The sequence below is a fragment of the Coregonus lavaretus genome (genome assembly GCF_964263955.1).
Source record: "Coregonus lavaretus genome assembly, chromosome: 13".
Classification (NCBI taxonomy): Eukaryota; Metazoa; Chordata; class Actinopteri; order Salmoniformes; family Salmonidae; genus Coregonus; species Coregonus lavaretus.
The window spans coordinates 32,336,552-32,408,640 of record NC_140000.1 but is presented as its reverse complement, the minus strand read 5'-3'; the positions used below and the strand labels follow the sequence as shown (position 1 = coordinate 32,408,640).

Sequence of the window (72,089 nt, the reverse complement as noted above, 5' to 3'; positions counted from 1 at the left end):
TTCTGATGTACAGTAACGAAGTATTTCTACTTCTTTACTTTACACAACTGTGTGTATGTGATGTGTGTGTGTGTATGTGCTCGCATGCATGCATTCATGCACATGCATGTATGTGTGTGCATACGTGCACTGGGGTTTGCATGCATGTGCATGCTTGCATGAGAGTGTGTGTGTGCATGTGCATGCTTGCATGAATGTGTGTGTTTGTGTGTGTGTGTGTGTGTGTGTGTGTGTGTGTGCGTGCAGGCATGTGTGCATGTGTTTGGCCAGCCCGCCTCTGTGTGCTATGGTCTACTGGCCCTGTGAGTAAACCTGTCTGGTCCAGATTCTTTCTGGCCATTTAGCTTGGCTAATGGCCACTCTGCCACGGCAAATGGCCCATCTCTCCGCTCCGCCAGCCAGCCGTCACCCTGATAGGCCCTAATGTAAATATTTGGACCAGTACTACCTCCCCCCTCGGGGACAAAACAAGCTCTTTAATTGATATACTGTGCGTCCCCAACATCCTATCTGTAACCCCCACCTCGCCCCACTTTGAGTTTTGGGAAGGAACTGGTGTAAGGAGTAGAACAAAAGAACTACAGCAGAGTAGGAGGGATAAGGGATTAGTCTTATTCTGTGAAGAAGCTGGTGTCACACTGAGTGTCCCTGGACCTTCAGATCTCAGCGGTGTGCATCTCTGGATCTGTCCTGACAAGAAGTGAAGTTTCGCTTGAGTTAATTCCTTTCAAGTCTTATCACAAGGGCGGATGTACAGATGTGAAAAAAGTGAACTGTTACAAAAATGAACTTTAAACGAAATATAAAATACACAGCACTTTCAAAGTCTACACAGTTGTTCCTTTTAGTTCAGACAGTTGCATGTGGGGACTGAAAATGAAATCACCAGCATTGAAATAATTTGCCGCCAATTCTGACACTGAATTCCATTTGGATGATCAGCTTGTCTGTTGAGTATCTCACAGTGCTTATTACTCTGGGGAACTGAAGCATACAACATTCATCTCTTCGATAACCTCTGAGCCATACGCAAGCCGTTATGTCAGAAACAGAGCATGGCACTATGGGGCCACTATCCACTCTCACGGCAGGTATTTGTATCAAGTCCCTCTGAAAACTTCATTAGATATATAGAGTAAAAAAAAAATCAAACAAAAAAAGAGGGAGCATTGCAAAGCCCAAGGGGCATACTGTACGTACAAAATCACATAGCCCTCCTGAAAGCTTAAGTAGGTCACAGTGTCAGGAGACTCATTTGGGGCACGTGGCTTGGGCTGGGATCACTTCACACTTTCCCACGAGCTGGCTAATTGACCGTAATTGCCAAATTTACTGGTCAGTAATCTACTTTTAATTTGTAGTTTTTTTACTCCCCCCCCCCCCCCTCCTTCCTTCTCTTCACTCCATAGAGTTAGAGAAGGGGGCCAGCCCTGTCCTGAGTGTCACGTTCAATAACGCAGCTCAGGATGGGACCCAATTAGCATTGTGAGCTGAACCCTCAAAAAAGGCAACCTAATGGCGACATATCCTGGGGACATAATTGAACGCGACACCAGCTTTAATTTGAATCTCTACTGCCTACAGGCTGGGCTCTGAAATAAGTTTGTCTTAAAGGTCATGTAAACTATGGGAGCTCAGATTTCACTGTTTGTCCAATGAGTAGGTAGATTAATGAGAATAATAATTATGATCTAATTACGTCGCTGTTGTTCCCGTAAAGAACATTAACAATACGGTTGACATCTTTATGTGCTCGCCACAACATTCTGATGTTTTACGTATGTCATCTATACACATTTTGAAATTGTATTCTATTGTATTCCTTCTGGTAGGACAATCAATACAATGTCAGAATGTATATATAATGTAATGGTCTATGTTGTCCTTACCACTGTGTGATTACAAACGTATATGTTTTTTGTCTGATACCTATACTACCTCAATGTACAGTATACTTTCTCTGGAACTTGGCTGTAAATGATAAAATATCTAGTGTTCTCAAGCTACATTAATGTTAGACAAAAGTTGACACACAAAGTAGAAAACAGTTCAATAATGTATAAACACTGAAACAGTGAATATGTATGTCTGTGGTACAGTTGTGTATCAGTCTTAGTCACAGATCAAAGTAAAATTGACATACAGGTAAAGAGAAGCCTTGCTTCTCGAGCCATAGAGCTTCTAAAGAATGTCAAGGTTCATTCCATAAGTAATTCTCTCAGACAATGAGGGAAAACACTGCTTCTCAAAGACTGTAATAAAAAAACTTGTGGGCTTCGAGATGCGACAAGAGGAACTGTATCACCCCAGCTCTTCAAATACACAGAGGATATCACTGAGGGACAGGAGAGAATGAGGTGAGGCCTTGGTGGGTGGGTACTGTTGGGGTAAGGAAGAAAAGACTCAAGTCCAAATCAAAGATCATGAAGTGATTCCAGAGATGAGATGAAGGATTGGTGTCAACTCTCGATTAGGTGGTTAGGGCCTGTGGTTAGGGCCTCTCACGACCTGTCACACTAAAGACCTGTCACAGGTCCCGCCAATGACCTGTGCTGTATCCTCTCTTGGGAGATGCAGACTGAAGAGTGTCTTCTCTTCGTGTATCTCTCTCTATTTCTGCCTCCGCCTCTTCGTACCCTCCTCTCTCTCTACTAATCGCCTCTGTCTTTAATAGCATCTCTGGTGGTAGTGATAGGAAGACTCAGTGCGGACCTTCAGATCACATTACCTCAGGCCAGTCCAGATTTGAGTGGCTGAACTTGTAACCTTATGATCCTCCATCCCAAACTTAATGGGGCACCAGAGTCCCAACCCGCCTCAACCAGCCCATCGCATTAGTACCACTCGGGGCTCTTCAGACGGACTGGCCGCAAATGTGAGGCGGCACCGCTGGGCCAGAGACCTGCCTGAGTTTACCATGGCCCCAGGTCGTGTATCCGTGACATCACTGGCCAGCCTCGTCACCCCAGGTCACCATCGTCAGATAGGGGGCCGACCCATAAAGGGCCTGAGTGGCCGGAAAGTCTGATGAGGATGACATCATCACGCCCCCGATGGAGCTCGCCTCCACAGAACAGCTGCCGAGCGTCACCCTGGACAGAGAGGAGTGGACTCTCTGGTAGTGGAGCTGCTCAGCTCAGCGGAGAGAGAGAAATAGAGAGAGAGAGAGAGAGAGAGAGAGAGAGAGAGGCCACTATGAGAGAGATTTGCCGGGGTGAAAGACGTTTGTTTAGAAAATGCATGTTTGGGGCCCAACAAGCCAACCACCATATTCATTGCCCACTGATTCAACAAGCACTAGGGTCACTGGGAGGCATAAAGATAACAATAAAACACTGGGTGAAAAACAGGGCCTTACACAGAACCTACAAGGTCTAATAGACTTTCACCACACTAAACACCCCATCTCAAAGGTGCTCTCTATGTTGATTGGCTACATACAGGTTGGCCAACTGAAAAGTATTGCAGGATCACAAAACCTCCTGATGGAGGATCATTCACTCTCTCTCCCATCCCAAACAGAGAGCCGGGGCTTGTAGCCTGTGTCTTTATCCTCCGTGAGGGGAAACAGAGGTGTGTCTGTTAGCCTAATCGCTAAACTCACTTATGGAACAACAGTCAAGTGAATTAGGCACACAACATTACGGTTCAGTGTAATGGAAGCCAACAAGTTGACAGGGTACTAGTAAATTTGTGGTGCACGCTCAGCGGCTGAAAAATCAGGCAAAACTAGTAGGTTGACTAGTCTTTTATCTGATTAGATTACTGTTACTTAGACCATACACAGTCAAGCATTCTCTCTCTCTCTCTCTCTCTCTCTCTCTCTCTCTCTCTCTCTCTCTCTCTCTCTCTCTCTCTCTCTCTCTCTCTCTCTCTCTCTCTCTCTCTCTCTCTCTCTCTCTCTCATCTCTCTCTCTCTCTCTCTCTCTCTCTCTCTCTCTCTCTCTCTCTCTCTCTCTCTCTCTCTCTCTCTCTCTCTCTCTCTCTCTCTCTCTCTCTCTCTCTCTCTCTCTCTCTCTCTCTCTCTCTCTCTCTCTCTCTCTCTCTCTGTGTGGGTGGGTGGGTGGGTGGGTGGGTGGGAGAGGAGATGGACTGGAGATTCACTGACCTAATTGGAGAACATATCCAAACTGATGTATATCTATATGATAAACCTTCTATCTTAAATACTGTATATAGTATGTTTGTGAAGGTAGAAGAATAAGCAACTTGCTTCTGTGCCTAAGAGTAGGCTTGGCTGAGACTGGAGCATCATGGACTGGATGATGGACACATCCGAAAGATCACTAAGTATATGTATACTATGCATTAAATAACATGATTCCTATAAGCACAATACACCAGCAGAGCAAACCCATATCATCGGCCAAAGGACCATTGGAGTTTTTGAGTGAAAATATACGGGTTGCATTTTCATTGATTAGTACTAATGTGGGGACATAGGTTGTATTGCATTTGAGTTAATAAATGGTTTATAATCACAGAATAGAATCCACCTTGAAAAGCAAACTTTGTCACTAAAACAACAACCTGCAAAATTCACCTGTTGAACAAGACCCAGAAGAACCAACCCAGAAGACAGACAACACAGAACAAATGACATGGCTAAAGGCTTCAGTTCATGCCGAACCGAATGAGTGTGCTCGCATACTCCCATAAAAACCTTCACTTGAGAAACGAGAAAAAAGCGTTTCCATTTTGAGACGCCGTAGCCAGTATACACTTCCTCAAAATAGTGTGAATTAATCTAAGATAAATCAAGAAATCTGTCATTCATTTTGACATTTTTGAAGAAGAGATCTTAGTCGCACAATTTAACATCTAACTAAGATGTGTAATGTGTATGAAAACAAGTCGTCTCTCGTTGAATGACAACAAAGACTTTATTGAAGAATCCCTACTGTTGACCAATCACAGAAGAAGGGGCGTAGACTTCGGCTCCGAACTTCGGCTTGCCTCCAGAAAAAATATTGTGCCCGAACAGCCAAAGTCCAAAACGTCACAAAATGTCGTCATAATATATGCACGAACTCTACAGAACTGTTTCGGCTGGGAAGCATGCGGACAGACTACACTCTCACCTTTCATCAAAAAAAGCTTTTATTTAAAACCCATTTTCCTATTCATTATTGTGAAACAGCCCGGTGACCCTGCTCTGTTTTCAATTAGGCCGCTGGCTGTTTACAAGTATTGTGCTGAGGCTGTTGGACCCATGTAGGCTGCCCTCGAGGCCATTGTGCCTGCCGACAATGGATAATGAGCTATCCGCCCATGTGTGGCTAGCAGGGCAGAGCGGCAGACAGACAACGTGCCCGTCAACCTCCACCAAAACACACACACATGCACACGCAGGCACATATGCACACAAACACACACAGCAATTTCCCTAGACCGAAGGAAACTGTTGCTGCAATCATACACTGGACATGTAACTTTGACCTCTCCTTGCATTTGTACATCAACCTTCTCCTCAAACCATTTGGAATTTTGCCAAGGCGGGGGTGCAAGGGAAGGGAGGGTGGGGGCATTCAATTCAAGGTCAAGAGGCCGATCAGATATGCTTTTAGGAGGCCAGCGAGGGGCTCAATGAGCTACAAAACAGCAGTGTATTTTATTAAGCAACTGCTAGTGCATTTAACCACTGAGTTTAAGGCCTTACTTTAGAATCACTCAACGCTCTTTGCTCTTTTCTCCGGATGTCTACAGGTTATGTCATAGATCCAATGTCATGAGGAGGTCTGTGTACCACCACCCCTATTCTATGGAATAGAGTGAAAGGAGGAATAAGGCAACAGTTGTATACTGTTTGGCTTCAACTTTAGGAATTGTATTTTTAACATGAAGCATTGCAGCAGAGACCAAAAACAGGACAGACAATATAACTACTTTTTTTTTTTTGTCCCCATAGGATAACCCTTTTTGGTTCCAGGTAGAACCTTTTGGTGGTGAAAAAGGTTCTACTTAGAACCTTTTAGTGGTGAAAAGGTTCCACATAGAACCTTGTATTGGTGAAAGGGTTCCAATTGGAACCAAAAACAGTTATTTTCAAAGAACCCTTTATGGTTCTAGATAGCACCTTCTTTTCTAAGAGTGTACTGACCCCCGACTCCTACTTACATCTCAGATGCTTCTTAACCAACCAACTGTCCACTCTGATGTCTAACAAACAGCCACCTCTCTTCTTTCCACTATTTGAGATTCAGTTGGTCAGATTTGGACATTGTTGCTGCCTGGTCAACTAAACCTGAAGCACTAAATAAAAATGTTCTCATGTTCAGACAGTGACTCAAAAACCCACAACCATAGATGATAATCAGCTTTGGAGAAGTTCTAAGTGGTCTGTTAGGTGGGCAAGTCTGTTGCGTCATGTATTGTTCAGCGGTGGGAAGTGGGGGGTGCAGTGAAGGGTGGGTCTATGATATGATGTAGACCCTTGAGCAGGTAAGGAGATAAAATGCCAGCTGGATTAACATGCCACAAGTGATGCAGAGAAAGAGCCACCTCATCCATTGCAGCCACATCAAAGGAGACCAGGTTATTAACAGGGGATGGAGAGCACTGGAGGTTGCATTACCATCACACGCTCTCCCACGCTCATTTAGAATCATCAACACATGCAAACACATCCGCCGTTACACACAGCCACACAACCACGTAAACACACACGAGTATACATACCAACTATGTTCTATATCTTTCTCTATTATCAACATGATGACAAAACTACTCTACTCTATTGTCGGTGCCTCTCACAATTAGGCAACTTATTGAGCTCAAGATGCAATATGCATGTTAATTTAATGGGTTCTCTGGTTTGGGGGAAAATGTAAAATGCTTTGATGTTCACCAAACTTGGCAGTCAATCGTCAGCGGCACACAATTGCAAAATTAATGAAGACAGCAAAAACAATGGCCGGGGCTATTGTTTGAAATACATGCATGTTAATATGCCTCAAATACATGCATGTAAATGCAATTTGAAACAATACCTTTTAATTGGCCAGTGTCTGTATTCTTGTCCTTGATATATATCACTTACTTAATCCTCCTGAACGGAATAACCTTGATGATATAATAGTCAAAGAAATAAGAGCAGTTTTAAATTATGTTACCTTCCTCAGCACCTATCAGTTACAGGAACCAGAAAGACTTGGTTGGAACCCTGGGCAAGTCTGCAAAGCACAGTGTCAGCAGTAAGATTTAAAACTCAAGAAATATCTCGCTAACAGTTGACAGACTAGGCTAGGGATGGGCAACTGGTAGGCCCGCAGATCAAAATATTATTATGATTTAAAAAATGTGGGAACTCAGTGGGGGTCTCAACTTACTGTTGAGAATTAGAATAGTAGAATACACAAGGTGCAATTTAGATATTTGGTTGTGCATCAGCAGTTTTTTTCTTGTTCTTGTCAGTCACTGATTTTCATTGGTAAATTAGTCTAGCCAGGTATCTAAACTTGTAGTAATCATGGTCGAATTACCAACCAAGGGCCCCCATTGATTTTGTTAGTCACTCTCACACAGATATCATATTAAAAACTGCAAACATTTTCTCCACCCTATGGCAAAATGTGTTGAATTGCAGGAAATTAGCTGTCAAACCCAACAACATGTCAAACCTCATGATGAGTTCAGATTTTTTTGTGGCCCCCAGCCCCATAAAAGTTGCCCATCCCTGGTCAAGGCCTACTCTAGGCCTACTCACATGCACCATTTTACACTGAACAAAAATATAAACGCAACATGTAACGTGTTGGTCCCATGTTTCATGAGCTGAAATAAAAGATCCCAGAAAGTTTACATAGGCACAAAAAGCTTATTTCTCTCAAATGTTGTACACATATTTGTTTACACTCCTGTTAGTGAGCATTTGTCCTTTGCCAAGATAGCCCATCCACCTGACAGGTGTGGCATATCAAGAAGCTGAATAAACAGCATCATCATTACACAGGTGCACCTTGTGCTGGGGACATTACAAGGCCACTCTAAAATGTGCAGTTTTGTCACAACACAATGCCACAGATATCTCAAGTTTTGAGGGAGCGTGAAATTGGTATGCTGACTGCAAGAATGTCCACCAGAGCTGTTGCCAGATAATTTAATGTTCATTTCTCTACCATAAGCCACCTCCAACGTCATTTCAGAGAATTTGGCTGTACGTCCAACTGGCCTCACAACCGCAGACCATCTGGGTGCTCGTCATCCTCACCAGGGTCTTGACCTGACTGCAGTTTGGCTTCGTAACCGACTTCAGTGGGCAAATGCTCCCCTTCGATGGCCACTGGCACGCTGGAGAAGTGTGCTCTTCACGGATGAATCCCGGTTTCAACTGTACCGGGCAGATGGGCGAGTGCCCCATGGTGGCGGTGGGGTTATGGTATGGGCAGGCAGGCATAATCTACGGACAACGAAAACAATTGCATTTTATCGATGGTAATTTGAATTCACAGAGATACAGTGATGAGATCCTGAGGCCCATTGTCGTGCCATTCATCCGCTGCAATCACCTCATGTTTCAACATGATAATGCACAGCCCCATGTCGCAAGGACCTGTACACAATTCTGGAAGTTGAAAATGTCCCAGTTCTTCCATGGCCTGCATACTCACCAGACATGTCGCCCACTGAGCATGTTTGGATGCTCTGGATCGACAGCATGTTCCAGTTCCCGCCAATATCCAGCAACTTCGCACAATCATTGAAGAGGAGTGGGACAACATTCCACAGGCAATAATCAACAGCCTGATCAACTCTAGGTGAAGGAGATGTCGTGCTGTATGAGGCAAATGGTGGTCACACCAGATACCTACTGGTTTTCTGATCAACATCCCAACAGATGCATATCTGTATTCCCAGTCATGTTAAATCCATATAGGGCCTAATGAATTTATTGCCATTGACTGATTTCCTTATATGAAATCTTTGAAATGGTTGCATATTGCGTTTATATATATTTTTCAGTATGCTTGTCTAGTCCTGGATAGCCGAAGCACTTCATCTGGCTACTCCTTATGATTTTAAAATGAACAGAGTCAAAATTATAGATCTACCTAGCATGTTAGGCTATGTAGCACATTAGGACTATTTTAAAATTTCTGCTCACATTTGAGGAAATGTCAGGTTAGCATAGTATAGGTGAAGGTAGGCCTATACTTCTGTATGTTGCAGCAAAGACGTTTCATTCAAGGACCAGGGTCACTAAATATGTAAAATGCCTTGTCTGTACAGTGGAGCAGAAGTGAAGGATTTAGGTCAAATGTAAATCTGTATCTTACTTTTCGTATTTCCAGCATGTGTTGTTCCATCTGGAGCTGTAGCTAGAAGTGTATAATCAGCACAAGCTGCGTGAGCATGTGCTGAGATAGTAAGGGCGGGAAAAATAGCACACAAGCAAAATGATACAAAATAGGTAACTTTTTCCTTAGCGTTTGTTGCCAGAAAAATTATATAAATATTTGAATACAATAAACACTATTCAGCCAATGTAAAAAACTGAAGTTATTAGCCTATCAAGTTAACATGGGCCTGGCCTAGGCTACTCAAGGGCTATCAGGCTAATCATACGTTTTTCCTATATAGGCCTATAGTAGGGTGTCCAATCAAAAGCACATATTTTGACCAATGGGTAAAATAATATGTTTATTGTGTAGACAATCCAGCTAGCACATTTGGTTCCTTGGAAGTTCTGGGAACGTAAGTTTTTGATTTCCCATTGGTTCTGGGAATGAAGCCATACATTTCCTGACCGGCAAAACTGAATGTTTTTTAAACATTCTGAGAACTGAAGTTAAAATTTCGCCTGTTCTGGGAACATTAACTTTTAGGTTGCAGGGAGGTTCTGAGAACGTTTTACTATGGTTCCCTGAAAGTTTTCCTTGGAGGTTTTATTAACGTTCTGTGAACAGAAATTATAGGTTATTTAATAACGTTCTGAGAACATGTTTCAATAAGACTTTTAATAACTCTGCTAGCTTAAGTTAACTGTTTTGAACTCCAAGCACAGATAGGACAGATGGAAATTAATTTACTTAGGCATTAATCATGCAAACACATTTATATTGTATTGTGGCATTGGGGTCAGTGAGATTCGAACCTATGATCAGGAAACCTGTAGGAAATGTTATGCTGAAATCCCACCTAAGAAACATATGGTTCTCAGAACATTATGGCTAGCTGGGTATCCTGCACCATTCCCAGAACATTGTGGGAAGGTTGTATGCAACATATCTATAGGACAACCAAGCTCTCACCAAGCTCTAAGAAACATATGGTTCTCAAAACATGATGAGCTAGCTGGGAATCCTCTAAGAAAACCAATGGTCCAAACCTCATGTCTATCATAATCCATTCAAAAGTTATTGGAGTTTTTACCCTTGTAGGATGGCCAAAATTAGGGTGACTAAATTAATGGAGGCCAGAGAAAAAAAGTGATCAAATTCCACAGCATCACCTCAGCTAGGCAGGATGCTGTGCGAGAATGAAGGTTACCTAACAGGCTTTTCATATTAATGAGATATTCCTGTTATTTGTTTAAAGATTTCTCACAAAACAAGCTCTCTGTGAAATGTCAACGGAGCACTGAGCTTATACCAAGCCTTTTATTTTAAAAGCCTTTTACATTTAATTCAGCTCCTGTCATGCTAATTTAGCTTTTTGCGACCCTGAGCAGGTCAGGTGGACACCCTACCAATAGTGTGATGTAGGCAATAGTGTGATGTAGGCTATATTTCGCTACAGTAGCCTTCTGAGTAAAAAAAAACACAAAGTAGGCTAGTCCTACCATGTCGGATGAGGTCAAAACCATCAACAACCCTTTTTTGGGGCACATAAAGGGACTGGGTTGCAAAAAGGACTGAGGTTTTCAGTGGGGGCTTCGGGCAAGACTGTCTCCTCTAAATTGAAACAAAAAAAATAATTAAACGAGACTTTAGGTCGTGATCACACTTGTCATGTTCAATTCGGAGTTGACTCACATGGGGTGAGAAGCCTCGTCTAATTATGGAAAAGTTGTCAAGCCTTTCGGATGTGCTTGCTATCTGCGCGTGGTACCCGCCCGAGAAACAACAGGCTGTCGGAAACCTGTGCCCACCATTGCCTCACAGGCAAAAACCTGTGCATAGCGCGGGACGTACGAGCTGTCTGGAGAACCAAAATGTCTTGATACATTATTCACAGAATCAGTCAAGTGAATCGCAAAACAGTCAGGGGTTTTATGCGTGCCATTTTATCTCTTAAGGACTTGTGTCTGGGAAATGAGGTGGTCCACCAGTTAGCCTAATGTGATGAAAAATAAAGGTCACTCTTAATTAAAGGGCGACTGCACTTCCTGATTGGGCCTCGTCTTAGATTTGGCCAAAGATAGCCGAGTTGACTGCTTTAACAATGTGAATACATGTCTTCAATGATTGAAGGCAGGCGAGATCAGGTGGGACCACTCCAGCCAATGAGAGGGCAGATACGTGTTTGAACAAAAAACTAAGTAGTTTTTCTCAAAGTTGCCAGAATGCCACCTGCATCCACTTATAGACCTATCAGTAAATTTGTAACAGCCTAAACATTACAAAACTTCTATTCGATCAAATAAGCCTCACGAAATTCAACACTCTCATAGATCTCCATACAAAAAAGGGCTTATCTCATGGGACAGATTTTGGGAGGAGTAAATCCTCTCACTTTGCCTCTTCCTCTCTGATTTGGTCATAAGAAACTCTAGTGGCCATGACTGAATTCAAACCTGCGTTGGTTTCGGGGTGTGGGTGACTCTTGTTCTTTTTTTAGCTTCAGCTGACTGGTGTGTGACCATGGCAAAGTTGGTTTAACTTTGGATAGCCTATCTCTGGGGATAGTTAGGAACCGTCAATAAATTACACAATGTAAATGGGACAATATTTTCATGTTGCACATATTTTCGTTGTCTCATTAAATGCGTTCAATATTTGTATATTAATTTCTACAATTTATAGTTGGTTTGAGGTTTTTAAGTCATTGAAATTTGGAGCTTTTGACCTTTTTAAATATTGTCCAGTGTACATTGTGTAATTTACTGATGGTCCCTAACTAGCCCCATAGGGATATAGAATGTCAAACCAAATTGACCATGGGCATTATAATTGATGATTCATTGGGTGCTGCCAGCTGTGAGCATGTGCGCGGGATTAAAATAAACCCAACCCATAGAAAACGGTACCTTTCATTCTGTGACATACAATTTTTTCCTATCATCTCCAGATCTCAATTTTGGATGAGATTGACTTTATGACCAAAACTATCCTGTTTTACACTTTGTAGTCAGTTTTGACACTAATAAATGTTTCTGACTCATATCAATGCCACATATGCCATTTTCAAAAAGAGACATTGCTTTTTAGGGGCAGTCGCCCTTAAAAAAAATTTTCAAGCTAATTTCCTGCAATTTTACACGTTGCCATGTTAATATGATATCGGAGTGAGAATGACTGACACAATCAATGGGGGCCCCCTGGAGGTCAGGGTCCTTGTCACGTGCCCTGCGTGTTCGGTCAGAATTGGGACATGATTACTAGAAGTTTAGATAGCTGGCTAGACTAACTACAAATCAAAAAATTGTTAGCTGACATGGCTAATTAAGTGACTGTCAGTGACTGCCATAACAAGAGAAAAAATGGCGAATGATGCACAACCACATTTCTAAATTGCACCTGGTGTATTCCACTATTTAAAGCAAGTTTTCTGCCATTATACACATTTTGCCATTGGGTGGAGAAAAAATTTAACAATTCTACAACAAATTGAATGCAATTCTACAAATTGTCCCATTGGGCAGAAAGAAAATGTTGCAATTTTGTAACAAATGTAATGCAATTCTACACATGTTGCCATGTTAATATGATGTCTGAGTGAGAATGACTGACACAATCAATGGGGGCCCCCTGGAGGTCAGGGCCCAGGGCAAGCGTGCTCGGTCAGTATTCGGCCATGATTACTACAAGTTTAGATAACTGGCTAAACTAACTACCAATCTAAAAATTCTTAGCTGACATGGCTAATTGAGTGACAGTCATTCAAAAACCGCCAAATGATGCACAACCAAATTTCTAAATTGCACCTGGTATATTCTATTATTCTTACCCTCAATAGTAAGTTGAGACCCCAGCACTGCAGATCAGTGGTAAGGTCAGGAGGAGGTGGGTCAAATCGGCCTTGTGAAGCAAATGGTCTACTCTAGCCATGACTTCACCCACATAATTTAATGGAACATGTATTATACTGTATCTTCATGGCTTCACCGGGAGCACTTTCAGGTCACAGTAGCAATGTAAGGCAGTGGTATTTACATAGGCATCACACCATTCAGGACCATAGGTTAGGGCATTGGTCAGGGCTTGACAATGGAACACTGGTCACGGTACTACTCAGTGTGACTCATTCGGGCCAGAGTGGCAATCTGGTGAAGTGTTTGTAGCTGTAGGTCAGAGGGCAGGCACTTCATGTTTTTGATTTAACCGACCTGGAACACCAGGTGTGTTGAATTTAGGCAATCACTGAACTGATCAAATCAAAATAAAATACAATTTTATTTGTCACATGCTTCGTAAACAACAGGTGTAGACTAACAGTGAAATGCTTACGGGCCCTTCCCAATTATGCAAAAAAATAAATGAGAAATAATAGAAAAGAAAATAACATAAACATAAAGGAATAAATACACAATGAGTAACGATAACTTGGCTATGCACACGTTGGTCAGGTGTGGTGCCTAGTTGGAACAAAATCCTGCGGTACTCCAGGAACAGGGTTGCCTATCCGTGCTGTAGGTGGTCAATGAGGTGGCCAGTGACTACAAAACAAGTGACAACTGACACCACTGTGTTGTATCTATAGAGAACCTATACTGTAATTCACTTCAACTCATTTGCTCTATTTCATTTTGTCATTGTATCATTCTCATTTGACTGATTCAAGTCAGTGTCTTCATTTAAGTGTATTATAGGCCTAATCCCCTGGTCTTCGTTTAAAATGTGTGGGGAAGAATTAAATAAATAATCAAATTCTGATTAAATGTATGGTTTACTGTACAAAAAAGATATGTGTACACAAAAAAATATGTTCTAACTTATTGACATTTGGATGCCTTGTGAGGCAAGTAGAGAGAACAAGTCAAACCAGTCGTGACCTCCCAACAGTTGGGAAACACTACTGTTTTGAGGAACATTGGAAAAGGGTGCCCTCTGCTGTTTTTTTAATAATGCTAAAATAAAATAGTTTTAATAGGGATTCTATTATTCTGTTCCTCTCTCACTAAAATACAAACATCAAGGTCACATGTTATTGATACATTATTATATTTTAAAAAACAAGACATCAAAATAAGACATATTTTCTAATTACAAACTGTAATAAATGTTTTTCTCAAAAGCCTTACCAAGAAAACAACAATACCGGCTTTAAACAATGGCGTCAGACTCCTACAATGTTACGGACTGTCTTGATTATTTTTTTTGTACACATTCAGGACACATTTTATTATCCAGACAAATGCAACACTATTTTTTCCTAAACCAAGTGAAAGAGCTCCAACTCTACATGCAGTTGTGCTGCTCTGTGTGTGACCCTGTACCTCTCAATGTGTGTTCTATTCTTTTCAGTTACATGAATACATTATTATTTTCATTTGCATTTGAGTAATTTAGCAGACGCTCTTATCCAGAGCAACTTACAGTTAGTGAATGCATACATTTTCATACTGGCCCCCCGAGGGAAACGATCCCACAACCCTGGCGTTGCAAGCGCCATGCTCTACCAACTGAGCTACAGGGGACTACCTCTCCCTCCTTATCTGTATCTTTATCTCGGTATCCTTATCTGTGGTACCTTTGGATGGTGGGGGTAGACAGACACTAGACAGGGATAGGGTGAGCAGGGTGGGATGGGTTAGAGGAGAGGAGAGGGTGTCTGGGTTCACTATGGCAGACAGTCTTGGGACAGACAGACTCTAGGCTGCAGGGCCTCAGGGGTGCCAGTGCCACTGACAAGGTCCTGGTGTCACATGATGGGGTAAACAAGGTCAAACAAAGTCAGGTTACAGCGGTCTGTCTCTCTGTCTCCCCCAGACTGGAAGACTGACTGGAACCAGCAAGGTGACTTGTGTCATTTCCAAAATAAAGTATAAAATAAAATAAAACATAATGTAACAAAAATAATTATCTGGAGTGTGTCATCTCTTTTAAATGCTGTCGTCCACGTTGTGGACTACAACCCTTTTAAAACACACAGACCCTCAATTTGACCAGCAAGGTGCCTAAGTGCAGAGACAAGGTGTATAGGGAGAGATGGAGAAAGGGGAAGAGGTAATGGGGTTGAGGCACAGAGGGGAAAGAAGAGGGTTGAGGTTTACATAGAGATAGAGATTAAATAGGCAGGTGTATGGGAAGGGAATATTTTTGAAGTAACAGTTGAAGAAAGTATAGAGAGAGAGTAGGAAGAAAATATAATTATATTACATTGGTATATTAGTCGATTTGTTAATTCGATGTTATTGGAGGAGGTGTGGGTGGAGAGTTTATTTATTTTATTTTTATTGTTTTATTTTTGGGGGGTAGATCAGCATTAATATTGCAGATAGATTGTAACTTCCATCAATGTAATTGTCTGCATCACTTCCAATCACCCATATGTTTTTTTTTTATCTCGCAAATAAATATATATATATATACATACATACATACATACATACATATAAATACATATACTTTAAAAAAATATATTTCCCTTTATTACTTTCCAACCCCACCACCCCTTCCCTAATTGGAGTAAACTAGTGAACAACAACGCTTAGGCCTCCACTTCCAGTTTATACATACTATATACATTTTATGGACACAGTCAATTTTACAATTATTATATTTTGTTTGTTTTTACTCCTGAACTTCCTCTACCCTCAACCTCTCCGATCATTTTCATGATGTCCATCAAGTTTGCTTCTATATGCCATATATTTATAATCAAATCAAATTTTATTTGCCACATGCGCCGAATACAACAGGTGTAGACAATGCTTACTTACAAGCCCTTAACCAACAATGCATTTTTAAAAGTAAAAAAAAAAAAGTGTTAAGTAAAAAATAAAAGCAAATAACTAAAGAGCAGCAGTAAAATAAAATAACAGTAGGGAGGCTATATACAGGGGGTACCGGTGCAGAGTCAATGTGCGGGGGCACCGGCTAGTCGAGGTAATTGAGGTAATATGTACATGTGGGTAGAGTTAAAGTGACGTGTACATATTACCTCAATTAACTGTGCTCTTTCACAAAAGCTCTCAACATATAACCTATATAATTATTATGGACACAGAATGCTTTACATTAGTTATCTTGTTGTTATTAGTTGTTGTTAGTTATTATTAGTCCCATCCTTCAGCTCCATTCAACACCTCCCATCTATCTCTTAACACCATCCATATTGCGGAGAGTTAATGTTAATAAATTAGGTACACTGGTACTGATAACATACAAATAAATCCATGGTCGACCAATAACACAATGGGATTTAGTATGTTGAGCACAACCAATCCAATAAGTGACTAATTGGAAACCATGGAGACAACAGGAGTAGGTTGACATTGAGACATATTGATCAATACAGTGGGGAAAAAAAGTATTTAGTCAGCCACCAATTGTGCAAGTTCTCTCACTTAAAAAGATGAGAGAGGCCTGTAATTTTCATCATAGGTACACGTCAACTATGACAGACAAATTGAGAATTTTTTTTCTCCAGAGAATCACATTGTAGGATTTTTAATGAATTTATTTGCATATTATGGTGGAAAATAAGTATTTGGTCACCTACAAACAAGCAAGATTTCTGGCTCTCACAGACCTGTAACTTCTTCTTTAAGAGGCTCCTCTGTCCTCCACTCGTTACCTGTATTAATGGCACCTGTTTGAACTTGTTATCAGTATAAAAGACACCTGTCCACAACCTCAAACAGTCACACTCCAAACTCCACTATGGCCAAGACCAAAGAGCTGTCAAAGGACACCAGAAACAAAATTGTAGACCTGTACCAGGCTGGGAAGACTGAATCTGCAATAGGTAAGCAGCTTGGTTTGAAGAAATCAACTGTGGGAGCAATTATTAGGAAATGGAAGACATACAAGACCACTGATAATCTCCCTCGATCTGGGGCTCCACGCAAGATCTCACCCCGTGGGGTCAAAATTATCACAAGAACGGTGAGCAAAAATCCCAGAACCACACGGGGGGACCTAGTGAATGACCTGCAGAGAGCTGGGACCAAAGTAACAAAGCCTACCATCAGTAACACACTACGCCGCCAGGGACTCATATCCTGCAGTGCAAGACGTGTCCCCCTGCTTAAGCCAGTACATGTCCAGGCCCGTCTGAAGTTTGCTAGAGTGCATTTGGATGATCCAGAAGAGGATTGGGAGAATGTCATATGGTCAGATGAAACCAAAATAGAACTTTTTGGTAAAAACTCAACTCGTCGTGTTTGGAGGACAAAGAATGCTGAGTTGCATCCAAAGAACACCATACCTACTGTGAACCATGGGGGTGGAAACATCATGCTTTGGGGCTGTTTTTCTGCAAAGGGACCAGGACGACTGATCCGTGTAAAGGAAAGAATGAATGGGGCCATGTATCGTGAGATTTTGAGTGAAAACCTCCTTCCATCAGCAAGGGCATTGAAGATGAAACGTGGCTGGGTCTTTCAGCATGACAATGATCCCAAACACACCTCCCGGGCAACGAAGGAGTGGCTTCGTAAGAAGCATTTCAAGGTTCTGGAGTGGCCTAGCCAGTCTCCAGACCTCAACCCCATAGAAAATCTTTGGAGGGAGTTGAAAGTCCGTGTTGCCCAGCGACAGCCCCAAAACATCACTGCTCTAGAGGAGATCTGCATGGAGGAATGGGCCAAAATACCAGCAACAGTGTGTGAAAACCTTGTGAAGACTTACAGAAAACGGTTGACCTGTGTCATTGCCAACAAAGGGTATATAACAAAGTATTGAGAAACTTTTGTTATTGACCAAATACTTATTTTCCACCATAATTTGCAAATAAATTCATAAAAAACCCTACAATGTGATTTTCTGGATTCATTTTTCTCATTTTGTCTGTCATAGTTGACGTGTACCTATGATGAAAATTACAGGCCTCTCTCATCTTTTTAAGTGGGAGAACTTGCACAATTGGTGGCTGACTAAATACTTTTTTTCCCCCACTGTATGTCAAAGCACTTCTATGCCTGAGGCAGTTTTGGAGTGAAAACAGAGCGGGATTACCATAGCGAGAGAGAACGAGAGAGAGAGAGAGAGAGAGAGAGAGAGATAGGGGGGAGGGGTTGCACTGTAGTCTCCCCTTAGCCTTGCCGGGGGTGTGACGCTGTGGTTATCTGTCTGATCTGGTTTGCTATAGGCTTTTTATTGATCACAGGCTGGGTGAGGGTAAGGATGATGGGTTTGATTAGATGCCCCACGTCTGTGTGTCTGTGGCCAGTGGTCAGTCGGACTGTTGAATGGTAATACCGTTACATCCTGGGGCCAGTTCCCAGTCCAGCCCAGTTAACACCAGACAATCCAAAACACCATGGACCGATCCCAGTGATTCCAGTCTACTGTTTAGCATTCAGTCTAACGGTAATAAATGTTTATTCACCCAGCAGTCTCAGCACTGTTAGCGGTAGAGACAGTAAAGTAGAACAGATGTTTATGTGTGTGCAAAGTCCCACACATCACAATCAATGCACCAATTAATGATATAGCAACACTAACTATAGGTTGAAAACAAATACCAAACTATGTGTTAATGGCAAACACATACAATTTGTAATTTGTGTTTTAGCTATACAATAAAATACACCGTGAAAGTAATGTCAGCCGAATTACGGTAAACCCAAAATGATCGTGGATCAATCCTTGCAATATCCCAATCTACCTCTGGATGGAGCCTTGCCACCATGAGAAATCTGAACCATATTCTGAATACAAGTACAGTATCTTCACAAGCTGGCAACACAAAAATGTCCTAACAACAGGCAATAACCCCAAGTGTGTTATGCTAACCACCCATGAGACTGATCCATTAGCAATATATGTATTTTCCTTAACAGCAGGAACTACTCATTTGAACATAATTACTTTACAATATAATAACTACAGTGTGTTACCGTACAGTCCGTTTGAAAAACATAATAGATAATAAATAATAACACTGTCCGATCTTGTTGAGGTGTAAGTCAATCCACAATGTCAATTAAAGCAATCCTTGACCAAAAGGTAATGCTCCTACCATAGATAATGCCCCAGGCAGTGTGCTGGGGATATGTGGTCCTCTGTAGCTCAATTGGTAGAGCATGGCGCTTGTAACGCCAGGGTAGTGGGTTCGATCCCCGGGACCACCCATACGTAAAAATGTATGCGCACATGACTGTAAGTCGCTTTGGATAAAAGCGTCTGCTAAATGGCATATTATTATTATATTATTATGCTGTGGTGGTGTGTGTATGTGTGTGGGTGCACGCGTGTGTGTGGATGCATGCATCCATGTGTGTGCGTGCGTGTGTGCCTGCTTTGAGGACAAGACTGTCAGAAGCTGGAGTGTGGTGTACGGACCTGGGGCCCACTAGGCTCCCTCTCAACACTAGGCCTGCTAGCAGGCTTGCGGTAAGTGAGCCGGCGACAGAAGTGTCCGCTGAGCAGGATGTAGATGAAAGGGTTAATGCTGCTGGCGGCGTAGCTGAGGCACACTGACAGGTAGTAGCAGGTGTAGTAGGCTAGCGTGGGCTGCCGCACTGTTAAGTTGACCAGCTGGAGCATGTGGTAGGGCCCTACGCTCAACAGGAAAACTGCCACTAGGACCAGAACCATCTTGGTGAGGCGGATGGCTCGCACCCGGGATTGGTTGTTAGCACTGAAGCTGAGGAGGGGAGAGGAGAGGAACCAGGGGCAGGGGTTAGTGACAATAATGACCAGCACGGAAGCATAAATAAAGAAGTTCCCACCTGCATCAGTTAAGATATTATTCTTTCTATAATTTTGGTTTACTGAGTGGATAACCTTGTCCTCAGGCTCAATTTCTACTGACAGAGAGAGAGAAAGAGCTAATGACTAGATTACTGAGTGGAGGTCATGGTTTCTTAATTTTCTCCAGCATAGAACTGTTTTAATGTCATTTCTTTTTAGAACACCCACCAAAACCTGTAATTTCATACCTGTGGGCATCTCTATTTCTAGTGCCTCACATTTACTGTATCTAGTACCTCTGTGTGTCTCTGTGTCTATATTTAACTATCAGCCTCTGTCACGGTTGATGACCACGACCACACGCTCTGCCACTAGAGATACCATATGATCTCGCCCTGCCCAGGGTATGACGTTATTCAGCCTTGCTCTATGCACGCCATTGTGCCCGCTGGGCAGCTACCAGCGAGGATGACTCACCGCCATTCCCTCTTGTTCTTCAGGTACATCCTCCAGGTATAGCACAGGATCAGCATGTAACAGGTGAGGATAAGGGGCAGGGGCAGAAAGAAAGATGTGATGGTCTGATAGAGGGTGTACCTGAGAGAGAGAGAGAGAGAGAGAGAGAGAGAGAGAGAGAGAGAGAGAGAGAGAGAGAGAGAGAGAGAGAGAGAGAGAGAGAGAGCGAGAGAGAGCGAGAGAGAATGTGTATCAGCTTGCAGTAGCTACAGTACCATCCAACTGGGCAAAAACTGGTTGAATCAATGTTGTTCCCATATAATTTCAACCCAAACAATCTATGTGATGAATGCTGAATCAACGTGGAAAACTAATTGGATTTGCAAAAAGTCCTCAACGTAAGGGCATTTCATATTTTTTTCACCCAACTTTTAACCTAAATCCAATGACATGGTAAAATTGTTTGTAGATTTCACGTTGAATTCACGTTAGTTGACAACTAAACCAAATGTCAATCAAAATTAGACGTTGAACTGACATCTGTGCCCAGTGGGATGTCCCACTTCTATGAATACATTTGATCATTAGATAGAATGTAGGAACTGTAGCTAAACACTTTTTCACACTGTTAAAAGTGTATTCACAGTGTTATTCAGTCTCCAGGATTACAGTAATTACAGTGAAGGGTGTGAGTAACGAAGCACTCAAGTAGCAGGTGTTAATGTTCTACCACTGAGTAATACTATGCTTGAAAGCGGCTCTATTTCTGAGATCAGGTTCCTCCGGTGGTTTTTCTGCCTGATACCCTAAAAGGCCTCTTTACCAATTAAATTGACTTTTGGATTTCTATGAGCAGTTTCTGCAGGAGTCCAGTAAATTCCCCAGCCAATAACATGTGTATGGTTTGTCTTCTCATTAGTATGGAAAGTTTTAGACTTCAATGGCTGACCTGATGTAGCCCATAGTCTGTGATTGCGTTCCTATTTATAAAGCTGGTTGGGGGGAGGGGTGGTTAAATAAGGCATTGGAGCAGAGGATCATGATATAGACCAGCATGACTCATCTGACCTCTGACCCCACCAGACAAAAATACATTGACTCCAAGTTCTATTAACATAATATTTCGTATTTCTTTCAACACTGAAGTGTGCAAACCAACAACATGATTTCATGGAATGGTTTACCCTATGTTGAAATCACATTAGTCAACTCAATTAAATATCCACCAAAATTCGATGTTGATTTGATGTTATGTCAGGGTTGTGACCTTACCAGAGCACCTCTTTGGGAGTGACCAGGTTCATGGAGCAGCTCTCCAGTCCATCAGGGAAGCGAATGACTTTGGAGTGGACCCAGACGGGAAGGACCATGACAAATGACACCACCCACACAAACAGGTTGATCCAGATGGTCTTAGAGCGGGTTCGGAGGGTCATCAGACGGAACGGGTGCACCACCGCCAGGTACCTATGAGACAGTTGATAGGTCAATGTGAGGAACTGACCAATTAAACCGTTTTAAGTGGAAATCTGACAAAACTATGGTTGTCTGTGAACCAGGAAAACTAATTAAAATGCAAAAAGAGCACCAAGAGGATGTGACATGAGTTGTTAGGGAAATGACATGACAACAGGGATGTATTATCTGTGAGTCGGAGTAGATTACTATGTACACTGCTCAAAAAAATAAAGGGTACACTTAAACAACACAATGTAACTCCAAGTCAATCACACTTCTGTGAAATCAAACTGTCCACTGATTGACAATACATTTCACATGCTGTTGTGCAAATGGAATAGACAACAGGTGGAAATTATAGGCAATTAGCAAGACACCCCCAATAAAGGAGTGGTTCTGCAGGTGGTGACCACAGACCACTTCTCAGTTCCTATGCTTACTGGCTGATGTTTTGGTCACTTTTGAATGCTGGCGGTGTTTTCACTCTAGTGGTAGCATGAGACGGAGTCTACAACCCACACAAGTGGCTCAGGTAGTGCAGCTCATCCAGGATGGCACATCAATGCGAGCTGTGGCAAGAAGGTTTGCTGTGTCTGTCAGCGTAGTGTCCAGAGCATGGAGGCGCTACCAGGAGACAGGCCAGTACATCAGGAGACGTGGAGGAGGCCGTAGGAGGGCAACAACCCAGCAGCAGGACCGCTACCTCCGCCTTTGTGCAAGGAGGAGCAGGAGGCGCACTGCCAGAGCCCTGCAAAATGACCTCCAGCAGGTGTCTGCTCAAACGGTCAGAAACAAACTCCATGAGGGTGGTATGAGGGCCCGACGTCCACAGGTGGGGGTTGTGCTTACAGCCCAACACCGTGCAGGACGTTTGGCATTTGCCAGAGAACACCAAGATTGGCAAATTCGCCACTGGCGCCCTGTGCTCTTCACAGATGAAAGCAGGTTCACACTGAGCACATGTGACAGACGTGACAGAGTCTGGAGACGCCGTGGAGAACGTTCTGCTGCCTGCAACATCCTCCAGCATGACCGATTTGGCGGTGGGTCAGTCATGGTGTGGGGTGGCATTTCTTTGGGGGGCCACACAGCCCTCCATATGCTCGCCAAAGGTAGCCTGACTGCCATTAGGTACCGAGATGAGATCCTCAGACCCCTTGTGAGACCATATGCTGGTGCGGTTGGCCCTGGGTTCCTCCTAATGCAAGACAATGCTAGACCTCATGTGGCTGGAGTGTGTCAGCAGTTCCTGCAAGAGGAAGGCATTGATGCTATGGACTGGCCCGCCCGTTCCCCAGACCTGAATCCAATTGAGCACATCTGGGACATCATGTCTCGCTCCATCCACCAACGCCATGTTGCACCACAGACTGTCCAGGAGTTGGCGGATGCTTTAGTCCAGGTCTGGGAGGAGATCCCTCAGGAGACCATCCGCCACCTCATCAGGAGCATGCCCAGGCGTTGTAGGGAGGTCATACAGGCATGTGGAGGCCACACACACTACTGAGCCTCATTTTGACTTGTTTTAAGGACATTACATCAAAGTTGGATCAGCCTGTAGTGTGGTTTTCCACTTTAATTTTGAGTGTGACTCCAAATCCAGACCTCCATGGGTTGCTAAATTTGATTTCCATTGATAATTTTTGTGTGATTTTGTTGTCAGCATATTCAACTATGTAAAGAAAAAAGTATTGATTAAGATTATTTCATTCATTCAGATCTAGGATGTGCTATTTTAGTGTTCCCTTAATTTGTTTGAGCAGTGTATTATACCACATTATCCTGTTTCTTTTAAATATTATTCTCACTCACACACAGAAAAATGCCTCTCTGTGTTACCCATATACAGTGGGGAAAAAAGTATTTAGTCAGCCACCAATTGTGCATGTTCTCCCACTTAAAAAGATGAGAGAGGCCTGTAATTTTCATCATAGGTACACGTCAACTATGACAGACAAATTGAGAAAAGAAAATCCAGAAAATCACATTGTAGGATTTTTAATTAATTTATTTGCAAATTATGGTGGAAAATAAGTATTTGGTCACCTACAAACAATCAAGATTTCTGGCTCTCACAGACCTGTAACTTCTTCTTTAAGAGGCTCCTCTGTCCTCCACTCGTTACCTGTATTAATGGCACCTGTTTGAACTTGTTATCAGTATAAAAGACACCTGTCCACAACCTCAAACAGTCACACTCCAAACTCCACTATGGCCAAGACCAAAGAGCTGTCAAAGGACACCAGAAACAAAATTGTAGACCTGCACCAGGCTGGGAAGACTGAATCTGCAACAGGTAAGCAGCTTGGTTTGAAGAAATCAACTGTGGGAGCAATTATTAGGAAATGGAAGACATACAAGACCACTGATAATCTCCCTCGATCTGGGGCTCCATGCAGGATCTCACCCCGTGGGGTCAAAATGATCACAAGAACGGTGAGCAAAAATCCCAGAACCACACGGGGGGACCTAGTGAATGACCTGCAGAGAGCTGGGACCAAAGTAACAAAGCCTACCATCAGTAACACACTACGCCGCCAGGGACTCAAATCCTGCAGTGCGAGACTTGTCCCCCTGCTTAAGACAGTACATGTCCAGCCCCATCTGAAGTTTGCTAGAGTGCATTTGGATGATCCAGAAGAGGATTTGGAGAATGTCATATGGTCAGATGAAACCAAAATAGAACTTTTTGGTAAAAACTCCACTCGTCGTGTTTGGAGGACAAAGAATGCTGAGTTGCATCCAAAGAACACCATACCTACTGTGAAGCATGTGGGTGGAAACATCATGCTTTGGGGCTGTTTTTCTGCAAAGGGACCAGGACGACTGATCCGTGTAAAGGAAAGAATGATTGGGGCCATGTATTGTGAGATTTTGAGTGAAAACCTCCTTCCATCAGCAAGGGCATTGAAGATGAAACGTGGCTGGGTCTTTCAGCATGACAATGATCCCAAACACACCGCCCGGGCAACGAAGGAGTGGCTTCGTAAGAAGCATTTCAAGGTCCTGGAGTGGCCTAGCCAGTCTCCAGATCTCAACCCCATAGAAAATCTTTGGAGGGAGTTGAAAGTCCGTGTTGCCCAGCGACAGCCCCAAAACATCACTGCTCTAGAGGAGATCTGCATGGAGGAATGGGCCAAAATACCAGCAACAGTGTGTGAAAACCTTGTGAAGACTTACAGAAAACGTTTGACCTGTGTCATTGCCAACAAAGGGTATATAACAAAGTATTGAGAAACTTTTGTTATTGACCAAATACTTATTTTCCACCATAATTTGCAAATAAATTCATTAAAAATCCTACAATGTGATTTTCTGGATTTTTTTTCCTCATTTTGTCTGTCATAGTTGACGTGTACCTATGATGAAAATTACAGGCCTCTCTCATCTTTTTAAGTGGGAGAACTTGCACAATTGGTGGCTGACTAAATACTTTTTTTCCCCACTGTAATTAGAGGATACATGATTGAATACTGGACCCAGGATTCAGACCTTCAAGGGTAACAGAATGGGATTTAATTGCCTGCAGGTTTAGTTTAAATGAGTCCTCATTCATTTACACGTATACTAAGTGAATAACAATACGGTGAATTTAGATCTGGTCCCATGATAAATCTGCATCAGCACTTGAAACCAGGAAGACCAGTAAGTTTATCAATGCTCTTGTCAATCAGACCAACCTCAAAATCAATCTCAGTCCCCCTAATATGAATTGTCTTAATAAGCAAGCTGTATTACACAATATTCAGATAACAAGAACAGCAGCAGCAGCACAAGAGCATGGTCTTCATGTATGTCAGTGGTGCATCATTTATAGAAATATGCTGATTTAATTATCTATAGGCTACAACAGCTGTCCTCTGAATGTATGAGTTCCTCTTCCAATTGCATTATCATAGGAGTGCAAAACTGACCCTATATGTCACTGCGACTATATGCCACAAACATACATTCCCATTAAATTACCTAATTTATATCCTTGCAGACATAGGCTGACAACACAATCTATAGAATGGTTGATTGTTTAGCAACAAAACCGATGCGTGCGTAACTGTGGGGCAAAACAGACAGGGTTGGCTTTAGAATGTTGACAACATGTAAATGATATTTAGTCACCAAAGTTGATTGAAAACATAATACATTTGCACAATGAGCACTTGTTGTCTCTCAAATACATCATTAAAGTTGTTGGTTAGCTAGCTAGCTAATTTTAGCCATATTAGCATTGACATGAAATCAATCAAACACCTCAAAACAAGACAGTGTCAAGAACAAGATGAAACTACAGTAGCTGAAACGAGACACTTATGATTCCCCACATGGCAGTTTTTTGTAATTGTTGCTAGCCATTTGGCCATCCAGAATCACAACAACTTACAGACTTCTGCCCCATTGAAGGGTGCACATTGTTTTCGTGACGTTGTCAGCTAACCCATCTATACAAAGTCAGGTAGGGTCACTATGTTACTATCTGTAATACAGTGCAGATGAGACTGTAAAGTGAGAGTGAGAGTGTGTAGAGATTGCGGGCGAGACGATTGAGTTTTCATCTTCTACTGGCTTAGAATGAATGGAAAGGTACCTTTGATCATGAGCGCATAAGCACACTCTTCAAGAGCAGAACAGATAGCTAGAGATGATTGTCAGTGAGTTCGGCATCCAACTGGCATATCTTTAATACCCAGGGGACACTGACATGGAGTCCGCTACGCTCATCAATTATACTGAGGCCACGACACCATCTGTATATCACTAGAAACAGGGCATTCAGGGTAAAGAAAACCCACAAATTATTAAACTTCCACAAATCAGTTAAATCAGTTAGTTGTTCCTAATCTGAGCCAGATATCACTTTAAAGAATTTGAGGGAAATTTATTTTCCCTCCAAGTTATGGTACCTCCTTTGAAACATTTTGCATGTTTTTAGTGGGACTTGTCTGGCGCTTTGTACGCAATCAATGTATTTGTATAAGAGTGAATTTAACAAAACCAGAGTAGAACGTCTAGAAATGGCCCTGGATTGGATGGTAAATAAAGTATAGAAAGTGTAACAGCAATTTGCAACACTAAAGGACATTATTGAGTACGTACTTCAGTTTTCTATGGAAGTATAAATAGGAATGTAATCACAGACATCATGGAGTGTAGAGTGTATGGTGAATGCACAATGTTAACATACAGAACGTTCATACCGCAACCCCTGTGAAAGGAAATGTTAGGGACAATACTGTACTAAATGCACAACAGCGGAGTGTTAGCCTGGCTGATGGGTAAATCCATTTGAATTCAAAAACGTTTTGACAGCACCCCTTTTGATTTGAACAAAACCTTTCATATATATTTACCCATTGTTGAATTGTTCAGAAAGTTTCTTTTTGGACCTGAATGCCAAAACATTCAAGAGATAAAGGTGCTCAAAGGTACCCTATTTTGCATACCCTACCATACCATGAGATATCCATGTCTTCATCACTGGAAAAGATAAACGGTTGAGATTGATATCATTTAAAAGCTTACAAACAGGGTTGGCAAACTATTTTCTAATAATACTTTTTATTTATTTTTAGCACTGGAGAAGCCAAGCCCCCCAAAAAGCCATATTACATGTGTTGTGATAATTGTGTTGTTTGCCCCATAACCTGTTAGTTCATATGCCTTGTGACCGTGACATATAGGCCTAAGGCCGAAACAATAAGAAGACACAGTGGCAGAAAAATTAAACCACACCTTTGTTTCATCACAAAACCAGAGAGCAACCTCTGTCCGGTAAAATCCACAAACCATATTACATGTAACAAACAGTTACATGACCTACAGCATGGTCAAGCAAGTTAATGTTTCCAACATTTTTGGATTAGTAAACAACTATTGATTTAGAACCAGAGTTACATGACCTACAGCAAGTCGCAAAGAAAACAGGAGCTGCCTCCACTATTCCAGTACCATTTCAACATAATCAAATCACCTATACATAGTCTAATACTGTGACAACTAAAAGATACCAAAAACAATTTAGTCCAATCAATGTAAGCTAAATATGATTTGGCTATCCATGGTTCTGATTTCTGTGTGTGTGTGCACGCATTCAAGTAGAAAAAAACGTTGACTCACCCTACGCCAATGTCATCCTCCTCTCTTTCATGTTTACGAACGTTCTATGACTCCGTCATACAGTACGTTTTTAGTTTTTGTTGTCATAGGCTACCTGGCTAAAATTCTTGCTCACTAGCCTAACTTCCTTTCATTGGCAACGATGAGCCAGCTAGTTAACATTAGCCTACTACAACTAGCTACATATTGATCTTCCATCCTCTCAGGTTGGATCAGAATCACCGTTATAATCATTGGCCAGTACGGAGAATTAAGTCAAAAAAAAGTCAAAATCTAATTTAGGAAAGGGCCAAGTTTAGCTAGCTACCTAGCCACCGGAGGACAACAACACAACGAGATGCACATTTTGCTCTCAATGTGATGTGATTGGTGTGAAGCCAAAAACAAAATGGCTTCCCTTGACACTTTTTTTTGGTGCCCCAGGACCATTCACAGTTGAGCTGCTGACTGGCTATTATTTGATACTTTTTTATCAAGGGAGGCCAAATGCTCGCTGGCTTCCCTTGCATTCAATGCTACGGGGGTAATAATGTCATACTCTTTTTGACCAGACAACATCAGATATATGGGCTACACATACAGAGACTGAGGGATGCTGTTTCGCTTGTTTGGATGCTTTCTCCGGTGAGATACATTCAGCCTCTTGCGAATTGAAGGAAAATTACGAAACACAGAGAGATGAAAGATACATTATTTTATATATGTTTTTTGGTCAATGTTTTGGGGAAGCATGGCTTCCCTTGGCTCCATGAATACCCACCACTGCTATAATGGGAATATAAATTAAATTTCAACTTTCAAATGGCACCACAAAGATTGTTGGAAGTCCACTCATCAGAGAATGTTGACTTGAATGGGAATATCTCGTTTTAAATTATACTTTCAATCTTCCATAGGAAACCTATTGAAATCATAGAAGTATAGATAATAGAACAGACATGACTATTTACAGTTTTTTTATCGCTTTGGTACTATTTTCACAAGTATGTGGTAAAATGTCACAACTCTTAGTATAAAAATCTAAACAGATCATCAAAAAGGCTGTTTTTTCAAAACTTTAAGCACATTTTCAATTGACTAAGTACAACACACAAAATCACACAGTAACTTTTTCACCAAACCTAATCAGTGTTTCATCTAGAAATACCTTTCATATAAAGTCATTACCTTTCACAATGCCATGCTCACAATACTTTTCATATGATTCTCTTCTCATTTGTTTGAATACATTTGACCATCACTTGATCCAAATGCGCTTAATGGTAAATCACTTAACCTTTTGGTAAACCTATAGATTTTAAACTGGTTTGTCTACTATACATGGACTTTGAGACCTGCAGAAATGAAATGTGTGTTTGTTTGTAAAGTATAAACATCTAAATTACAAGTATGATACATGATAACCATATGTATTGACTACTCGTTATTGCTAATTGATTTCAAATAGTGGTAACCACAATTGGTTACCATATTTAAGGGTATGTGTGAACACTTGCAATTTCTTTCAACATGGAGCAGGATAGACAGCAAGGGAGAGGAAGAAATCAAAGAGCTCGTGGACAAGCGGCCCGTCAGAGAGGTGGGCATTGCCCCCTTGATGAGCTTTAATATTGCAAAAATACTGAACAAAAATATAAACGCTACATGCAACAATTTCTAATATTTTACTGAGTTAAAGTTCATATAAGGAAATCAATCAATTGAAATAAATTAATTAGGCCCTAATCTATGGATTTCACATGACTGGGCAGAGGTGCAGCCATGGGTGGACCTTGGAGGGCATGGGCCCACCCACTTGGAAGCCAGGCCCACCCACTGGGGAGCCAGGCCCAGCCAATCAGAATTAGTTTTTCTCCACAAAATGGCTTATTAGAGACAGAAATACTCCTCAGCACCGCCTCCACCCCCACTCAGACGATCCTGCAGGTGAAGAAGCTGGATGTGGAGGTCCGGGGCTGGCGTGGTTACACGTGGTCTGCGGTTGTGAGGCCGAATTCTCTAAAACAACATTGGAGGCGGCTTAAGGTAGATAAATTAACAGCTCTGGTGGACATTCCTGCAGACAGTATGCCAATTGCGCACTCCCTCGAAATTTGTGGCATTGTGTTGTGTGACAAAACTGCACATTTTAAAGTGGCCTTTTTCTGTCCCCAGCACAAGGAGCATCTGTTCAATGATCATGCGGTTTGTTTAATAAGCTTCTTGAAATGCCACACCTGTCAGGTGGATGGATTATCTTGGCAAAGGAGAAATGCTCACTAACAGGGATGTAAACAAATGTGTGCACAAAATGTTTGAGAAAAATGTCTGGGATTTTTTATTTCAGCTCATGAAACATACGACCACTTTGAATGTAATGAGTGGAGAACAGGAGGGCTTCTTAAAGAAAAACTAACAGGTCTGTGAGAGCCGGAATTCTTACTGGTTGGTAGGTGATCAAATACTTACAGTGGGGGAAAAAAGTATTTAGTCAGCCAACAATTGTGCAAGTTCTCCCACTTAAAAAGATGAGAGAGGCCTGTAATTTTCATCATAGGTACACGTCAACTATGACAGACAAATTGAGAAGAAAAAAAATCCAGAAAATCACATTGTAGGATTTTTTATGAATTTATTTGCAAATTATGGTGGAAAATAAGTATTTGGTCACCTACAAACAAGCAAGATTTCTGGCTCTCACAGACCTGTAACTTCTTCTTTAAGAGGCTCCTCTGTCCTCCACTCGTTACCTGTATTAATGGCACCTGTTTGAACTTGTTATCAGTATAAAAGACACCTGTCCACAACCTCAAACAGTCACACTCCAAACTCCACTATGGCCAAGACCAAAGAGCTGTCAAATGACACCAGAAACAAAATTGTAGACCTGTACCAGGCTGGGAAGACTGAATCTGCAATAGGTAAGCAGCTTGGTTTGAAGAAATCAACTGTGGGAGCAATTATTAGGAAATGGAAGACATACAAGACCACTGATAATCTCCCTCGATCTGGGGCTCCACGCAAGATCTCACCCCGTGGGGTCAAAATGATCACAAGAACGGTGAGCAAAAATCCCAGAACCACACGGGGGGACCTAGTGAATGACCTGCAGAGAGCTGGGACCAAAGTAACAAAGCCTACCATCAGTAACACACTACGCCGCCAGGGACTCAAATCCTGCAGTGCCAGACGTGTCCCCCTGCTTAAGCCAGTACATGTCCAGGCCCGTCTGAAGTTTGCTAGAGTGCATTTGGATGATCCAGAAGAGGATTGGGAGAATGTCATATGGTCAGATGAAACCAAAATAGAACTTTTTGGTAAAAACTGAACTCGTCGTGTTTGGAGGACAAAGAATGCTGAGTTGCATCCAAAGAACACCATACCTACTGTGAAGCATGGGGGTGGAAACATCATGCTTTGGGGCTGTTTTTCTACAAAGGGACCAGGACGACTGATCCGTGTAAAGGAAAGAATGAATGGGGCCATGTATCGTGAGATTTTGAGTGAAAAACTCATTCCATCAGCAAGGGCATTGAAGATGAAACGTGGCTGGGTCTTTCAGCATGACAATGATCCCAAACACACCGCACGGGCAACGAAGGAGTGGCTTCGTAAGAAGCATTTCAAGGTCCTGGAGTGGCCTAGCCAGTCTCCAGATCTCAACCCCATAGAAAATCTTTGGAGGGAGTTGAAAGTCCGTGTTGCCCAGCGACAACCCCAAAACATCACTGCTCTAGAGGAGATCTGCATGGAGGAATGGTATGGTGTTCTTTGGATGTAACTCAGCATTCTTTGTCCTCCAAACACGACGAGTTGAGTTTTTATCAAAAAGTTCTATTTTTGTTTCATCTGACCATATGACATTCTCCCAATCCTCTTCTGGATCATCCAAATGCACTCTAGCAAATTTCAGACGGGCCTGGACATGTACTGGCTTAAGCAGGGGGACACGTCTGACACTGCAGGATTTGAGTCCCTGGCGGCGTAGTGTGTTACTGATGGTAGGCTTTGTTACTTTGGTCCCAGCTCTCTGCAGGTCATTCACTAGGTCCCCCCGTGTGGTTCTGGGATTTTTGCTCACCGTTCTTGTGATCATTTTGACCCCACGGGGTGAGATCTTGCGTGGAGCCCCAGATCGAGGGAGATTATCAGTGGTCTTGTATGTCTTCCATTTCCTAATAATTGCTCCCACAGTTGATTTCTTCAAACCAAGCTGCTTACCTATTGCAGATTCAGTCTTCCCAGCCTGGTGCAGGTCTACAATTTTGTTTCTGGTGTCCTTTGACAGCTCTTTGGTCTTGGCCATAGTGGAGTTTGGAGTGTGACTGTTTGAGGTTGTGGACAGGTGTCTTTTATACTGATAACAAGTTCAAACAGGTGCCATTAATACAGGTAACGAGTGGAGGACAGAGGAGCCTCTTAAAGAAGAAGTTACAGGTCTGTGAGAGCCAGAAATCTTGCTTGTTTGTAGGTGACCAAATACTTATTTTCCACCATAATTTGCAAATAAATTCATAAAAAATCCTACAATGTGATTTTCTGGATTTTTTTTCCTCATTTTGTCTGTCATAGTTGACGTGTACCTATGATGACAATTACAGGCCTCTCTCATCTTTTTAAGTGGGAGAACTTGCACAATTGGTGGCTGACTAAATACTTTTTTTCCCCACTGTATATTTCGCCCCCCAGTCCTTTTTCCATACAACTTAGTCTAAAGGTGTCGAATGAGTTTCCTGTAAACAATAGATATTATATTCCTTCTCTTTTAGCCAGGTAAGGACTGATCGACTTTTCTTATTATCTGCTAAGCAATTACAACTAGCTATACTTATTTCACCAATTACCATAATGAGATACAAGTTTTGATTATACTTACCATAATACATATGTTTGTAAACTTACCATTAAGAAGTACCTTGATAATTGAGTGTCCATATAGCTGTACCATGATATTTGCACTGTTAAGCATGCTGTTGCTGCAAGTAAGTAAACCTCTAATTGTCTTCCAATATTCCACCCGCTAAAACCTCCCCCCATCCCAAGTTGGCTTGTCGTCCCAGTGACTGGCTGACCATCCCTGGACACATGGATCCTAGGGCCTTTAAGAAATAGGGGCCCAACCGTTAAAAAGAGCACACCTACAGTACAGAACCAGATCCGCAGCCAACATAATTTTGAACGCCTTCGCCTCTGTTGTACTGTATCTAGTTATTTAAAAATATTAATATTAATTTATTCCCACAATTGAGGGATTGTTACCTATAAGAAGGGCTGGCAATAGAAATTCTACATTATTGTCAACAGATATGGGATGCATACACTCACTCACCACACCCCTCCAAAACAAACACCTCTGCCCCTCTCCCCCCTTCAACCCATAGATTGACCTACACCCACCCTAAGTATGCATTGTTTGCTATTGGATTAACTGGTAGTTAAAACAACTAAATTGAAAATATATCATTATGTTGTGTTTTGCTGATTAAACCAATGTTCTCATTACATTTCACAATAAACATATATTTTGAATCAATGGTTGTGTAGTGAGAGATGTTTACAATCCAAATGAATGCACAATGACAGGTTCTGAATGAAAGACTGGCTGCGTTATAAATGTGACCAGTTTTAAGTTTTGTACTAAGAGTTGTGAAAATAGTACCAAAGCGATAAAAAATAACTAAGTTGACATTCGACAGTTGGTGGACCGGTGGCGATCTTTGTGGTAGTAATTAGAAGTTTTCAAATCATTTTAAATTTCAATGGTGCACCAGCTAAATTGAAGTGGTCTGAAGGGATAAGTCCATTCTATGAATTATATTTATATGATTGAAATGACACCCACCCTGTATTCAAGAGGATGTTGTGTCTCAACCGATGGCGGGCACAACACAAAAACAGATGATGTAAAGTAGGGTCTAAGCTACAACATATTCAAATATGAAAAAAATCTGAGTTTACTCGATTTTTGATAATTGACGTTAAAGCGGCAATCAGCAGTACAAACAATAACAAAGCGCTCTCCTCACCCCTGTTTTGGTAAAAAGATGAGGGATGGGGCTGGAAAAATGTAACCTCTCAAATTCATAACCAGAACAATGGATGCAAGAACTGACCCATCCATGATATCAAAATACAGAAATACCGGTTGTATTCCTCTATTTTGAAAGTTACATTTTGGGACTATATCAACAATGGACTAATGAAACAAATACCAAAATATAGCTTTTTGGTTGGAGTTTTCCTTTAAAAACATCAAGACCAAAAAAGTGTTAATCAAATCAAAATATATTATATATTTGAGAATCTTCAACGTAGCCACACTTTGCCTTCATGACAGCTTTGCACACTCTTGGCATTCTCTCAACCAGCTTCATGAGGTAATCACCTGGAATGCATTTCAATTAACAGGTGTGCCATCTTAAAAGTTAATTTGTGGAATGTCTTTCCTTCTTAATGCGTTTGAGCCAATCAGTTGTGTTGTGACAAGGTAGGTGGGGGTATACAGAAGATAGCCCTATTTGGTAAAAGACCAAGTCCATATTGTGGCAAGAACAGCTCAAATAAGCAAAGAGAAACGACAGTCCATCATTACTTTAAGACATGAAGGTCAGTCAATACGGAACATTTCAAGAACTTTGAACGTTTCTTCAAGTGCAGTCGCAAAAACCATCAAGCACTATGATGACACTGGCTCTCATGAGGACCACCACAGGAAAGGAAGACCCAGAGTTACCTCTGCTGCAGAGGATAAGTTCATTAGAGTTACCAGCCTCAGAAATTGCAGCCCAAATAAATGCTTCACAGAGTTCAAGTAACAGACACATCTCAACATCAACTGTTCAGAGGAGACTGCGTGAATCAGGACGTCATGGTCGAATTGCTGCAAAGAAACCACTACTAAAGATAAGAAGAAGAGACTTGCTTGGGCCAAGAAACACGAGCAATGGACATTAGACCGGTGGAAATCTGTCCTTTGGTCTGATGAGTCCAAATTGGAGATTTTTGGTTCCAACCGCCGTGTCTTTGTGAGACGCAGAGTAGGTGAACGGATGATCTTCGCCATTGTGGCTCCCACCGTGACGCATGGTGGAGGTGTGATGGTGTGGGGGTGCTTAGCTGGTGACAATGTCAGTGATTTATTTAGAATTCAAGGCACACTTAACCAGCATGGCTACCAAAGCATTCTGCAGCGATATGCCATCCCATCTGGTTTGCGCTTAGTGGGACTATCATTTGTTTTTCAACAGGACAATGACCCAAAACACACCTCCAGGCTGTGTAAGGGCTATTTGACCAAGAAGGAGAGTGATGGAGTGCTGCATCAGATGACCTGGCCTCCACAATCACCCGACCTCAACCCAATTGAGATGGTTTGGGATGAGTTGAACCGCTGAGTGAAGGAAAAGCAGCCAGCAAGTGCTAAGCATATGTGGGAATTCCTTCAAGACTGTTGGAAAAGCATTCCTCATGAAGCTGGTTGAGAGAATGCCAAGAGTGTGCAAAACTGTCATCAAGGCAAAGGGTGGCTACTTTGAAGAATCTCAAAAATAAAATATAAAATATATTTTGATTTGTTTAATACTTTTTGGTTACTACATGATTACATATGTGTTATTTCATAGTTTTGATGTCTTCACTATTATTCTACAATGTGCAAAATAGTAAAAATAAAGAAAAACCCTTGAATCAGTAGGTGTCCAAACTTTTGAGTGGTATTGTATACACACACACACTATATATATATATATATATATACACATACATACACACACAGTTGAAGTCGGAAGTTTACATACACTTAGGTTGGAGTCATTAAAACAGGGAACTTTTACTAGGATTAAATGTCAGGAATTGTGAAAAACTGAGATTAAATGTATTTGGCTAAGGTGTATGTAAACTTCCGACTTCAACTGTATGTGTATATATACAGTTGAAGTCGGAAGTTTACATACACCTTAGCTAAAGGTCAGGGCTTTGTGATGGGCACTCCAATACCTTGACTTGGTTGTCCTTAAGCCATTTTGCCACAACTTTGGAAGTATGCTTGGGGTCATTGTCCATTTGGAAGACCCATTTGCGACCAAGCTTTAACTGATGTCTTGAGATGTTGCTTCAATATATCCACATAATTTTCCTTCCTCATGATGCCATCTATTTTGTGAAGTGCACCAGTCCCTCCTGCAGCAAAGCACCCCCATAGCATGATGCTGCCACCCCCATGCTTCACGGTTGGGATGGTGTTCTTCGGCTTGCAAGTTACCCCCTTTTTCCTGTGGATATAGATACTTTTGTACCTGTTTCCTCCAGCATCTTCACAATGTCCTTTGCTGTTGTTCTGGGATTGATTTGCACTTTTCGCACCAAAGTACGTTAATCTCTAGGAGACAGAACGCATCTCCTTCCTGAGCGGTATGACGGCTGCGTGGTCCCATGGTGTTTATACTTGGGTAATATTGTTTGTACAGATGAACGTGGTACCTTCAGGCGTTTGGAAATTGCTCCCAAGGATGAACCAGACTTGTGGAGGTCTGCAATTTTTTTTCTGAGGTCTTGGCTGATTTCTTTTGATTTTCCAATGATGTCAAGTAAGGAGGCACTGAGTTTGAAGGTAGGCCTTGAAATACATCCACAGGTACACCTCCTAATGTACTCAATGATGTCAATTAGCCTATCAGAAGCCATTACTTAATTGACTGGAATTTTCCAAGCTGTTTAAAGGCACAGTCAACTTAGTGTATGTAAACTTCTGACCCACTGGAATTGTGATACAGTGAATTATAATTGAAATAATCTGACTGTAAACAATTGTTGGAAAAATTACTTGTGTCATGCGCAAAGTAGATGTCCTAACCGACTTACCAAAACTATAGTTTGTTAACAAGAAATGTGTGGAGTGGTTGAAAAACAAGTTTTAATGACTTCAAACTAAGTGTATGTAAACTTCGACTTCAACTGTGTATATATATATATTATACACTATATATATTTATCTATTTATTTTTACAGGTAAATTGACTGAGAACACATTCTCATTTACAGCAACGACCTGGGGAAAAGTTACAGGGGGGTGGAGAGGGAATGAGCCAATTGGGAGTTGGAGATGATTAGGTGGCCATGATGATATGAGGGTTAGATTGGAAATTTAGCCAGGACACCGGGTTTAACACCCCTACTCTTACGATAAGTGCCATGGAATCTTTAGTGATCAAAGAGAGACACAGAAAGACAGCACCCTTCATATCACCTCCACCTTACCCGACACCCTAAACCCACTACAATTTGCATACCGCCCAACAGATTCACGAATGACGCAATCCCCATGATCAGGGATGAGTTGTTGAGGGAAGTGAGTAATGGGAGAAAGTCTCCAGAGATGGTCTGGAGAAGGGAGGAGGGGATGGGGTCGAGTGGGATTTTATCTGGAGAGAGAGTAGAAAGAGCTCAAGGCGTAGGGTAGTTATGTGTGAGTGGGACCAGTGGACTCAATAGGCTGAGTGAAAAGGCTGATATATATTCATATTTTGGACTCTGACATTGCTAGTTCTGATATTTCTTAATTTCTGGTTTTAAAATATATGTTATGTTATTGCTAGATATTACTGCACTGTTGAAACATAAGCATTTCGCTGCACCTGCGATAACATCTGCAAATCTGAGTACGCAACCAATAAACGTTGATTTGACATCCCGAGTGGCTCAGTGGTCTAAGGCAGTGCTAGCTGTGCCACTAGAGATCCTGGTTCGAATCCAGGCTCTGTCGTAGCCGGCCGCGACCGGGAGACCCATGGGGCGGCGCACAATTGGCCCAGCGTCGTCCAGGGTAGGGGAGGGAATGGCCGGCAGGGATGTAGCTCAGTTGGTAGAGCATGGTGTTTGCAACGCCAGGGTTGTGGGTTCGATTCCCACGGGGGGCCAGTATGAAAAAATAAAAAATAATGTATGCACTCACTAACTGTAAGTCGCTCTGGACAAGAGCATCTGCTAAATGACTAAAATGTAACTGTAAAATTATTATAAAATGTAACTAACTATACACCTTTTTCCACTAATGAGACACTTAACCTTCAACAGCTTGGCAAAGTCAACTCTCCAATTATGAACAGAATCTAATGAAGTGTATTATTACATACTCAGTGCATGGCATGCAAGGACATGTTCCAAATATAATCAGGGCTTATGACAGAAATTGATTTCCTAATTGTAATTTTGGTGTTTTTATGTGCCGGTCTCCTAGCTGTGCTCTATTGACAACCGGCAATAGAGCACAAACAGACGGGCACTCAGGCAAACTGACTCCCATCTCATATGACTCACCTGTCCAGGCTGACAGCGGTCATGACGGCTGCACAGGCCACCTGATTGCAGTTGTCCAGGGAGGTGATGATGGTGCAGAGGGTGCTGCCAAACACCCAGTGCCCCCCACGCGCCCACTGGTGGATCAGGAAGGGCATGACCGTCACATGGACCACATCAGCCACGGCCAGGTTACAGATGTATACGTCTGGGACTGTCTTCTTTGTGGTCCTGTAGAATAACACACATCTTAGCACTGTCTGTACTCTGTGTTCCATACATTAAGAACTAACAATAGTGGACTGCATAACTACTGCATACTTATCACATCTAACAACAAAGCAAACTTAATCTGTGCTTGTTCAATTTTGTTCTGTGGGCTGTTCTGCCTCAAAGGGCAGAAAGAATGGTAGGTAGGTTGGTGATGGTGGAGGATGTCATTAACATTCTTATTGTCATACACAAGCTTGCTGGTTCGCAACCCATCCCAAACCCTTACTGACTGGTAAAATCAAAGGCCTTGCTTCAAAGACTCTCTGTATGGAAATATAAGGACTGGGCCATCTACAATTTAGTGTACACAGTACACACAGCCCGGTAATGGGATCTTTAGGATTGCTTTTCAAGTCCATTGTTCCACCTAAAGCAATGTTTCCCAACTCCAGTCCTCGAGTACCCCCAACAGCACACAGTTTTGTTGTAGACCTGGACAAACTCACCTGATTCAACTCATTGAGGGATTGATGATTAGTTGACAAGTTCAATCAGGTTTGCTGGTCCGGGGCTACAACAGAAATGTGTACTGTTGTGGGTACTTGAGGACTGGAGTTTGGAAACGCTGACCTAAAGGAGCTGCTGACACTAACATGGTCTAACATGGTCTAAGGCACTGCATCGCAGTGCTAGCTGTGCCACTAGAGATCCTGGTTCGAATCCAGGCTCTGTCGTAGCCGGCCGTGACCGGGAGACCCATGGGGCGGCGCACAATTGGCCCAACGTCGTCCAGGGTAGGGGAGGGAATGGCCGGCAGGGATGTTGGTAGAGTATGGCGTTTGCAACGCCAGGGTTGTGGGTTCGATTCCCGCGGGGGGCCAGTATGAAAAAAAAAAAATGCACTCACTAACTGTAAATTGCTCTGGATAAGAGCGTCTGCTAAAATGTAAAATGTAAATGTATATGTTCCATACACACAAAAAGCTTATTTCTCTCAAATTTTGTGCACAAATTTGTTTAATTCCCTTTTAGTCAGCATTTCTCCTTTGCAAAGATAGGGTTAGCTAAAAGGGTTAAGGTTAGGGGAAGGGTTAGCTAACATGCTAAGTAGTTGCAAGGTAGCTAAAAAGTAGTAAGTAGTTGAAAAGTTGCTAAACTTGTTCATAATGACATTCGAACTCGCAACCTTTGGGTTGCTAGAGGTTCGTGTTATAACCATCTGTCTTATGTAACCATACCAAACGTAACATATCATACTAATTTGAGTATCCTGGATTTAAATTTACTGTTATGCCTAGTCTATGAGACGTTTTAGAGAATTTGGCAGTACATCCAACCGGCCTCACAACCGCAGACGACATATAACCACACCAGCCCAGGACCTCCACATCTGGCTTTTTCAACTGCGGGATCATCTGAGACCAGCCAACCAGACAGCTGATGAAACTGTGGGTTTGCACAAACTAAGGATTTCTGCACAAACTGTTAGAAACCATCTCAGGGAAGCTAATCTGCGTGCTTGTCGTCCTCACTAGGGTCTTGACCTGACTGCAACTGGCCACTGTCACGCTGAAGAAGTGTGCTCTTCACGGATGAATCCAGGTTTCAATTGTACCGGGCAGATGGCAGACAGCATGTATGGCGTCATGTGGGCGAGCGGCTTGCTGATGTCAACATTGTGAACAGAGTGCACCATGGTGGCGGTGGGGTTATGGTATGGGCAGGCATAAGCTACGGACAACGAACACAATTGCATTTTATCGCTGACAATTTGAATGCACAGAGATACCGTGACGAGATCCTGAGACCCATTGCCGTGCCATTCATCCGCCGCCATCACCTCATGTTTCAGCATTATAATGCACGGCCCCATGTCGTAAGGATCTGTACACAATTCCTTGAAGCTGAAAATGTACCAGTTCTTCCATGGCCTGCATACTCACCAGACATGTCACCCATTGAGGTATCAGCTGACCTCAATCTCTCGTTTGGTAATTCTAGAACGGACGGGCGAGAGATGGCGGATTGAAGATGGCGGTGCAGAATGCCTAATGAGAAATCGCAATATTCAATATCTCTAAAAATGACTAAATAGTAGCACTACACTGATCTATTTACTCGTGGGCAATAACATTCAAGCTGGATAATAACCCCCCAAAAGGTATAAGGCTAGCGAAGGTTAATGATAAATATTACAAACACAGTCAAGGCCAAAACATGTCGGAGAGAAACCAGGGGAAAAAATTGAGAACTAAACTCAAAGAGAAACTATGAGATTCCTCGACAGACACAGATTATTTATGCTTTTCACCACTTGATACAGTAAGAGTGGAAACCGACCTGCTAAAATCACTAAATTATACATTGGGCATACTTTAACTTGTCAGTAAATAAATAAAGAAGGGGAGCCTCGAAATGAGTGACGAAAAAGCTGCGACAATGGAGAAAGAAACAAACAAGCTAAAAGGTACAGTCAATACTATTGAAACGGACGTTAAAGAACTTAAAAAGGAGAACATGTTTCTGAGAGAAGCCTTACTTGAAACAGACTAGATCAATGCGAGAATCTGGTACTTACTGGTATTAAAGAGAATGAGGGTGAAGATCCTGAAAGTGTGGTGAAAGAATTCCTTCTTAAACCGCTACAGATCCCAGGCGATAATGTCGACAAAATCAAACTTGAACATATACACCGTTTCGGACAGAGGACAGCGATACGAGTGCTCAATCGTTGCCAAATTAGCATTTTTGAAATATAAAATAATGGTCAAAAGACTCGCACAAAAACAGGAATGAATCATCAGTTCCCAAAGGAAACTGCAGAACAGTGCAAAGTTCTGGACCCACTCTTCAAGGTGAATAGACTTAAAGGGAAACGCAGCTCTTGTTGTCGAGAAACTGTACATTGATAATCAACTGTTCAATTTCCCATAGAGGAGTTGATTAATGGAACACCCAATACTATCTATGGTAGGGATTGTAATAATAAAATACAACAATTGATAAAGAAATAAACTACAAATACACTATACCATTCAAGATAGTGTGGGGATCTAGATGTGATGCCTAGCTTAGAAAGAATAGATTAATGATTAAACATAATAGGTTTGTACTGTACTGATATAAATTGTTTCACATAACAAGCTGTGATTCATGTGAGGAATGTTAGGGAGTAGGGTGAGACAGACTTGTATTTCTCACAGACACATACACACTGCCTCTTTGTTAAACCATCACACTCAAGGACATGTGTACTGCAAAAAGGTGCTGACTCTACAGGGTGTGATGATAACAACTTATGCCTGGCAACAGTGTGCAACGGTAAAGCGCCAAGGGTCTGGGACCAGCCTGTGCGGCAACGATTGGCTGAGTAAGTCTAAACCACGCTCAGTCTCTACTCTGATTGGCCAGCAGGGAGCGGGAACTATCTCTGTCAGAGTATTTGAAGAATAACTTAGAACAATGGATCAGTTCTCTGAATGCCCTGCGTGGTATTTCAGTGGACCCGTATATACGAACATCATATTTACCATTGAAGGTTTTGCATTAATTAAAATACTAGTATATCTTAGAAGACGTGTTGACCTCTTTTGTTCCTAATACCAGATTTGAATTGACGCAACTTAACAATAGGGAATGTTGTAAAATAATTAATATTTGACTTTCTATTCATAGTATTTATAAATAGATAAAAGACAGTGTAGTATCTGAGGAATTATGACTTTGCTAACGTTTTCAAATGGAACCTGAGAGGAGGTTTATTCAGCTTAGAGGGAGCATCTGGGGAGTAGTTTTGTGGGGACACCCCATAGAACAGACGAAGTCTGTTGTGTGGAGACAGGTGATTGGTCTGTATGGGAAACCACCCACAGCAGGGTAAAGATTATAAATACTTGGTTGAGACAAAGGAGAGCAGAATAATCATATTTGAGATGGGGCGATTATTCTCCAGGTATCTGCAGGTATCTGTAAATCGACGCTGTAACCCTTTGTTATGAATAAACCTTTATGATGAAAATACAGCGTCAGCAGTTCTCCTTGGTCACACAGCATTATTAGCAACGTTTTCTCAACACAACAAAATGGCGACGAGGAATTCGGACGAATTGCGTTTTTTCTCAGTGTTTCATTCATGGGCGCCGAGCTGACTTTCGCTCCGGAGTCCGGCAGATAAGGGTGAGTTTTGTCACCACTTTGGGCTCTGGTTAGTTCGTGTGTCTGTGTGTGTGCGTTGAATAAATGCACCGTTAAGAACTTGCGTGTGCGTTGTTGGTTATATGCTGTGGGATAGGAGTCCATTCTAAATTTGTTTGCGCTGGTAAACAACGCAAAAAGGGGGGAGTGTCTATAGGGATATTTTGCTTGAATAAAGTTCAAGAAGAATAGATTGAAAGGAATAAGGCCTAGGGTAAATGTGTACAATTTAGAACCATTGCTAATCTACGTTAGCCCTCCCAGGAGGCGATCACTAGGATGGGCCAAAAATCCTAATAACACGTTAGGTGTAGTTAGGTGAGTCCAGGGGACTTGAGGCTGTGATATATATAAATATATATATATATATATATATATATATATATATATATATATATATATATATATATATATATATTCGGTTGTAAGTTACCTCTCAGCATGTGGTTGACGAATCATATGGTTGATGTGACCGCTCATTGAATGTCCGCGGACCTCGTGGCAGCCTAAATTTAGAGACAAAGGAATTATACGGCGCAATGGAGGTAACATGCTACATGCTACATGATACATGCTACATGGTACCTTAGGGGTCCATAGGAATGGATTGAGCCTCTTAAATTGTGTTTAGAATAGTGTAGGATTTGTGTCCTATGGTTTGTGAGCTCTGTTAAGTGTTATTGTTTGTCTATGAGGGGTAAAAGAGAGGAAGTACAGCGGGACTGTTAACTTTCTGTTGTCTAGCTTGGAGAGAGCTGGGAGAGAGCTCTGTTCACGCTGAAATCGTAGTGGTGAATGTACTACGCATGCGCGTGATTATATGACTTTAGAGTTACGTAGGGGTAAATATGCCACTCCCCTGCCTACACTCCTCTGCGGGGAGAGCAGACAAACAAAGAGAGAAGGTTTAGAGACTAATAGTGTATTCTGGTTGTTACATCGGCTGTTGTTTAAAGATGAAACTGTTTTCTTGAGACCTATTGAATTGATAAATGAGAGAGAGATGTTGACGGATTAAAAATAAAAAAATTAAACAAAATAATAATGTTATTGAGCTATTTATAATATTCCTGAGTTAATTCTTAGCGCGAATGTGACTAGAGAAATATTGAATGGTTGAAATAACTCAGTGAGTGCATGAACTACTAAATTCTTGTCTGTTTCTTTGTTATTCTGTCATATGAGAGACGATAAGAGGAAGGAGAAGAGAGAGAGAGCGGAAGTGCTGACGTGTACATCACGCGACAGGGTGTGATGCGACAGAGTCTGCTGCAACAGGATCGAGTCAAACTAAGGCCAGTACTCTTCTATTTACAAAACCTACCTTCCCATACAGGATATTTTGTGTGCCTAGCATAATTGATGTTATGACAATTTGACAAGGACTTGGCAAAAGACTGATCAATTGATGAAAATAAGAATTGCATATTGGAGTTTTTGTGCATGAGTGGGTTTGATTAGATATGAGGGGAATCGAGTACTGACATTATTCTGTACAATTAAGGTAATTGGGTGCTTATTAAGCAATGGGGTTTGTGAGTACTGTAGTGTTGTAGGATTAGAAGTCTTTATTTTTTTGGATTGCTCTGAAGTTGACTACTTTCATTTAATTTCCTGATTTGATGTGGTAAGATTGCCACTAATCAATAATTTGGTAAAATAAAATAAAATGAAAAAATAAATAAATTGATGAATAAATTAATTGATTAATTAATTAATTTGGGGGGGAAAAATAGGGAGGAAACTATAGGCTATATAGTCTAAAATAAAATAATTCACAATAAAGGAATATAAAAAAAAAAATAGTTGTTACAATGGGGAAAAAGGACATCAGAACTATGAAAGTAATTACACCTGTTGATATAGTTGAAAATAGTAAACCTTGCAATACCATTAACTAAAGGTTATCTGGAAAAGGGAATAAAAGTTGGCATGACATTGAACAACCATAGCTAGTGGAAGGGAATCTTAACCCTGACGTCATCAACTTGATGAAAGTGATTGAATAATAGAGAGAGGATAAGCAGAAACGACGATAAAGAAAACTCCAAAAGTAGGAAGAAAATGAGATGTCTGGAAACTAAGGGTGGAATAAGCTTCAGGAAGATGGAACTTGAAGATGAAGATGAAGAAGAAGATGATGATGATGATCAGAGTGATTGAGAAGAGATCATGGGTGGATATGACTCTGTGATTAGAAGGAAGTTGGCAAGAGAGGAAAGAAGAAGGATACTAGAGATTTGATCTCTGATGGAAGTTGAAGGAAGAAGAATACAAGAGATTCGAGTTCTGAGGAAAGTGAAGATGGAGAAAGTGATAAAGATTTGGAGATTAAAGGTGCTTTATGTTCAAGAGGATTTTGTCCAACAATGATTAGCAAAGAAGAAATAGAAAGAGATATAGACTGATGCGTATTATGCCTGGATAAGGGGAATAATTTAGAAGAGACAAAGAGAACTGGAACAACAACTCAAGAAGCTGAAGATACAGAAGAGAAGAAAAAACTGCTGAGAAAAGGATCCCAAGAATTGGAGGAGAAGTATACATTGAGGCCAAGGGAAGAGAGCACCAGTAAGAAGATGATGGAAGATGATATTTCGAGGACAGAGCCTAGAATATAAGCCTTTGAAGAATACCGATATGTCAACAACTAGAAAGAACAGGACCAAGAAACTCTCAGAAAACTTGATGAAATACAACTGGGGGAGAAGAAGGAGAAGAAAAGCTTTGGTTATGAAGAATCAGTGTGCACCAAATCAACAATCACTGCCACAGCTTCAACTGAACAAGGTCAAATGCAATTGTACCAGCCACAACTAGTGGTACAAGTTGTTTCATATCCATAGATAGTTTCTGGAAAGAGGGAATTTCAGAGGAAGATACAGGAGCAAGTGAAGATCATCTGGAGGACAGGTGAACCCCTATAGGGGCCCGGAGCAAGGATTCTAGGGGTGCCTAGAAGATCCGAAAGGGGGGTGTCAGCTGGTAGCACCAGTTAGGGGAAAAAGATCCAACAATTGAAGTGAAAACAAAGGACTATAGGAATTGATGGTGAATAGCGGAACAGCTTTTATCTGTGTTCAGCCTGAAGAGGTTACACATCTCACTATGTAAAATCAACTAATTAGGATAGGGATTCGAGGGAGTAAAACAGTTGATTACTCTTAAGGAACCAATTGAGCTCTGCTATAAAAATCTGAGAAAATTACAATACCCATACTGGTATCAGAACATATACCTATTGCATTGTTGGGAAGAGATGCATTGTGTAAGTTGAACTGTACAATAAGATGTACACCAGAAGCCTGTCTGGTAGAAGATTATAAAAGAGTAGGGTTTTTGGGAATCATATTTGCTTGAAAAGGTTGATTATATCATAGGAAGGAGGACAATCTGTCTTAAAAATAATGTTAAAAGGGGTGACTGTTATTCTTGGTTACATTCCTACACCAAGAGGTGAATAAGATGTCAAACTAGGCTAAAAGATGCTCAATCGTTTGCCAAGTCTGTGTGTAAAGAAGTCATAAGCAGGTGGGGATTACCCGATCACATGTCCTAAAATTTGTGGGAAAGGATTTTGTGAATAAATCAGTGAAATGGTTTTTCTAAAATTAGTGGGAAAGGAATTTGTGGATAAATCAGTGAAATGGTTTTTGAAAAAGTTAGGAGAAAAGTCAGATTAAAAAGTTAGGAAAACTAGGGTTGAAGGAACTCTATGACAGTAAGCTAAGCTTCAATGTTAGTAGTAAGAGAGAGAGAACAGTGGTGAAGGGAAATTTAGAGTTCAGTGGGAAGATAGATATGGTAGGAGTTTAGATCTGTTAGGAGCAGTTGCATTGAGAAAGTATGCGTTGCTGAATGATAAGAGAAGATTGAGGGTGATTGTAGTATCTATATTTACAATTCCCAGCAGGAAGATCAATGTGATTATAAGTGTATTTTTAGTAATCAGCAGTTTGAAAGTGAGGGATTAGAGTTAGGACTGAGAGTTAATGTAGTGACACTAGTGGTGATAGATGGAAATACAAGTAAAGAGTTCAAAGCCTTAGGGAGAATGGGTGAATCAACAACAATGACATCAACACTTCAACATATTATAACAACAGTGAGAAGCAATTCAACTCTTTCAACATTGACAGTTATTAAAGCTATAAATATATCACATTTGATTACAAGGGAGCCAATCGCTCCAGCACCAATTTTAGAGGAAAAGACTGTCATTAGGGTTAGGATGGGTGATACAGCTCATCTTCCTTGTAGATGTGAGAGAAGGAATGTGTAGAGGTGAGATTCCTCTCATGTGGAGAGAAGTTTTGAATGGTAATGTGACTATTGGGGATTTTAGAAACATCTGGGGTTTGTGGTGAGAGAATATATTCTTACCCTATGGAGAATATATTCTTACCCTATGGATGTTACATGTTGAAGTTGAAGCTTCCATATGAGGTTTTAAAATTAAAAGAGGGGAAGAAAGGGACATAGATAAATCTGATTATGAAAGAGAGAAGTTTCATAGTCTGGGAAGCCTACCATTGGAGGATAAGTCTAAGAGAGAAGTGGGGATTTTTCCATGGTATGGTGTAAAATTTGAGAAGATAACATAGATAATATTACTTATAATTTGAAGGGTTTTGCAAAGGAAACGATAAGAGGGTTTAACCTTCTGTCAAGACTCAATGGAGTATTGATAGATAGATATCAATTTTGAATATCCGATAATTTTTCAGAGGTTTAAATGTTAGGATGATAGTTAGTATTTTGTTATGAATCAAAGGGGGGAAATAGAATGTGATTCATTTTATATATCATTTTTATATTCTTAGTTGATATTGATGTTTTAATTTGAATGTGTTGTTTTGCAAAATATACTGTTTGGTCTTTTCTTTTCTTCCAGAAGCATATGGGGGAATATGTAGAGATTCAAATGCTCAAACAAGGACAATATGAAAGGACAATATGAAGGGACTGGAGGAAGTGGAACAAGGAAGGTGTGGAAATGTTCCGATTCCATCATCGACGATGCATTGGAAGTCGACACTGCTGAGGAGATGAAGTGTAGTGGACTACATTCCAGTGTCTGCAATGATATATAGACATATTTGCATGTGTAATACATAATTTGTGTCATATTCTTTCTGTATTAATTTTTGTAGGATGATATTTGCTGTTATTGGGTACATGTGGGGATCTCAGATGTTTTTGTTTTTTTCGTGAATGCTTAGGGATATGGGGTCTAGGCAGGGATAGAGAGAATCCACAGGAGGGTTCGATGGGTCGACCAGCCTGAGTGTGGACGTTTTGGATTGTATTTTGTTTGCTGAGGCTTTCATGTGTATTCAAATTGCATCATAGTTTCAAATGCATTGATAAAGATTTATGAATTGATCTGGAGTACTTAAGTGGTTGCCTGGGGCAGAGTGGCCGTGAGAGAATTTTACTGTCTTGATTGATGGAGGGATATTTGGAAAGAAGGCTGCCAGATAGGTTTTTCGCTCTCACACTCCATAAAGATTTGTTCATATTTCATAGAAATGTATTCACACTTCATAAAGATTTGTTCATATTTCATAGAAATGTATTTACACTCCATAGAAAAATGTGTTTTTGGTTAATTGTTAAAGATACTCAATAAGAGAAATTGTTACTTGTCATAATCCTATTCTGTTTGTTTTCAAGACTTAATTAGTCTCGAAGGGGGGAATATGTAGTATCTGAGGAATTATGACTTTGCTAACGTTTTCAAATGGAACCTGAGAGGAGGTTTATTCAGCTTAGAGGGAGCATCTGGGGAGTAGTTTTGTGGGGACACCCCATAGAACAGAGGAAGTCTGTTGTGTGGAGACAGGTGATTGGTCTGTATGGGAAACCACCCACAGCAGGGTAAAGAGTATAAATACTTGGTTGAGACAAAGGAGAGCAGAATAATCATATTTGAGATGGGGCGATTATTCTCCAGGTATCTGTAAATCGTTGCTGTAACCCTTTGTTATGAATAAACCTTTATGATGAAAATACAGCGTCAGCGGTTCTCCTTGGTCACACAGCATAATTAGCAACGTTTTCTCGACACAACAACAGCATTAGAAGAAAGGATAATTATTGAAATAATACATCTTCAAATACAAGGAACTGGAACACAAAAGTACTTAAAAGCCCGAATTTAGGTAGGAATCAACATGGTAGGGATAAAAACACAGCAAACAGAAGACATCGAAGGCACATATGTGGGTATGTGTGGGATATACATTTTAAAATAAATTATAAATATAGTTGATTTATTTGTCCTATCATGGTGGAACGGTCCCCAACCCTATACATCCACCAGAGCGACCCACACACTAAGGAGAACTCCTTATCTGTTTTATAGGCCTACTGCAAGTAGCCTATACACAGCCAAGACAGAAAGATGAACGCGGTCAGACACCCACTAAAGCAGCACTGCCCCCTCAAGAGTCTGAGCCTGCCTGGCAGGGTTGGTCCAACAAAGCCAAAGCCCATGGATGGGTGAGCATAAGATACAAAGAATTTCTCAAAGCTACTTTTGAGAACCTTGATGGACTTTGTACCTAGCAGGTGGGAATTGCGGTGGGGTGCCCCCACCCAGGTAGTGGCAACACTAGCTGCAGTAACCCATGGGGAGGGAGTCACACTCTGACAATCAGAGAAGGGGCAAATTATTGTGGCCCTGGTGGCACAAAATAATCAAAAGGTCTGACTGCACAGAGATGCTTGGGAAAATGGTCACAACGGGGGACCAGCGTGTGTTTGTTTCAGGGTAGGGGGGTGTACAGTTGAAGTCGGAAGCTTACATACATCTTAGCCAAATACATTTAAACTCAATTTGTCACAATTCCTGACATTTAATCCTAGTAAAAAGTCCCTGTCTTAGGTCAGTTAGGATCACCACTTTATTTTAAGAATGTGAAATGTCAGAATAATAGTAGAGAGAATTATTTATTTCAGCTTTTAATTCATTCACATTCCCAGTGGGTCAGAAGATTACATACACTCAATTAGTATTTGGTAGCATTGCCTGTAAATTGTTTAACTTGGGTCAAATGTTTTGGGTAGCCTTCCACAAGCTTCCCACAATAGGTTGGGTGAATTTTGGCCCATTCCTCCTGACAGAGCTGGTGTAACTGAGTCAGGTTTGTAGGCCTCCTTGCTTGCACACGCTCTTTCAGTTCTGCCCACACATTTTCTATAGGATTGAGGTCAGGGCTTTGTGATGGCCACTCCAATACCTTGACTTTGTTGTCCTTAAGCCATTTTGCCACAACTTTGGAAGTATGCTTGGGGTCATTGTCCATTTGGAAGACCCATTTGCGACCAAGCTTCAACTTCCTGACTGCTGTCTTGAGCTGTTGCTTCAATATATCCACATAATTTTCCTTCCTCATGATGCCATCTATTTTGTGAAGTGCACCAGTCCCTCCTGCAGCAAAGCACCCCCACAGCATGATGCTGCCACCCCCCATGCTTCACGGTTGGGATGTTGTTCTTCAGCTTGCAAGTCTTCCCCTTTTTCCTCCAAACATAACAATGGTCATTATGGCCAAACAGTTCTATTTTTGTTTCATCAGACCAGAGGACATTTCTCCAAAACGTACGATCCCCATGTGCAGTTGCAAACTGTGGTCTGGCTTTTTTATGGCGGTTTTGGAGCAGTGGCTTCTTCCTTGCTGAGCGGCCTTTCAGGTTATGTCAATATAGGACTCGTTTTACTGTGGATATAGATACTTTTGTACCTGTTTCCTCCAGCATCTTCACAAGGTCCTTTGCTTTTGTTCTGGGATTGATTTGCACTTTTCACACCAAAGTACGTTAATCTCTAGGAGACAGAACGTGTCTCCTTCCTGAGCGGTATGATGGCTGCGTGGTCCCATGGTATTTATACTTGCGTACTATTGTTTGTACAGATGAATGTGGTACCTTCAGGCATTTCGAAATTGCTCCCAAGGATGAACCAGACTTGTGGAGGTCCACAACATTTTTTCTGACCTCTTGGCTGATTTCTTTTGATTCGATTTTCCCATGATGTCAAGCAAAGAGGCACTGAGTGATGTCAATTAGCCTATCAGAAGCTTCTAAAGCCATGAAATCCTTTTCTGGAATTTTCCAAGCTGTTTAAAGGCACCGTCAACTTAGTGTATGTAAACTTCTGACCCACTGGAATTGTGATACAGTGAATTATAAGTGAAATAATCTGTCTGTAAACAATTGTTGGAAAAATTATTTGTGTCATGCACAAAGTAGATGTCCTAACCGACTTGCCAAAACTATAGTTTCTTAACAAGGAATTTGTGGAGTGGTTGAAAAACGAGTTTTAATGACTCCAAACAAAGTGTATGTAAACTTCTGACTTCAACTGTATCTGAGCTCCATCAGCTAGGACTGATTAATCAAATCTCCCCATTTTTGCTCAATTTTGCATGCCTTCTCAAACAGCTACAACTGTATATGCATTCGCACATCAAGTCTTCTCTTGAGTTGGGCTCGGGGATGGAACAACTGTTGAACATCTGAGCTTGTGGTTGTTTGTGGGGGAAGGGTGGGGAGTGTGTATGAGTGTGTGTCTATGTATCCCACATCTGTTGCTATGGGGTAATGGTGTTAGGGACAATACAGGATGAATCACAATAATTGTTTGCCACAATAATAATTGCTTGCCAAAAATGTAATTTTTGTAATGCCAATCCTGGTTATTGGTAACAATCCTTCATATGAACTGCTTACATTATTACTCATATTATTCGTTAATTGTGGCAATAAATTAAAATATGCAAGATTTTTTTGATATATATAACTATATACAATACAATCAAGGTGACGGCATTGGAAATGCTTTTGGCAGTTCATCTGCTTCTGTTTTGTGAGTGGCACTCTGTGCTCTTTTTAAAGGATGGGTCCCAATCTCTAAAAGGCCCTAAGATACAGATGGACAGGGGTGGTCTGCCAGTCACTGGGACAACAACCCAACTTGGGATGGGGGGGGAGGTTTTAGTGGGTGGAATAGTGGAGAACAATTGGAGGTTTACTCAGTAGCAGTGCAAATACCATAGTACAGCTATATAGACAGTTAATCATTATGGTAATTTTTTATGGTAAATTTACAAACATATATTATGAAAAATATAATTGAAACTTGTATCTCATTATGGTAAATGGGGAAATATGTATAACCAATTATAATTGTAATGGCTTAGCTGATAATAAGAAAAGACTATCAGTATTTACCTGAAAGGAATATAATATCTATTGTTTACAGGAAACTCATTCAACAATTTTAGATGAAGTTGTGTGGAAAAAGGACTTGGGGGTGTGAAATATACTTATTCTATGGGCAAAGAACTCAAAAGGGGTGATATTAATTAACAATTTTGATCAGAATGTGCAAATTGTTCAAACAGATCCGCAAGGTACGGTATGTATACTGTATATATTTAGCGTCTGCTAAATGATGTAAATGTAAAATTATATATATATATATATATATATATATATATATATATATATATATACATACATGCATACATGCATACATACATACATATATATATATACACACACATACACACACCACACACTACCAGTCAAAAGTTTTAGAACACCTACTCATTCAAGGGTTTTTCTTTATTTTTACTATTTTCTACATTGTAGAATAATAGTGAAGAGGTCAAAACTATGAAATAACACATATGGAATCATGTAGTAACCAGAAAAGTGTTAAACAAATCAAAATATATTTTATATTTGAGATTCTTCAAATAGCCACCCTTTGCCTTGATGACAGCTTTGCACACTCTTGGCATTCTCTCAACCAGCTTCATGAGGTAGTCACCTGGAATGCATTTCAATTAACAGGTGTGACTTCTTAAAAGTTAATTTGTGGAATTTATTTCCTCCTTTATGCATTTGAGCCAATCAGTTGTGTTGTGACCAAGTCCATATTATGGCAAGAACAGCTCAAATAAGCAAAGAGAAACGACAGTCCATCATTACTTTAAGACATGAAGGTCAGTCAATATGGAACATTTCAAGAACTTTGAACGTTTCTTCAAGTGCAGTCGCATAACCCTTCAAGTGCTTTGATGAAACTGGCTCACATGAGGACCGCCACAGGAATGGAAGACCCAGAGTTACCTCTGCTGCAGAGGATAAGTTAATTAGAGTTACCAGCCTCAGAAATTGCAGCCCAAATAAAAGCTTCACAGAGTTCAAGTAACAGACACATCTCAACATCAATTGTTCAGAGGAGACTGTGTGAATCAGGCCTTCATGGTCGAATTGCCTCAAAGAAACCACTACTAAAGGACACCAATTATAATAAGAGACTTGCTTGGGCCAAGAGACACGAGCAACGGACATTAGACCGGTGGAAATCTGTCCTTTGAGATTTTTGGTTCCAACCGCCTTGTCTTTGCGAGACGCAGTGTGGGTGAACGGATGATCTCCACATGTGTATTTCCCACTGTAAAGCATGGAGGAGGAGGTGTTATGGTGTGGGGGTGCTTTGCTGTCTGATTTATTTAGAATTCAAGGCACACTTAACCAACATGGCTACCACAGCATTCTGCAGCGATGCGCCATCCCATCTGGTTGGGGCTTAGTGGTACTATCATTTGTTTTTCAACAGGACAATGACCCAACACACCTCCAGGCTGTGTAAGGGCTATTTTACCAAGAAGGAGAGGGATGGAGTGCTGCATCAGATGACCTGGCCTCCACAATCCCCCGATCTCAACCAAATTGAGATGGTTTGGGATGAGTCGAACCGCAGAGTGAAGGATCAGCATATGTGGGAACTCCTTCAAGACTGTTGGAAAAGCATTCCAGGTGAAGCTGATTGAGAGAATGCAAAGGGTGGCTATTTGAAGAATCTCAAATATAAAATATATTTTGATGTGTTTCATACTTTTTTGGTTACTACATGATTCTACAATGTAGAAAATAGTAAAAATAAAGAAAAACCCTTGAATAGTAGGTGTTCTAAAACTTTTGACCAGTAGTGTATATATTAATGATTTATCAAGCCTTCAAGCAATACAAGACTCTATTATTATGGTGGGAGATTATAATACGGTTTTAAATACCTCAATGGACCGTAAAGGAAATCACACTACAAACGATCACCCTTATGCACTTAAGGAAATCACGAATATCATGGACATATGGAGACTTAAATATCCTGACCTGGTGAGATATGCATGGCGGAGGCTCTATCAAGCCAGTCGTCCTCACTACTTTCTTTTGTCATTTTCGCTGGCACCAAAGGTTTAAAAAGTGTTGATAGGGGACAGACTTCTGTCGGAATAATTGGCATATACTGTACATTACTCTTACAGATGACAACTTGTTTTTAACCAGGACAGAATAATTCATAACTGGCTTTTTCCGACAGAATATACAGTAGGGACAGCAGATCCCCTTATTGTATGGGACACTTTTAAAATGTGCCTTTAGAGGCCATGCAATTCAATATGAAATATGGGGAAAAATGCATCAAATTATTTTTTAATCTTCAATATAGATAGGCTACCAAAAAGTATTTACTGAAACTTGTAACAAATGAAGGAGTCACCCATGATTCACCAAAGTACTTTAAGCACGTTTTCGTTTCAGTCTCCACAATCTCCACTTAATTGTAAAGATTTTTTTCTATTAATAATGTAAAAATAACAGCTGTACAGAAAGACTCATGTGAAGGTCAAATTACAGAGAAGGAACACCTTGATGCAATTAAAGCCTTTAAGTCCGGGAAAACTCCAGGGTTGGATGGCATACCAAACCTTTTTTGATGTACTCAGAGGACCGTTATTAGCATGTTTCAACCATGTTTTGTTTAAAATGGTAGATTATCAGATACTCAACAAGAAGGTCTGATTTCATTATTACTGAAACAGGACCCAAGTGATAAATAGAAAATACCCAGTCCATTGAAAAAATTGGAGGCCCTTACAATTCAGTTTTGTGATGCAAAAATTCTAGCAAAATGCATAGCGCATATAATTATAAAGGTGTTCTCCCGAGTGGCGCAGCGGTCTAAGGCACTGGAGGCGTCACTACAGATCCGGGTTCGATCCCGGCTGCGACTGGGAGACCCATTGTCCCATCACGCTCTAGTTACTCCTTGTGGCTGCATGCACGTTGACTTTGGTTCTGACACATTGGTGAGGCTGGCTTCCGGGTTAAGCGAGCAGTGTGTCAAGAAGGTCGAGGTTGCGTCCTCCAAAACCCGCTTCTTAACACCCGCCCACTTAACCCAGAAGCACCAATGTTTCAGAGGAAACACTGTCCAACTGACAACCGTGCCTGGCCCACCACAAGAGCGCGATGAGCCAAGTAAAGCTCCCTCCGGCCAAACCCAGACAATGCTGGGCCAATTGTGCGCCGCCCTATGGGAGTCCCGGTCACGGCCGGTTGTGACACAGCCTGGGATCAGTGCCTTAGACCGCTGCGCCTCTTGGGAGGCCCTCATGATTTATTTTAAATCCACAATTTTGATTCTTCCACAGCCTCAGAGGATCTAGATAATTTTTCTAACCTCTCTGGATTACAACCAAATTATGATAAATGTACTATATTACGTATTGGGTCACCAGAAAATACACGTTTTACATTACCTTGTAGTTTACCAATAAAATGGTCTGACAGTGAAGTGGACATTATTATTCATATCCCAGTTTACCCATTTGCTTATGGCCTTGCGACTTGCGACTTGTTTTTTAAATTATATGAGCAAAAAATATTCAATTTTATTTGGAACGGCAAACCAGACAAAATTAAACGGGCCTATTTATATAATGAATATGAATTCGGAGGGCAGAAATTATTAAATATTAAACCATTAGACCTCTCACTAAAGGCTTCAGTCATACAAAAGTTATACTTGAATCCGAACTGGTTCTCTAGCAGATTAATAAGAATGTCTCACCCCATGTTCAAGAATGGCCTTTTTCCCTTTTCAGATTACGACCTCTCACTTTATTATTTGAAAATGAAATAATCTCCAAAATATTGCTATTTCTGAAACAAGCCGTAGAAAGTTGGTTGCAATTTCAGTTTAATCCACCAGAAAAGACAGAACAAATATTACAACAAATATTATGGTTAAACTGACATATCAAAAAACTATATTTTTTTAAAGAAAAGAAAACCCGGTATAATCTTTGTAAATGAGATCATAAATAGGACTGGTGGTGTTATGTCACACATGCAGCTAACAAACATATATGGAAATATCTGCTCTACTCAAAATTACAAACAACTAATTGCAGCATTACCACAAAAATGGAAGAGGAAAGTGGAAGGGAAAGTAAGGAACTTGTCTGTCGGCCCTGCATTAAAGACCAAAATTGGTTAAAGAAAATTGTGATAAATAAAAAATTATACCAGTTTCATTTAAGGACCACCTGTGCCATATAGATTGCAAAATAGTTGGGAAGAGATTTTCGATGTACCGATTCCATGGCTCATGTTTTATGAACTGATACACAAAACGACGCTGGACTCAAAACTTAGAGTTTTTCAATATAAATTATTATACAAAATTGTTGCAACCAATAGAGTGTTATGTTAGTTTAGAGATATATGGGGGATGCAACCATCCCAGCTCTGCAGATTTTGCTGCAAAGAGACAGAATCATTAGATATATACATATTTACAAAGAAAATATATGGGGGATTGGAAATGATGCAGACAATTACATTGATGGAAGCCACAATCCATCTGTCATATTAAAACTGATCTACCCCCTAAAAAAAGAAAAATGATTAAAAGAAAAATCTATGGGAAGGAGATGTCGTGCTGCATGAGGCAAATGGTGGTCACACCAGATACTGACTGGTTTTCTGATCCACGCCCCTATCTTTTTTTAAGGTATCAGTGACCAACAGATGCATATCTGTATTGCCAGTCATGTGAAATCCATAGATTAGGGCCTAAATAATTTATTTTATTTGACTGATTTCCTTATATGAACTGTAACTCAGTAAAATCATTGAAATTGTTGCATGTTGTGTTTATATTTTTGTTCAGTGTAGTTTATACAGGTGTGTTAGCTTTAGGGCTGGGGGAAAAGTTTGACATCAATCAGGCCCCTGAGGACTGGAGTTGCCCATCCCTGAGCAATAGGGTGGTCGGCCTCAACGGGTGAGAAAATATGCCTTCACATAATCAGCACAGTTAATCCATTTCATCTACACATACTCATGGGTGAAACTCCCGCTCCACCCAACCCCGCCCTTCTCCCCATCAGTGAGTCTCACAATGATCAGATTCTCATAAAGGGAAAGGCCACATTCCAAGTTAATCAATCCTCTTCAGATAAAAATACAAGTGAGAATTTAATGAATTCACCCACACTGATAGCAATGAATTACGAGTAACACATTGTAAAAAGCAGCCAACTGAAGGAAAATGGCTTTCCACAGTCCAGGGTGCTTAACATGGATTCACAAAGAGCACACTTTCAGTAAAAACGAAATGTCACATGGTAGTTAATTAAACTGCATCTCATACAACAGTTATGTTAACTTCCTCATGTTAAACAGAGCATAGGCCTATTTTGTATAATGAGTGCTTACATATGATCTTACAATGCACAATAACAGATCAGTGAGTGCATTGAATTCAATAATGAAAAGGCAACTGTGGGTACAGTGGTCATTGGTAATGAAAAGTGTTTGGCATCTTAATCAAAATCAGACATGATTGAACTATTCTCATAATTTGGCATAAGGTAATTTAACAATGGGACATTTTTATTGAATTAAATATTTACTGTCAAAGAGAACAGATACTACACATGTTAGAATGTTGTTTCTATAAAAGGAAATTCATTAGTCATAATCTCAACCATTTATAACATTTTGTGAATCCATCTGCTTAACTTTTGTAGAAAAGCTGTTAGCTTTGTTGTGATATCAATGTAGAAGGCATTGTCTAAACATATCCCACTGGGCATACACTGGTTCAATCAAAGTTGTTTAAACGTAATTTGTTAACGTATTGTGATGTGGAATCAACGTGGAAAATACATTGGATTTGAAAAACGTCATCAACCAGTATTGTTTTCATCTAATTTCAACCAGTGTTGTAAACATTGAAATTAGGGTAAAACTTAAACACATTGATGTAACAACCTGTTAGTCAGGTTAAGTATGTATATGTTGAAATTTAGTGAAGAATTTCACGTAGGAACGTAACAAATATTTGTTATCCTATATTCAATATATATTGGGTGGTTGAAATTATGTTGAATTTTATATTTGACTAGACATTTTATTTGACCTTGGTTCAATGTTGATAGTAAAATGGTATGTTTGAATCAACGTCATGCTATCAACCTAAATAAAGAGGTACATTGAAATAAAATGTGAAGTCACAGTCAAACGATTCCTGCCTGAACAGTGACTCCTATACAGTTGAAGTCGGAAGTTTACATACACTTAGGTTGGAGTCATTAAAACTCGTTTTTCAATCACTCCACACATTTCTTGTTAAATATAGTTTTGGCAAGTCGATTAGGACATCTACTTTGTGCATGACACAAGTAATTTTTCCACCAATTGTTTACAGACAGATTATTTCACTTATAATTCACTGTATCACAATTCCAGTGGGTCAGAAGTTTACATACACTAAATTGACTGTGCCTTTAAACAGCTTGGAAAATTCCAGAAAATGATGTCATGGCTTTAGGAGCTTCTGATAGGCTAATTAACATCATTTGAGTCAATTGGAGGTGTAGCTGTGGATGTATTCCAAGGCCTACCTTCAAACTCAGTGCCTCTTTGCTTGATATCATGGGAAAATCCAAAGAAATCAGCCAAGACCTCAGAAAAAAATTGTAGACATCCACAAGTCTGGTTCATCCTTGGAAGCAATTTCCAAACGCCTGAAGGTACCAAATTCATCTGTACAAACAATAGTACGCAAGTATAAACACCATGGGACCACGCAGCCGTCATTCCACTCAGGAAGGAGACGCGTTCTGTCTCCTAGAGATGAACGTACTTTGGTGCAAAAAGTGCAAATCAATCCCAGAACAACTGCAAATGACCTTGTGAAGATGCTGGAGGAAACAGGTACAAAAGTATATATATCCACAGTAAAACGTGTCCTATATCGACATAACCTGAGAGGCCGCTCAGCAAGGAAGAAGCCACTGCTCCAAAACCGCCATAGAAAAGCCAGACTACGGTTTGCAACTGCACATGGGGACAAAGATCGTACTTTTTGGAGAAATGTCCTCTGGTCTGATGAAACAAAAATAGAACTGTTTGGCCATAATGACCATCGTTATGTTTGGAGGAAAAAGGGGAAGACTTGCAAGCCGAAGAACACCATCCCAACCGTGAAGCACGGTGGTGGCAGCATGCACTTCACAAAATAGATGGCATCACGAGGAAGCAAAATTATGTGGATATATTGAAGCAACATCTCAAGACATCAGTCAGAAAGTTAACGCTTGGTCGCAAATGGGTCTTCCAAATGGACAATGACCCCAAGCATACTTCCAAAGTTGTGGCAAAATGGCTTAAGGACAACAAAGTCAAGGTATTGGAGTGGCCATCACAAAGCCCTGACCTCAATCCTATAGAAAATGTGTGAGCAGAACTGAAAGAGCGTGTGCTAGCAAGGAGGCCTACAAACCTGACTCAGTTGCACCTGCTCTGTCAGGAGGAATGGGCCAAATTTCACCCAACTTATTGGAAGCTTGTGGAAGGCTACCCGTAACGTTTGACCCAAGTTAAACAATTTAAAGGCAATGCTACCAAATACTAATTGAGTGTATGTAAACTTCTGACCAACTGGGAATGTGATGAAAGATTTAAAAGCTGAAATAAATCACTCTACTATTATTCTGACATTTCACATTCTTAAAATAAAGTGGTGATCCTAACTGACCTAAGACATGGAATTTTTACTAGGATTAAATGTCAGGAATTGTGAAAAACTGAGTTTAAATGTATTTGGCTAAGGTGTATGTAAACTTCCGACTTCAACTGTATACAGTGGGGAAAAAAAGTATTTAGTCAGCCACCAATTGTGCAAGTTCTCCCACTTAAAAAGATGAGAGAGGCCTGTAATTTTCATCATAGGTACACGTCAACTATGACAGACAAATTGAGAAAAAAAAATCCAGAAAATCCCATTGTAGGATTTTTAATGAATTTATTTGCAAATTATGGTGGAAAATAAGTATTTGGTCACCTACAAACAAGCAAGATTTCTGGCTCTCACAGACCTGTAACTTCTTCTTTAAGAGGCTCCTCTGTCCTCCACTCGTTACCTGTATTAATGGCACCTGTTTGAACTTGTTATCAGTATAAAAGACACCTGTCCACAACCTCAAACAGTCACACTCCAAACTCCACAATGGCCAAGACCAAAGAGCTGTCAAAGGACACCAAAAACAAAATTGTAGACCTGCACCAGGCTGGGAAGACTGAATCTGCAATAGGTAAGCAGCTTGGTTTGAAGAAATCAACTGTGGGAGCAATTATTAGGAAATGGAAGACATACAAGACCACTGATAATCTCCCTCGATCTGGGGCTCCACGCAAGATCTCACCCCGTGGGGTCAAAATGATCACAAGAACGGTGAGCAAAAATCCCAGAACCACACGGGGGGACCTAGTGAATGACCTGCAGAGAGCTGGGACCAAAGTAACAAAGCCTACCATCAGTAACACACTACGCCGCCAGGGACTCAAATAATGCAGTGCGAGACGTGTCCCCCTGCTTAAGCCAGTACATGTCCAGGCCCGTCTGAAGTGCATTTGGATGATCCAGAAGAGGATTGGGAGAATGTCATACGGTCAGATGAAACCAAAATATAACTTTTTGGTAAAAACTCAACTCGTCATGTTTGGAGGACAAATAATGCTGAGTTGCATCCAAAGAACACCATACCTACTGTGAAGCATGGGGTTGGAAACATCATGCTTTGGGGCTGTTTTTCTGCAAAGGGACCAGGATGACTAATCCGTGTAAAGGAAAGAATGAATGGGGCCATGTATCGTGAGATTTTGAGTGAAATCCTCCTTCCATCAGCAAGGGCATTGAAGATGAAACGTGGCTGGGTCTTTCAGCATGACAATGATCCCAAACACACCGCCCGGGCAACGAAGGAGTGGCTTCGTAAGAAGCATTTCAAGGTCCTGGAGTGGCCTAGCCAGTCTCCAGATCTCAACCCCATAGAAAATCTTTGGAGGGAGTTGAAAGTCTGTGTTGCCCAGCGACAGCCCCAAAACATCACTGCTCTAGAGGAGATCTGCATGGAGGAATGGGCCAAAATACCAGCAACAGTGTGTGAAAACCTTGTGAAGACTTACAGAAAACGTTTGACCTGTGTCATTGCCAACAAAGGGTATATAACAAAGTATTGAGAAACTTTTGTTATTGACCAAATACTTATTTTCCACCATCATATGCCAATAAATTCATAAAAAATCCTACAATGTGATTTTCTGGATTTTTTTTTCTCATTTTGTCTGTCATAGTTGACGTGTACGTATGATGAAAATTACAGGCCTCTCTCATCTTTTTAAGTGGGAGAACTTGCACAATTGGTGGCTGACTAAATACTTTTTTTCCCCACTGTATGAGGGGTAATGCACTTCAGTGAGAACGAGTTTATCATCCAGATGCCTACCTCTATGTACCCTGCTTAGCTTTGGAAATAAGCTGTGTTCGTTCAGCTGAGCTATCATGTCAACACATTTAGATATTGATGAGCTTCCATACTCATTTGCATAGAGCAAGGTTCCCCAAACTCAAATCAAACTATTTTAAGTGCATTTCAAGTTTTATTTGATTTAGTGCTATTTTAACTTTGATTTATGGTTTAGATGGAGACATGAATCCAACATATCAGTGATTAATTTGTAGACAAACTGGATATTGAATTGTGAACACAACCAATTATCAACATTTAAAGGAGATGTTCTCACTGAAGTGTATTACCCGTCATAACAGTAGGAGCCACTGTTCAGGCAGGAATAGTTGGACTGTAGCTTCACATTTTATTTAAATATGCCTCTTTATTTAGGTTGATGGCATGATGTTGAAACAATGACATTGATTCAGACATACAATTTTACTATCAACATTCAAACAAGGTCAAATAACATGTGTAATCAATTATGAAATTCTACATAATTTCAACCATTCAATATAGGATTACAAATATTTTAAATGTTTCTGTGGAATGTTCTATGCAATTTCAACATATACATAGTTCTGATGATCATTTTGAAATTAGATTGATGTATGAACCCGTTAGTCAGGTTAAGTCAATTTAAGTTGAAGTTTTACCTTAATTGCAATGTTTACAACGCTGGTTGAAATTAGATGAAAAAAGTACTGGTTGATAACTTTTTCAAATCCAATGTATTTTCCACATTGATTCCACCTCACAATATGTTGACAAATTATGTTGAAACAACTGGAATGCTGTGATACATACCTTAGGATAGTCACCAACACCAGAATGTTTCCTACAAGCCCCGTTGAACAGAGGAATCCAATGAGAGAAGGTAAAATAGTGGTCTCTGTTAGATAGACAAAATTATAATAAACATGATCAGGGTCATTGCACTCATTGTCCCAAGATTCATTGAGAAGAACTCGTTGAGAGGTCCGATTCCAGAATGCACGTCCGTCCATTGTGGAAAAGCAAAACGCTGGTGATGAGTTACTGAAACGGAACTAAATATAATGTTCCATGGTCAGGTGGTGGTGATGGAGAGTTTTCAATCATTACTGCTGAACGGTCGGAGCTAACGTTCTCTTGAAGACTCTTGCAATGAAACGCCAAGAGCGCATTACTCACGTAGTTTGAACAGACGCGGTGTGCAGTTTCATTTGCATTGGTCATGCTCGGTATGCTGTTTATCAAACGAAACAGATTAACCAGATTTTATACATTCCCAGAGCATAACAGGATGTTTTCTCTTGAGATAAGATTGAGATTATTTGTCCAAACATTAGACTAGAAAAACCTTATTATTAGACATTTTGAAAACCACAATTTGTTGTGTTACAGCCTGAATTTGAAATTGATTAAATTGAGATTTTTTTGTCACTGGCCTACACACCCCCTAATGTTAAAGTGGAATTATGTTTTTAGACATTTTTACAAATTAATAAAAATTGAAAAGCTGAAATGTCTTGAGTCAATAAGTATTCAAACCATTTGTTATGGCAAGCATAAATAGATTCAGGAGTAAACATTTGCTTAACAAGTGACATAATAAGTTGCATGGAAGTTGCATGGATGTGTGCAATAATAATGTTTAGCATAATTTTTTAATGACTACCTCATCTCTGTACCCCACATACAATTATCTGTAAGGTCCCTCAGGCGAGCAGTGAATTTCAAACACAGATTCAACCACAAAGACCAGGGAGATTTTCCAATGCCTTGCAAAGAAGGGCACCTATTGGTAGATGGGTAAAAATAAAAAAGCAGACACTGAAATTCCCTTTGAGCATGTTAATTAGATATTGTATTTCATTTTCAATAAATGTGAGAAACATGTTTTCACATTGTCATTATGGGGTATTGTGTCTAGATGGGTGAGAATTATTATTTTTTAAATCCATTTTTAATTCAGGCTGTAACAACAAAATGTGGAATACGTCAAGGGTTATGAATACTTTCTGAAGGCACTGTATACCATAAATGTCTTCACAAATGGACTAAAAGCTAAGTCTGTGTACTGTCCTCTGGAATACAATGTTCGAAAGACTGTGTTTCTATGTAAACACGTACTGTACACCAGCAACCCTCAGAAAACCACAGTGGCCATCTTAAATAATATGAATGACATCAAAATATCTGTTGTAGTTCAGTGCCTGTACACTACGGCGCCATGTCATTTGGTGAAAATGAAACCCATGGTATACTTACACAATAGCACACAATAGTGTAATGTCCAATATCGAATATAACACTCACTATCAAGGGAGGAGGACATTGTATGTAATTTTCCTGTTGTTGATATCAACACTACATATGCTACCAAGTCAAGCAGAGATAGTAGGCCTACATCAAACTTGAAATTAAGACAGAATACAACAGACAACAATATTTGCACATGCCAGAATTATCTGTTGTAAACTGGTTTACTGGTTGATAAGACATAATTACCAGATTACAAACAACTGGCCTATGTTACAACCAGGTAAAGATGTATTTTTATGACCAGCTCAAGATGTCATGAAAAATACGTCATATTTTGGTTGAAATCTGGTCATTAACAAAACGTATACAATCACTATACAACCTAACCATGACATCATAAAATATGTCATAATGACATCATTGCAATCAGTTAAACATGCTGGAAACTGGCCTAAATAAATGTCTTAGCTAGAAATAGAGAGAGACGCACGTGCACAGACGCACACGCACACACACACTGTCAACACGCACACAGTTTTTGTGCCAAAAAATTGTAGTACATTTTAGTTAAAAAAGCACTTGTTGAATCAATCAACGTTGTTTCCACATCATGGAGACAGCCAAAGAACCCTTTTGGAACCCTTTTTTTCTAAGAGTGTAGAACACAAGGGATTTACATAAACATGCATGTTTAATTTGTACCCTATGACTGAACTAAATGGAGCCTATCTGCTGAACTACATACAACTGAAAATGCAGCATAAGAGGAGAATAACATCATGTCCAGGTGTTCCCATTTATTTCAAATGCCTGTTGCTCCCTAATAACACTGCCTTGCGCAGTCACCTGTTTGAATTGCCAGTGTTACCAGATGTTCTGGCTATGAATCCTCATTACGCATATAAAAGACCTGGTGGGAAAATGCATATTACGTAGGTACACAGACAGCTCCAAATATGACCTAGGAATGGGGAAAATTGTGCTTGTACACTATGCACAACTTGGCTCCATTCCTGACTTCAGCACAGTTGAGAAGAGAAAGTGGGAAAGCGATTAGACAACAGCAGAGATCTAACATGAAGAGAGCACGTTTTGACACTCCTCTGTTATCGCCCCACTGAGCCCACATGTGTTTGGGGGAATCAGAGTCCAGGCATGGAGGCGGGCAGGGACTCCTATCTTCACTCTAGGCAGGGAGCTGACTGCTGGAGCGCTTTGCGTAAAGATAAGGGGATGAAGAGGATAAATAATTGCTTTATCGTCTGAAGGAGGGGAAAGAGAGCATCACTTATAACTGAGTGGATAAGACGAAAAACAACAAAACAACGATGGTATCATAAATGAACCAGACATGTCAAAACTCCCCACATCACAACATTGCATTGTCGTGATAGCTATGGTCAGATTTTCTCATTTCTTTTGCAAGCCTTTTTCATAAAGGAACCATATATTAAGCTCTCACATCACATCACATATTACAAGACGTGTGATAGAGCTATGTAGCTATGGTCGGGCATTCTAAGGTCTGTTGCTGCCTAAAAACATAGCCCTGCCCAGTCACCTGTTTAAGCAAGTGATCTGTATTATGGGGTTGACCACTTCTCATACCCAGACAGAAGCTAAAGGTCACTGCTTAGCAGCATCAGTCCATGGGTATCTCTCACTGCGGTCAGTATTTTTATTTGTTTTTATTGGTTACTCGGTCTTCAAAATAGAACATTACAATCAATATTTGTACTTTACTTCTTGAACTTCTCAAACAAATAACCAGACAGACAAATAAGGTCTCAGTCAGTTCTCTCAAGGTGGTTGTGAGTCATTAGGTGGAATAAGATCAGTCTTACCAGGGGCTGGAAGACCTAGACTCAAAACAAACAATACAGTTCTTCTCAAGAGGGTGTACAGACAATAAGGTTTTTAAGAATCTATCAAACAATATGATGATAAACACCAGAGTATGTGAGTGGAGCGGCGCTGGAGTGGAGCGAGGAGTGGAGCGTGCCCAATTTGACTGGAGAGTGGAGCAAGATTCCCAAAGGATGGAGTGTCGGCCTTCTCTTCCGCTCCAATAGCGCTCCAGTAGTGCTCACTACACAAGCTTAGGGCATGCCCGGCCCAGCACGCATTTGTAGTCTACTTGTGTGCTGCTATAGGCCCTTGCTTTACCTACTGTCATGGAGTTGGCTAAATATTGTCCTAAAGAAACTGATAAAACACACAGGTGTAAAATCAAGGTGACTTACAAAGATGAGGACCAAGACCAAGAGAGGGAGTGTGGTGATGTAATGTCCACAACTAAAGAATCATTGTGGAATCTGAAAAGACACATATCCCGAAATCATAATGGTGTACTTACTACATGCACATGCTAAAAGAAAGGAATGAGGTGGTTAGCTAATTAAGTGTGTCATTGTAGAAAAGTATTTATAAACTAAAAATCAGATCTCTTAAAAGGATTCCTTCATTTTTGTTCTGTTATCTATACAATAGGCCATCATTTATTTTGTTCCAATATGCCTGGCATATTCCAACTTTCAAGGAGCTTTCCATTTGGTTGGGTTATTTTGCCTAAAAACCTTTAGGCTAATCTAAAATAAATACAACTCTGCATCCCTGCCCATCCTTGCAAGAGTGGCCAAAAGGGCGTTTAACATCCCCAGTGGCTCTGCAAGCACAGAGAGGATATTCTCCGCTGCTGGCCTGCTCTCCAGGCACCATCACATGAGCCTGAAGCCACAGACTCTGGCCAAACTGGTGTTTCTAAAAAAGAATTAAAAAAGGCACTGTAGACTGAGCCCAATAAGGCATTGTTCGTTTAATTTGTATTTAATTCTAAGTAAGTCACAGCCTATATGCACAATTTATAGACTATGATAATTTAATACTACAAAATGTTGTTTAAATGCTGAACGCTTAATGTTCATGACTCCCTACCAGCCTAGTGTGTCGCACTCGCAAATGCTTCACAATGTATTTCTTTGTAGGCTATAGCCTTGAAATAATTGAAATAATACAGCCTAAATAATTCATTTCCGTTCCTTCTGAGGCTCCGTGTCTGACTCCTGACCAGTGTTTATATGCGGTTTAATATGACATGTAGCCTATTTGAGACGATGAGCGCTTCTTACATTCACCTTTTCATGTTTATTTTAATACTTTTCATTCAAATCATATGGTTTGGTTTCAATACTTCAAAACCAAATGGTAGGTCCAGGTAGTCACACAAATTGATGGGTGTTGGTTAAATTGTGATTTTAATGAATAGCGAATTTGGAGAGGCTGTTTTTTTCCCTGTGAGCAAGGAGCGGTTTTTAGCGGAGTGGTTGGAAAGGACATGGAGCCCCGGAGCTTGAGCACTGCTCCATGAGCGATGAGCGGAATTTCCGACCACTCAACTCACATACTCTGACAGACACTAATACAGTGAGTATGGTTGGGACTCAATCCTTGTTGTTTGCTCACCTTTTATAGAATACCTAATGGTAAGCTGCTGACCCTTTTATATACCAAGAGAGTTCTCAACCATAATTATCATGGCTGTCTATGTCCATTCTGACATTCAACGAACTGTATGGGGCCATAAACAAACAAGAAACCGCTCACCCAGAGGCAGTGTTTATGGTGGGTGGAGACTTTAATGTGGGGAGGCATAAAACCGTCCAACACTGGGGGCGCTAAAACTCTAGACCACTTTTATTCTACCCACAGAAACGTGTACAATAATATAATAATAATAATATGCAATTTAGCAGACGCTTTTATCCAAAGCGATTTACAGTCATGTGTGCATAAATTTTTACGTATGGGTGGTCCCGGGATCGAACCCACTACCCTGGCCTTACAAGCGCCATGCTCTACCAATTGAGCTACAGAGGACCACAAGGCCCTCCCTCGTCCTCCCTCCGGCAAATCTGACCACGACTCCATTCTCCTGCTTCCTGTTTACAAACAAAGGCTCAAACAGGAAGTACCAGTGATGCGGTCAATACGGAAATGGTCGGATGAAGCAGATGTGAGGCTATGTTCCGAGATTCATCCGATACCATTGAGGAGTTTACCACAACAGTCACAGGATTCATCAATAAGTGCATAGACGATGTCGTCCCCACAGTGAATATACGAACATATCCAAACCAAAAACCATGGAATACAGGCAATTTCCATCTGGGCTAAAGGCTAGAGATACCACTTACAAGGAACAGGACAAGGACATGGACACATACAAGAAAGCCTGCTACGACCTCCAATGAGACATCAAACATGCAAAAGGACAATACAATCTTAGAAAAAAAGTGTTCCAAAGGGGTTCTTTGCAAAGGGATAAGGTTCTACCAAGAACTGTTTTGATCAGAAGAACCCTTTTTGGAAGACAAGGGTTATTTGTAAGGCAAAGGGTTCTATCTAGAACCTTTAACATCCTAATAACTATTTTTGGAAGAAAGGGTTCTTTGATGATTCTTTGGAAGGCAAGAATGATTATTTGGAAGGCAAGAAGGGTTCTACAAAGAACCATATATAATATTTCCCAGCATGCTCTATTGCAGGGAGATTTTCAGAATTGCTTTGTTTTACTGTTATATCTGTTGTTTTTGCATTGATTGGTTGATACATTTTATGCTGCACAAAGATAAATAACATATTGTTTTCTAAACTAATCCAATCTGTTAGTAATTGGATTTATTGCACCCATTACTGAGATGGTTGTTCCAGTTTTCAATCTTCCCTACCCTGGCAGTCATTCTGAATGCAGGTTGCGGGTGATTAACAATTCTTCTTGTTGGATATCCTAACTCTAGCTGGATTCCAATAGGAATTACACTTTGCAAGCCAGCATAATATGACTTGCAGGCCTGATGTGGCCTGTACGCCAGGAGATTCCTAACACCCCTGTGTTAGAGTATAACTAGGCCCTCAAAGAAAGGCCTTATATATGCAATGTATTGTCATAAATCATTACATTTTAAAGGCTAATAAGGCTGGTGGAACTGTTCATAGTGGGTTCTAGGAAGAACCCTTCATAGACGGTTGTAGGAAGAACCCTTAGATGATAAAATGGTTCTTGGTAGAACCCTTCACAGAGGGTTCTAGGCAGAACCATATACAGGACAACAACCTCTCCCTCAACGTCAGTAAAACTAAGGATCTGATCGTGGACTATAGGAGAAAGAGGGGAGAGACCCCATCCACGGGGCTGTAGTGAAGAGGGTCGAGAGCTTCAAGTTCCTTGGCGTCCACATCACTAAGGACTTAACATGGTCCACACACACCTGCACGGTCGTGAAGAGGACACGGCAACACCTCTTCCCTTTCAGGAGGTGGAAAATATTTGGCATGGGCCCTCGGATCCTCAAAATGTTATACAGCTGCACCATTGAGAGCATCTTGACTGACTGCATCACAACTTGGTATGGCAAATGTACCGCCCTCGACCGCAAAGTACTACAGAGGGTGGTGCGGACAGCCCAGTGGATCACTGGGGCCGAGCTCCCTGCCATCCAGGACCTCGATATCAGGCGGTGTCAGAGAGAGGTCCGAAAAATTGACTGTTCACTCCGTCCGGCAAACAGTACCGGATCATCAGCTCTCGAATCAACAGGCTCCGAGACAGCTTCTACCAGCAAGCCATTAGACTGCTAAATAGCCATAATACTGCTAAATAGTCAATTAATGGTTACCTGAACTGTCTGCACTGACCCTATCTTGCACTGACCCTGTGCACACTCACTAGACTACAGTGGGGAAAAAAAGTATTTAGTCAGCCACCAATTGTGCAAGTTCTCCCACTTAAAAAGATGAGAGGCCTGTAATTTTCATCATAGGTACACGTCAACTATGACAGACAAAATGAGAAAAAATAATCCAGAAAATCACATTGTAGGATTTTTAATGAATTTATTTGCAAATTATGGTGGAAAATAAGTATTTATAAGCACTCCACAGAGCTGGGCTTTACGGAAGAGTGGCCAGAAAAAAGCCATTGCTTAAAGAAGAAAATAAGCAAACACATTTGGTGTTCGCCAAAAGGCATGCGGGAGACTCCCCAAACATATGGAAGAAGGTACTCTGGTCAGATGAGACTAAAATTGAGCTTTTGGCCATCAAGAAAAACGCTATGTATGGCGCAATCCCAACACCTCTCATCACCCCGAGAACACCATCCCCACAGTGAAGCATGGTGGTGGCAGCATCATGCTGTGCGGATTAATTTCATCGTCAGGGACTGGGAAACTGGTCAGAATTGAAGGAATGATGGATGGCGCTAAATACAGGGACATTCTTGATGGAAACCTGTTTCAGTCTTCCAGAGAATTGAGACTGGGACGGTGGTTCACCTTCCAGCAGGACAATGACCCTAAGCATACTGCTAAAGCAACACTCGAGTAGTTTAAGGGGAAACATTTAAATGTCTTGGAATGGCCTAGTCAAAGCCCAGACCTCAATCCAATTGAGAATCTGTGGTATGACTTAAAGATTGCTGTACACCAGCGGAACCCATCCAACTTCAAGGAGCTGGAGCAGTTTTGCCTTGAAGAATGGGCAAAAATCCAAGTGGCTAGATGTGCCAAGCTTATAGAGACATACCCCAAGAGACTTGCAGCTGTAATTGCTGCAAAAGGTGGCTCTACAAAGTATTGACTTTGGGGGGTGAATAGTTATACACGCTCAAGTATTCTGTTTTTTTGTCTTATTTCTTGTTTGTTTCACTCCAAAAAATATACTTTGCATCTTCAAAGTGGTAGGCATGTTGTGTAAATTAAATGATACAAACCTCCCAAAAATCCATTTTAATTCCAGGTTGTAAGGCAACAAAATAGGAAAAATGCCAAGGGGGGTGAATACTTTCGCAAACCACTGTAGCTTCCACTCTTCTTGGAAGGCTTTCCACTAGATGTTGGAACATTGCTGCGGAGACTTGTTTCCATTCAGCCACAAGAGCATTAGTGAGGTCGGGCACTGACTTTGGGCTATTAGGTCTGGCTCGCAGTCGGCGTTCCAATTCATCCCAAAGGTGTTCGATGGGGTTGAGGTCAGGGCTCGGTGCAGGCCAGTTAAGTTCTTCCACACAGATCTCGACAAACCATTTCTGTATGGACCTCGCTTTGTGTACGGGGGAATTATCATGTGGGAACAGGAAAGGGCCTTCCCCAAACTGTAGCCACAAAGTTGGAAGCACAGAATCGTGTAGAATGTCATTGTATGCTGTAGCGTTAAGATTTCCCTTCACTGGAACTAAGGGGCCTAGCCCGAACCATGAAAAACAGCCCCAGACCATTATTACTCCTCCATCTAACTTTACAGTTGGCACTATGCATTGGGGCAGGTAGCGTTCTCCTGGCATCCGCCAAACCCAGATTTGTCCGTCAGACTGCCAGATGGTGAAGCGTGATTCATCACTCCAGAGACCAATGGCGGCGAGCTTTACACCACTCCAGCCAACACTTGGCATTGCGCATGGTGATCTTAGGCTTGTGTGCGGCTGCTCGGTCTTGGAAACACATTTCATGAAGCTTCCGACTAACAGTTATTGTGCTGACATTGCTTCCAGAGGCAATTTGGAACTAGGTAGTGAGTGTTGCAACCGAGGACAGACGATTTTTACGCGCTACGTGTTTCAGCACTCGTCGGTCCCGTTCTGTGAGCTTGTGTGGCCTACCACTTCACGGCTGAGCCGTTGTTGCTCCTAGACGTTTCCACTTCACAATAACAGCACTTACAGTTGACTGGGGCAGCTCTAGCAGGGCAGAAATTTGATGAACTGACTTGTTGGAAAGGTCGCATCCTATGACGGTGCCATGTTGAAAGTTACTGAGCTCTTCAGTAAGGCCATTCTACTGCCAATGTTTGTCTATGGCGATTGCATGGCTGTGTGTTCAATTTTATACACCTGTCAGCAACGGGTGTGGATGAAATAGCTGAATCCATCAATTTGAAGGGGTGTCCACATACTTATGTATATATAGTGTTTCTACCTCAAATACCTCGTACCTCTGCACATTGATATGGTTCTGCTACTCCCTGTATATAGCTCCATTCTTGTGTATTTTATTTGTCTTGCGTTACTATTTTATTTGTATTATTTTTAAACTCTGCATCGAGAAGGACGATAAAGTCTACACCACTTGTATTCGGCACGTGACAAATAACATTTTATTTTATTTGTAAAGTACATTGTACTTGACTGTTAAAGGTAATTTACTCTTGAGCCAACATCCGCAGCATTTACAGTGAATGTGGTGTCCACAAACACTGTGAATATTGCCTTTAATAGGCACATTGTTGACAGGGCAGCACGCTTCTCTATAACCCTGGCCTTTGTGTATGGATGACAGACTTACCAGTATATCCATGGGAAAAGAGTTAGTCATGCTACTTTGGGACGGCTGAGTGGAGACATCTAGCATGTGACATCAAAGACCCATTTAAAAAAAGTGGAGCATTACCCCCCAGTGTGCGCTCTCCTCTCACCCTGTGCATCATAGCCAACAGTCTTTCTCCTAGTTATATGTTT

At 41.0% G+C, this 72,089-nt stretch overlaps 1 protein-coding gene across 1 annotated transcript; it reads right to left on the bottom strand.

Annotated features, from left to right (window-relative positions):
- Positions 1-19,583: 19,583 nt before the first annotated feature.
- On the bottom strand, positions 19,584-62,340 carry LOC311140018 (melanin-concentrating hormone receptor 2-like; the record flags this gene model as incomplete). Its single annotated transcript, XM_084174992.1, has 5 exons — positions 19,584-19,914; positions 20,439-20,558; positions 21,690-21,884; positions 38,280-38,489; positions 62,141-62,340. The coding sequence occupies 5 exons, from the start codon at positions 62,338-62,340 to the stop codon at positions 19,584-19,586; spliced, it is 1,056 nt and encodes a 351-aa protein (XP_084031118.1).
- Positions 62,341-72,089: the final 9,749 nt, after the last annotated feature.